The 72,089-nt window shown below is 44.9% G+C and overlaps 1 protein-coding gene across 1 annotated transcript; it reads left to right on the forward strand.

The window, feature by feature from the left end:
• The first annotated feature begins 1,438 nt into the window (after window positions 1-1,438).
• On the forward strand, window positions 1,439-37,801 carry LOC141092135 (alpha-1-antitrypsin-like). Its single transcript, XM_073578071.1, has 5 exons — window positions 1,439-1,673; window positions 9,085-9,767; window positions 10,106-10,370; window positions 37,047-37,194; window positions 37,569-37,801. The coding sequence occupies exons 1-5, from the start codon at window positions 1,543-1,545 to the stop codon at window positions 37,755-37,757; spliced, it is 1,416 nt and encodes a 471-aa protein (XP_073434172.1). The 5' UTR covers window positions 1,439-1,542; the 3' UTR covers window positions 37,758-37,801.
• The last annotated feature ends 34,288 nt before the right edge of the window (window positions 37,802-72,089 follow it).

The following is a 72,089-nucleotide window of genomic DNA, read 5'->3' on the forward strand; positions in this document are numbered from 1 at the left end:
AACAAGGCCTACCATAAGTAACACACTACGCCACCATGGACTCAGATCCTGCAGTGCCAGACGTGTCCCACTGCTTAAGCCTGTACATGTCCGGGCCCGTCTGAAGTTTGCTAGAGAGCATTTGGATGATCCAGAGGAGTTTTGGGAGAATGTCCTATGGTCTGATGAAACCAAACTGGAACTGTTTGGTAGAAACACAACTTGTCGTGTTTGGAGGAAAAAGAATACTGAGTTGCATCCATCAAACACCATACCTACTGTAAAGCATGGTGGTGGAAACATCATGCTTTGGGGCTGTTTCTCTGCAAAGGGGCCAGGACGACTGATCCGGGTACATGAAAGAATGAATGGGGCCATGTATCGTGAGATTTTGAGTGCAAACCTCCTTCCATCAGCAAGGGCATTGAAGATGAAACGTGGCTGGGTCTTTCAACATGACAATGATCCAAAGCACACCGCCAGGGCAACAAAGGAGTGGCTTCGTAAGAAGCATTTCAAGGTCCTGGAGTGGCCTAGCCAGTCTCCAGATCTCAACCCTATAGAAAACCTTTGGAGGGAGTTGAAAGTCCGTGTTGCCAAGCGAAAAGCCAAAAACATCACTGCTCTAGAGGAGATCTGCATGGAGGAATGGGCCAACATACCAACAACAGTGTGTGGCAACCTTGTGAAGACTTACAGAAAACGTTTGACCTCTGTCATTGCCAACAAAGGATATATCACAAAGTATTGAGATGAAATTTTGTTTCTGACCAAATACTTATTTTCCACCATAATATGCAAATAAAATGAAAAAAAAACAGACAATGTGATTTTCTGGATTTTTTTTTCTCAGTTTGTCTCCCATAGTTGAGGTCTACCTATGATGTAAATTACAGACGCCTCTCATCTTTTTAAGTGGTGGAACTTGCACTATTGCTGACTGACTAAATACCTTTTTTCCCCACTGTATGCACTGAATGCACAATGAAATGAATAAAAAACAAATCTGAACTGAGAAAACTTAATGTGTATGCACAATGTAAGTGCATATTAACACATGACCATTAACCAGAGAAAACAAAAAGCAAAAAACACAAATATCCTGAACTAAAAAGTAAAAAATGTATACTGCAAATTGTTTGTTTTTTATTCATTTCATTGTGCATTCAGTGCATATATGGGTGTGACCGCCCTCTTTCTGAGCTGGGAAAGCCATCCAGTCTGGCCTAAACTGTTACTAGTGGTTCAGCCGCTCGACCCTTGTTCACATTCACGCCACTTGGCAAGTGAAAAGGTTTTAAATACTAGAGTAGGGACTGTCCCACAAGGGTTGCCGTGACGTGGCGGGATGGCTTGTACATTATTTTGATCAAAATTATGTTTACTAAATACCCTTATTATTATTACCTTTATGCATTATTTGCAGTATACATTTTTTACTTTTTAGTTCAGGATATTTGTGTTTTTTGCTTTTTGTTTTCTCTGGTTAATGGTCATGTGTTAATATGCACTTACATTGTGCATACACATTAACTTACTTTTCTCAGTTCAGATTTGTTTTTTATGCCTGCAGTAGATGACAGGTTGGCGGTGATGAAACAGAATCGGGAAAGCTTAAGGAATCGCTATCTACTGCACAGGAGAGATACAAAAGATCAGCCGATAGGTTCCGGAGCCCTGCACCCATGTTTAAGGTAGGAGACGCTGTGTGGTTATCCACTAAGAATTTGAAATTGAATGTTCCATCACAGAGGCTGGGACAAAAATTAATCGCTCCATTCAAGATCTCTGGAATTGTGAGCTCCGTTGCCTGCCGTCTGAAGTTACCAAGGACCATGAAGGTACATCCTGTGTTCCATTTATCCCTATTAAAACCTGTGTCTCTGAATACTTTTAAATGTCATATTGCACCTCCTCCTCAGCCTGTGTTGGTGAATGTGTAAGAACATTTTGTTGTGGAGGAGATTCTGGACTCCAGGATCCGCAGTAATCAGCTGCAGTTCCTCATTAAGTGGCAGGGATATTCATCTGAGGAGAAATCTTGGGAGCCTGTAAGTAATATCTGTGCTCCTCAAAATATTATTTTGTTCCATCAGAAATATTCTGGGAAACCTGGTCCTGAATTGTCCTGAGGCCGCTTCCAAGGTTGGAGTAATGTAAGGTTTCCAGATGTTCCATGGAGCCTGTGTTACCTGTTTTGCCCTTGTCCAAGATGGAGTCTGATACTTTGCCCTGTCCTTGAACTTTGTCTGTCCTGCTATTTAATTCTGAGTCAGGAGATCCTCCTTGCCTGAGTATTTTGTTTGCTGTTTGCTTCTGAGCTTCCTCCTGACTTGCTTCTGGCATTCCTGCTGCTGCTCGTTTACTCGGTGCTCTGCATTATCACTGCCTTCAAACCTAAGAGTTGATTTCTGATCTTGGTGGTAGTTACCTTTTGTCTAAACCTCTTGAGGAGAGGAGCTATACGTTTCTGGTTCTACTGTGGTCTGTAAGGGTGTGTGCACGTGCTGCGGATTCTGCTGTGGATCGGCAGTGTTTTTGGCCCTGCGGATCCACAGCAGTTTTTGCTGCGGTGTACAGTACCATTATTTTCAATGGAAAAAAACGCAGTGCACACAGTGCCGGATTTTTCTGCGCGGATTTGCTGCGGTTTCAAAACCGCAGCATGTCACTTTTTTGTGCGGAATCCACAGCGGTTTTACACCTACGTCATTGTAGAGGTGTCAAGCCGCAGGGGAAAACCGCAGAATAATCCGCAGATAAACCTCTGGTCTTTTGACCTGCGGATTTTGCAAAATTTGCGCAGAAAAATCTGCAGCAGAATCTGCAGCGTGTGCATACACCCTAAGAGTTTCTGACATTATTACTATCTGAGTGTTACTTCTTGAACTGTGATTGTTGCGGGCGGCGGTGCTGGACTTGAGCCGGACTTTTCAGCCCACAAAGAAGTATACTATAAAACCTTCTCCTTGCTGACACCACCTGCGTATTTCTGGACTTCCATGAAAGGTGTGGGCTCCACTGTCCACATATTTGTGGACTACCATGTGTAAGTGTCAGTCACACTCTGCATCATATAACTGCTGGACTTGCTTAGATTAGTGTTCGCGTCCCGCTATCGTTATTGCTTGACATTTCTGTTTTGTGCTGTGCATCTTGCTGTAATTACAGGATTAACTGTTAGTTTATATTATACTCATTGCTTTGTTAAATACAGTTTATTTGCCTAAACTTTGGCCTTGGATTCATTTTATCCCATGCAATTAGATTCCATAGTCCCTTCATAATTATTACAGTTTGGTTCACCGTACTCCGCCCTCTCACAGCACTGCAACCAACCCCCGGTTCTGCAGTTGTGGTCACGGAAGAGATTGTTTCCTCCTACGCATGACAAAGCTAAGGGGTTGAACTCCACCATCTCCAATTTATTGGCCACGGAAATTCTGCCTTTCTGCCTGATAGGTACAGATGGTTTCTGAAAGCTGATGGCCGTCGCAGTCCCCCAGTACCAATTGGCCAGTCACCATTAATTTTCCAAGAAAGCTGTGCTTGTGCTACACCAGCATGTCGCAGACAACATCACCCATTTCTTAATTAAATCTCTGTCTGCCAGAGTGCATTTCACCACAGACATTTGGATAAGTAAGCATGGCCAAAGTCATTACATCTCACTGACTGGGCACTGGGTGACTCGGGTGGCTGTGGGGACAGGCGCTGCTCCACAATCGTGGAATCCCCAAGGCTTGCAGGATAAACCTCTACATTTAACACTTCCTCTATTGCTTCTGCCTCCTCTATCTCCTCTAGGGCCTCCACCTGCTCCCTCAACCCCTGCCTTAACGAGACACGCATTCTAACAGTTCTAACAGCACAGAGCGAATCCCTACCACCTCCATACTGCACAGCCAGGGCTCACCGCAATGAAGCAGTCTTAAAATTGATATGCCTTGGAGATCGCAGTCATACAGCTGAAGAGTTGTGGACAGCTCTCCAGGCTTTGATCAATGGCTGTCTCTGCTGAACCTGCATCCAGGGAAGGCTGTGTTTGATAACTGTGAGAACCTAGTGGTGGCCCTACGGGAGGCAAGCTCACACATATGCCTGGCATGGCTCCCTTCTTCAACCTGGAGGTACAGCATTTACTCCACCACTATCCTGGCCTGGGTGAGCTGCTACAGAAAGTACGTAAGCTGTGTGCTCATTTCTGCCGTTCGCACTCCTCTGCTCATCGATACAGAGGTCTTTTTCCATGCCAGTTAACAGGTTGATATGTGATGTGCCGACACATGTTGCAGCGGCTATGGCAGCAGCAAAGAGACCTGATGCAGTATATCATGTCGTATAGCTTGGGCCAATGCAGTACAGATGTGGCGCATATCACATTTACAGAGTGGGCACAGATTAAAGACCTCTGCACCCTTTTGCACAGTTTTGAAATGGCTATTAAGATGGCTAGTGCTGATGATGCTGTCATCAGCATCACTTTTCCAGTCATCAATATGCTGGAGCAGACACTGAATAGCCTGCGGGAGGAAATGGTGGTCCTAGAAGAAGAGAAAGCAGAAGAGGATGCGCGAAGAGATAACATTGTCTCTAAGTTCAAGACTGTCATCACACAGGCAGGTGCCAAAGGAGGGTGGATTAATGTAATCAAGGGGGGCTGGTGATAACAAACTGTAATCCAAGGAGCAAGATCTGGGGAACAAATGGAGGAGGAAGAGGTGATGGGCGAGCAACTGTCGGATGAAGAGGATAATCCTCTCCTCTGTATTTTTCGTGGTTGGCGGGAGAGGACTGAGGAAATGAGCCTCATTGTTACCCAGCCACCAGCACAGCATGGGCTTGGACCTCATGGTAGAGCCCAAAATTTGAGTGCCTTCTTCCTGCACTATCTGCAACATTATCCCCGTATAGTTATGATTAGGAATAATGCTGACTACTGGGATGCTACTTTATTAGATCCACGCTATAAAACCAAATATTGCCAGATGATTCCCACCCAAGAAAGGGACCTGCAAATGCTGGAGTATCTAAACACACTTTCATATACATATTAAGAGAGCTTTTCTCCGACACAGCAGTGAAGCACACAGTTCGCTTTGCAGGTATAGACTTTCAACCTCCAGCCCGTCGATTCGTCAATGCCAAAACATTAGCAGCAGCAGCAAAAGTAGTGGAAGTGGAAGAAGCAATTTCTGTGAGTCCTTTGACACTTTTTTTAGACCAACTTATGCACCAGCACCACAGAGTCCAAGTCTTACACGTGGTGACCGAATGGAGAGGATGGTGCTGGAGTATCTTGAACTAAATATCAATACCATCAGGGAGGGTTTTGACCCTTTCACATTTTGGTCTTCCAAAATGGATGAGTGGCCTGAGCTCGCCTCACACTCCCTGGAGGTTTTATTGTGCGCAGCAGCCAGCGTTCTGTCAAAACGTTTCTTCAGCGCTGCTGGTGGTGTCTTGATGGAAAAGCGCATCCGGCTATCCCCTGAAAGTGTATACCGCCTATCTTTCATTAAGATGAACAAGTCATGGATGTCCAAGGACTTTTGCACCTCAATCACAGACTGTACAGATTAGGTGATATTGCATCTTTTAGTAGGGTGCATTAATGTCACGTAACTGCCCTCTGTGATACCTTTAGTGTGGCTTCTGTGCCTGCTGTAGCTGCTGCTGATGGTAATACAATTTTTTGGAAATGTGAACAGTCATGGTTGGTCTACATCTGCTTGGATAACGTGGTGCCCCTGAGGGTCCAGTCGCCACAGAGGTACTGCACCTCAGCCAGAGGTGTGGTACTCCACTCTCGGGTAAGGCGGGGACACTACCCAGTACCCACACACTAGCATCCAACACTAGACCTCTCCAGGCCAGGGAGGGACTAGCAGTGTACCCCACATTGCCTGAGAGCTGGCTGGACCACAGACCCGGAGGACACAGCACGCCGGCTAGGGATTGTAACTGGAAGAACTGTGAGTAAAAGTGTGAAGACTGCACTCCATTCTGTCCTCTGATTTATTTCCAGCGTCGCCTGCCTTGCACTACAACCATTTCCATCATCTACTATCTTATATCTGCCCTGGGGCATAGCTCTACCCGTGGAGAGCTGTACCTACTCTGCTGCGTCACCAACTGCCCCTGTGGATCTGTACTGCAGCGTCAGCAATACCATCCATTGCCGGACACCATGGGTGGCGTCACGTTAAATCCGATCTTTATTACCCAAAATCATCATCTTTACTTCCATTGCACACCCAGGGCCACGGACCGGGTCTCTGCTGCCGTGAAGAACTGACTGGCCTGGACTGAGTACCCCACAGCCCTAGCGGGTGTTGCATTGGCTGTAGTGGAAGATGTGTCGGTTCCAATTATACTATTTTTTATTCTCGTGACAGTTATTCCACTTCGGTGGTGTCAGGCCCTCATTTTTTAAAATGTGAACACTCCTGGTTGGGTGTCCATCTGCTGGATTGGGTGTAGTGGAAGAACTGTCGGTCCCTATTTTACTATTTATATTGTGGTGAAATTGATGCTATATCTGTGGTGTAAGGCCTTCATTTCTTTAAATGTGAACACTCCTTGTAGCGTGTCCATCTGCTGGATTTGGTGTAGTGGAAGAACTGTCGGTCCCTATTATATTATTTCTCCTGTGGTGAAATTGATGCCACTTTGGTGGTGTCTGCCAATAATTTTTGGAAATGTGAACACTCCTGGTTGGTTATTCATCTGCTGTATTGGGTGTAGTGGAAGAACTGTCGGTCGCTATTATACTGTTTCTACTGTGGTAAATTGATGCCACTTTTGTGGTGTAAGGCCCTCATTTCTTTAATCGTGAACAACACTCCTTGTAGGGTGTCCATCTGGTGTATTTGGTGTAGTGGAAGAACTGTCGGTCCTCATTATACTATTTCTACTGTGGTAAAATTGATGCCACTTGTGGTGTAAGGCCACAATGTGAACACTCCTGATTGGGTGTCCATCTGAAGCGATGGCCGGGGGACCACCACAATGCAGGGAGACTACAGTACGCAAGATGAGGTGCAAACAACAAAGGGTTAATTTATTTACAGGCAAGGAACACAGTGTTAGTAAAGTGTAAACAGGGGTATTCAATGACATAAAACAATTTACAAAAGTGATATTCTCTAGCTGGACCATACAAATGGCACGGAACACCAACTATTACAGATCAGTGTATTTTTCAAAAGGCAAAACAATACAATAAAGTACAGTATGCTGCTACTCTAACTATAGCCTATCTGGCTGCTGCTACTCCGGCCGTATTACTACCGTGCTCTGTCTATTGCAGCGTATCCTAATCCCTAAACATGTGCGCACACGGGGTTAACACTCACAGTAAAGTTGGTGTCTCAGTTCCTTCCTGGGGGGCCCCCTGCAATTCTCTGCAAAATGATGCGACTTCCTCCCTGGCAGCTCTGTGCAATGTGGTCTTGTCCTTGTGTGAAGATTCCAAGCCTGCTCCTAGAAACAGTGAATTCTCTCCTCTGAATTTCCTCTTTGTATATCTTCGTGGCTCCTCGCAGCAACATGGGAAAGACACCTTCGTTATCGCCTGAAGAGTTTACAAAATCCCACAAGTTCAGTCAGTTACAAGCTGCACGTTTTTCTCCTCACAGCTTACAGCACACCAGCTTCCTGCAGACTCCCAGTTCAGAACACTCACAGGAAAAACAACCCCTCCCCTCTCCATAGCTGGAGGAGCAAACCAAAATCAGTCTTATTGCAGGGAGAGCCGAATGTCCCATTGCTCTAGCCAAGGGGGTTCTGTCTCTGAAAATGGCAGTTTGTCTTTACTTTCTATAGCAATGCCACCCCCTTACACATCTTTCGGATTGGGTGTAGTGGAAGAACTGTCGGTTCCAATTATACTATTTCTACTGTGGTGAAATTGATGCCACTTCTGTGGTGTAAGGCCCTCATTTTTTAAATGTGAACACTCCTTGTAGAGTGTACATTTGCTAGATTGGGTATAGTGGAAGTACTGTCGGTCCCTATTATACTAGGTCCCTATTATACTATTTCTACAGTGGTTAAATTGATGTCACTTTTTATTGGTGTCTGCGAGTAATTTTTGTAAATGTGTAGACTCCAGGCTGGGTCTCCTTCATCCGTGTTGCCTGTAGTGGTAGGCCTCCAAGACGGTCAGGCCTCCACTCCCTTGGATTCAATTACCCGTGTTACTATCCTTAAATGTTTATGACAATGGTAGTCTAAAAAACTGATACTTGTGCCACTTGAGTGGCTCAGCATGAAAGCAGGTAGAGGTGTTGCATGTGGTATCAGGGCTCCCAGCAAAGGAGCCCTACACAGATCCCTCCCCCACCTCATCTTACTGTGACGTTCAATTGAAAGTAGTAAATGCTGTCGCAGACCTAGATACCTCATGCCTGGCTGATTTCTTTGGTGCCATGTTAAAATCTGTACTGTGGTTGAATTGAGGCTACTTTTCTGGTGTCTGTCCCTCATTTGATGTGTTTTGGCAGCATTTGGGGCCATTATAAGGTGTTGTGCATGCATTTGTTTTTTCTCCCATTGACATGAATGGCGTTCGGTTATGTTCGGCAAATATTTGACAAATTACTCGTCAAATATTGCAAATTCAGCAAACGTAATCCGAACCGAACATTGAAATATTCGCTCATCTCTACCTATAACCCCAGCAGTGCAAAGCAACAACGCTGACAACTGAGGCACGATACTGTCCCGAACATTTACATTTTCAATTAATCTCCATTCTAAACACATCATAATCAATTAATTATTGAATCCTAATGCCATTGGTAACAGATATACTTGATCTGATTGTGTCATTGATCTGCATTTTGAACCATGTGATAGGTTAATACAATAATTATTTTATCTAAAGGTTTTTTTGGATCAGTGCTTTTCTATTAAAAGAAAATGTTCAATTAACCATCAGTTTCCATTGAAATGTACAAATAGACAGTGATGAAACTGTTTCTGGATGACAGCAGCTATGTTTTCATATTACAGTTGGGTAACTATGGGCAGTATATAGACATCATTTTTTTATTACATTCAGCAAAATCTAACTCGGTGAAATGTTTCTTTGTCTTGCAGAAACATGAGGGTCTTTCTGTTTTTGGGAGGGGTTCTACTTTTTACATTGGCTTTGGCCGATCACCATGAAGGTGATAATCATGACAAGGATGACCACCATGATCACAAAGACGACCATGAGAAGAAAGAAGACCACCACATCAAAGAGCATCACAATCATAATGAGTCCATGCCTTGCCACAAGATAGCTCAATACAATTCCAAATTCTCCTTTAACCTGTATCGGCAGGTGACTCTGGATCATCCTTCTGAGAACATTGTCTTCTCCCCGGTCAGTGTTTCTACTGCATTTGCTTTCCTGTCTCTTGGTGCTAAGGCTCAGACCCACTCACAGATCATTGAAGGAATTGGTTTCAACACTTCTGAGATCTCAGAACAGCAAATCCATGAAGGTTTCCACCATCTTTTAGTTCTCCTGAATGATGTGAACAGGGAGCTGCAGCTCAGGGGAGGGAACGCACTCTTCATCTCCCAGGAACATAAAATTCTCCAGACATTCTTAGATGAGGCAAATAATCTCTACCTCTCTGAGGCATTCTCTATTGACTTCAAGAACAATGAAGAAGCAAAAAATCATATTAACAGTTATGTGGAGAAAAACACCCATGGCAAGATAGCCGAGCTGCTGGACAGTGTAGACAAGGACGCCATCTTTGTCCTTATCAACTACATTTATTTTAAAGGTAATCACTTACTTTATAACACATAGTACTTTGAAGATTGTATAACTTCACTCTCAGTATGCCTCAAGTACTCAACCTTAGAAATTTTCTAAAACATATAAGGGGCAAGCTACTAAAATATGACTTTTGTTAGCAGTAATGACAGACCAGAATGCTTATCTTTGGCATTGGACATGGATAGGTGCCCTAGTAGATGAGTAAAGCTTTGCAATGCTCCACAGTTAGGTCATTATTGGGTGTCAATAGTATTGGCAGCATAGTTTCACAGCACACTCATTATCTACCGAGACACAATACAATGTCATAATGTCTTTTTACTATTTATTGTTTTGTTATAGCAAAATGGGAAAAGCCATTTGAAAAGAAATGGACAACGGAGGGAGATTTTCACATCAATGAGAACAAAACTGTGAAGGTGCTGTTCATGAAAAGAACAGGATTTTACAAAGTGGCCATCACCGATGAGGCCACCGTGGTCTCCATACCCTACAAAGGAGATGCTGGTGCTTTACTCATCCTGCCAGAGATGGGGAAGTTGTCCGAAATGGAACAGAATTTAAACACAATTTCAGTTTATAAGTTTAAGAATTTATTGCGCAGGAGGTGAGCAAGTATCGACTTATATAATTTTTATATATAAAATTCCAAAAGATAAAGCAGCATCAATGCAATAAAGTGTGGGTGTTCTGTCTCCAACATTTAATTCAACATCTGATTTATTATCTGCTTGTTAATGTTTACAGTGTTTTCTGGCTCCATCTAGTGACCAGAGTCATAACTGCAGTGTTATTGTGTGTTTTAGTTTCATTTTCTATCTCCCTCCATTCACAATGTATTCTGGGAAGGTTGCAAGGCACCCTGGTAAGTTTTGCAAAGGAATATGGTTAGTCCAGCCCCCCATTTTCCCTCCAGTTCTCCATTTTCTCTCAGCCTGCATCCTGGAAGCATCTCATTCCTCTCCTCCCCTTGTGTCAGCATCGCTGGTATGTAAACATGCTTCTTGCATCTAATTCCTGTCTCAGATCAACCTGCTCAGTTAGTTCTCCCCTGCTCAGCTAGTACTGCAGATGATGTATTATGTATATATGAATCCCTGATGAACCCAGTACTGATTGTATATATATGTTTCTGTTTGTAGTTTCACTGCGCCAATATACCACTACGTTCAAAAAAGCACAGATTCAACCTACAGTCTCCTTACTGGACTCTCGGTATAGCGGTTTAGCTGCCTGTATAAGCTACATGAATTCTGGTTCATTTAGTGAGGACAGAACAGTGAAACAGTGGCTCTCCAGCTAGTGGGAATACAGAGAGAAGAGCCATCCATCTTGCAGGACTGCAGTGAAACAGCGGCTATCCAGCTAGTGGGAACTCAGAGAAAAAAGAGTCTTCCATCCTGCAGGGCCAGTAAAACCCCGGCCATCCAGCTAGTGGAATTCAGGGAAAGACAGCCTTCCATCCAGCTTGCAGGAACTAGTGAAATTGTAGCCATTCACCTAGTGAGATTTAAGTTCTTGGCTACACAGAGACTAATACAGCTACAGCAATCTCTGCACAGCCAAGCATCCCTCCAAGACATCATGTCCCACAAATCTCACAGGTCAAAATCTGCTACTTCTGTCTCCTCAAAGACTATGTCCATCAGCAGCACGGTCGCCATTGCACGCGCAAATGCTGAAGCTGCCAAAATGTGAGCAAGCTATGCTGAAGAAGAGATGCAACTTAAAATAGAGAAGGCATGCGTGGATGCTGCCTTAGAGAGCCTAGCAGCAAAAAGAGAAGCTGCTACAGCCCTAGCTGAGGCAGAATCTCTAGAAGCCGTGCAAAACCCTGAGCTGCATAGCCAAAGCAGGACGTCAAGTCTGAAGTTGCCACTACAAGATTCGCCACAAAGCACATCTCAGTATGTTAATGAACTTCCTGATCCAAACTATAACCAAGATCACGACACATCCAGGAAAGAGAGTGAGAGTCATCATGAGACTCTTCTCCAGGAAAACGTGGAGCAAAACAACTCTGCTAATGTCTACCGTGCACCTCGCCAGGTAACCAACGTAAATCACCTTGCTGATACACCGCACGTCAGACCGAAGTACTATGACACCGACTGGCGCCACCCTGAGGATATTAACAGGTATGAATACACCTCACATCACTATCAGGGTGACCCATCGCCAGTATACTCTGCTGACAACCGGTTCACAACAGAATTTGCTAAGTTCTTCACACAACGTGATCTGGTTGCCAAGGGACTCATGAAATTCACTGACCACGCCGATTGTTACAGAGATTGGAAAGCTTCCTTCCAAAATGTCACTAGAGACTTGGGGCTACAACACAGGGAGATAGACCTCTTAGTCAAATACCTAGGAGAAGAGTCAGTCAAACATGCAGTAAGGATCAGAGACATTAATATAAATCATCCTCAAATTGGCCCTTAAAGTGATCTGGAAGAGGCTGGATGAGTGTTACGGCTCATCAGAGGTAATAGAGAGAGCCTTGTTCAAAAGAATAGATGACTTTTCTAAAATATCTAACAAAAGTCTCCAGAAACTTAGAGAACTAGGAGACCTGCTAAAGGAGGTCCCAGTTGCCAAATGTGAAGGTGACCTACAAGGACTTGCATTCCTTGACACAGCAAAAGGTGTTAACCCTATAGTCCAAAAGTTGCACAATCTACAGGAGAGGTGGCTCACACGTGGTTCCATGTACAAATACAAACACAGTGTTCCATTCCCTCCCTTCTCCGCTTTTGTAGACTTTATACACGAACAAGCGACAATCAGAAATGATCCCAGCTTTGATTTTGCAATGTCATATGCCACACCGTCGCTGGCTGCAAATTCACGCAGAACATCCGTGGCAGTGCACAAGACATGTTTCTTCTCCAAGTTCCAATTACAGATCTGCTGGCTGCTCTCAATCAGAGACAAAGGTAGAGGGCCCTGACAAGTAGTGCCTGCTCCATCAGAAACCTCTTCCTCTCCTGAAATGCAGAGCCCTTCAGAGGAAAATCTATGCCAGATGGCAGAAGCTTCCTGAAAGAGAATGGTATATGCTACAAGTAATAATAATGGGATGCATTAAAAGAGGCATAGATGCTCATGAGGAGAACATAATTTTACCTATATATGAGTCACTAGTGCGACCACACTTAGAATACTGCGTACAGTTCTGGTCTCCGGTGTATAAGAAAGATATAGCTGAACTGGAGCGGGTGCAGAGAAGAGCGACCAAGGTTATTAGGGAACTGGGGAGTCTGCAATACCAAGACAGGTTATTACACTTGGGATTACAGTTAGGTCCATATATATTTGGACACAGACAACATTTTCCTAATTTTGGTTCTAGACATTACCACAATGAATTTTAAACAAAACAATTCAGATGCAGTTGAAGTTCAGACTTTCAGCTTTCATTTGAGGGTATCCACATAAAAATTGGATGAAGGGTTTAGGAGTTTCAGCTCCTTAACATGTGCCACCATGTTTTTAACGGGACCAAAAGTAATTGGACAGATTAAATAATTGTAAATAAAATGTTCATTTCTAGTACTTGGTTGAAAACCCTTTGTTGGCAATGACTGCCTGAAGTCTTGAGCTCATGGACATCACCAGATGCTGTGCTTCCTCCTTTTTTATGCTCTGGCAGTCTGAACTTCAACTACATCTGAATTGCTTTGTTTAAAATTCATTGTGGTAATGTCTAGAACCAAAATTTGAAAAATGTTGTCTGTCCAAATATATATGGACCTAACTGTATTTAGTTTGGAAAATCGAAGGCTTAGGGGTGATCTTATTACAGTAAAAATATATGCGGGGACAGTACAAAGACCTTTCTAATGATCTTTTTACTCTTAGACCTGTGACGTGGACAAGGGTGCATCCTCTACGACTGGATGAAAGAAGGTTTAAGCATAATCACAGATGCGGATTCTTTACTGTAAGTGCAGTGAGACTTTGGAACTCTCTGCAATATGATGTTGTAATGAGTAAATCCCTACTAAAATTTAAGAAGGGTTTGGATGCCTTTCTTGAAAAGTATAATATTACAGGTTATATACACTAGTTTCCTTAATATTGCGTTGATCCAGGGAGCTAGTCTGATTGCCGTATGTGGAGTTGGGAAGGAATTTTTTTCCCCAATGTGAAGCTTACTGTTTGCCACATGGGTGTTGTGAATTCTCTTACTTCTGAGTCGGGGCTCCCTCTGGTGGTTACTACGGGTACTGGAGCTGGCCGGATGGACAGAAGTTTGCCACCTGACGATGATGATTGGAAATCAAGGTGAGCAGGCTTCCCTCAGTTGCTGCTGGTGATTTGTTTCTTTCTGTGCATTTTGAGGTCTGCTGTCTTCTGCCTGATCCTGCATTTTTTCAGTTAAGTGGTTATTTTGCTAATCCTTTGCATCTGATCTGGTTTCACCTTTTTCTGCTTTGCTGTGAGGGTTCAGCGTGCTCCCTGCTGGGGCAGTGCTGGACCCCGCTCCATATGTTACAGCTTGTGTCAGTTTGTTCAGTCCCCTGTTATATTAGTCCTTTTGCTTTGCTGCCAGTTCACACCAGAATGCTGATATAGTGGGGGAGAGGTCGTAAGACCTCAGTGTTTTTTTTGTACATCAGTCGTGTTGGATTTTTTAGGGTTTTTGCGTGATTGCAGACAGTGTCTTTCCTGTCCTATCCTGTCTAGACAGTTTGGGCGCCACCATTTGCTCAGTCTATTTTCTACCAGTGTTTGTGCCTCATCCTGTCTTACCGACAATATATGTTTGAGGGCTATCTATTCCTTTGGGGTTCTACTCCAGGGCAGTTTAGACTTCACCTTTCTTGCTTTCGGCTCAGCTCTCTGGCTGTGCCGAGGCGTCTAGGGCATCATAGGTACACCCCACGGCTACTGCTAGTTGTGTTGCTAGGATTAGGGGTCTGTAATCCGCTAAGTTACCAACCCTTCTGGTTTCCTGGTGGCCTAGCCTATTCCTGCCATCCTCCTCAGTGTCCAGTTCATAACACATCGGTTTTTTGCCTTCCTCTGGATCAACATGTTAGGCCAAGTTAGGATAGGATATGGGTTGAACTAGATGGACTTAAAGTCTTCCTTCAACCTTAATAACGATGTTACTATATTGCTAAGTGCTGCTCATCCACAACTCACCTCGCAAAGGATTGTAAGGTCAGTGTAAAATGCACAGAATGTGGCACCACAGATCATAACACTGCCCTACACCCTTGTCCAGCTACATGGAGTGCACAAAACACACCAGCTGACAGTGAGCATGGCGGGGAGGAAAAGAGCACTGATGCAGCTAAGCCAGAGATCAATTCACAATGTACTGAAGTCTGTAAAGGGACAATAGACAGTAGGTCCTGTTCTAAAATATGCCTCATCAGAGTGTACCCAAAGGGCTATAGAGACAAAGCTGTAAGACTGTATGCTATATTGGATGATCAAAGTAATTGATCCTTGGCTAGATCAACATTCTTTGACCTATTCAACATCAAAGGACCAAGCACCCCCTACTCACTAAAGACATGTGCAGGTACTGTGATAATAGCAGGCAGGAAAGCCACTGACTACCAAATTGAGTCCTTAGACTGACAATTCTGCCTACCACTACCTACAATCATTGAGTGTAGCCAGATCCCAGACAATAGATTGGAAATACCTACGCCAGATGTGGCAATCCATCACGCTCACTTGAAACGTATAGCACACCTTATACCGTAACTCGACCATCAGGCACAGATAATACTGCTGTTGGGAAGAGATATCCTACAGGTTCATAAAGTGAGAAGTCATATCAATGTATTCCACAATGCTCCCTATGCCCAAAAGCTAGACCTAGTAAGGGTCATAATAGGAAACATATGCTTGGAACATATGCATGCCCTGTCTTCTGTGACAAGTATGCTAGCGAATACATTGGTGAATGGACACCCATCTCTGTTTCAACCTTGCAACAACGAGTTCCATGTCAAGGAATTGCCACACAGAATCCACATGCCCAATCATTTAATAGACTTTACTCATGACAGTAGTATGGTGTCATGGACCTATGAGGATCAGTTGGGGTGCACAGTCTTCCAGAGAACTAAACAAGACAACCAAGTAGCAATGTTGATAGAGGACAAGTTGTTCTTAGAGGTAATGGACAAGGAACTCGTAAAAGATGAGACCAACAGCTGGGTCGCACCTCTTCCCTTCAAAACCCACAGACCACATCTACCAAACAACAGAAGTCAGGCATTAAAATGTTTCTCCTCTCTCAAACATAATCTTCAGAAGAAACCAGAGATGAAAGATCACTTTTTCTCATTCATGTCAAAGATTTTTGAGAACTGCCATGCAGAGCTAGCTCCCACTCTCAAAGACGAATGCTGGTTCCTACCCATGTTTGGAGTATACCACCCTAAGAAACCGGGCCAGACTAGAGTGGTGTTTGACTCCAGTGCTAAGTTTGATGATATCTCCCTGAATTATGTTCTACTGACAGGACCAGACCTCAATAAAAACTGCTGGGAGCACTTATACGCTTCCGTAAGGATTCCATTGCTTTCATCGCTGACATCCAGCAAATGTTCCAATGTTCCATTGTTTCCTTGTGAGAGAGAGAGACAGGAACTTCCTAAGATTCTTCTGGTACAGAGACAATGATCCTACTAAAGAAGTCACAGAGTACCACATGAGAGTGCACATCTTTGGCAATAGCCCTTCACCTGCAGTTGCCATTTATGGACTCAAAAGGTCAGCTCAAGAAGGAGAAACAGAATACGGATCAAATGTCAGACAGTTCATAGAAAAAGACTTTTATGTTGATGACTGTCTGACATGCCTTCAAAGGAGACTGCCATCTGTCTTCTCAGGAGAGCCCAAGAGATGCGTGCTTGCTCTAACCTCAGGCTTCACCAAATAGCCTCAAACAGCCAAGAACTCATGAAAGCATTCCTTTCACAAGACTTGTGTAACTGTCTCAGAGACCTGGACCTGGGGTCAGATCCTACACCAAAGCAACGCAGCCTCGGGCTTCTCTGGAATCTACAGTCAGACACTTTCACCTTTCAGGTCAGCCAGGAAGAAAAGCCTTTCACATGCAGACAGGTCCTGTCTACCATAAACAGTCTGTCACATCGCCGTCAGACACAGGGACTGCTATTCCTGCCTCGGCCACTAGGAGGCACCAGACTGTCATGTCGCCGTCAGACACAGGGACTGCTGTTCCTGTCTCAACCACTGGGAGGCGCCGGGCGGTCACATCACCGTCAGACGTGGGGATGGCTGTTCCTGCCTCAGCCACTAGGAGGAGCTATGGTTTGCCCGTGGGTGGTGGTGACAGAGAAGGGGATCCTGCACAGGCATCTGGTGGGCGCAGGCTCCGTTCCTCTGTCAGTCATGAAAGGGTTGGTGCATCTGGCCTGGTCCTGGGGGCGGTCCAAATGACGTCATCAGACTGTAAGCCTGTGAGGGATAGCCTGATCCGTCAAATACCTTGGGGCCTGTCTTGCAGGCCGCCAGATATAGTCTTGGTTTCCTCAGTGTGCTAATGTGTTATTGCTATCTTTGACTCTGACCTTTGCCTGGATTTCTGACTCTGCTTCTGCCTGACGATTTTGTACCTCTGCCGCCCTCCTGGTTTACGACTCTGACCTTGGCCTGGTTTTTGACGCTGCGACTGCCTAACGATGCCTAACGATTTTGTACCTCTGCCTCCCTCCCGGTTTATAACTCTGACCTTGGCCTGGATTTGACTCTGCTACTAGCTGTTGTTTTTGTACCTCTGCTGCCCGCCTGGTTTAGACTTGGATTCCTGACTATGCTTTTGGTCCCGCTTTTTAACCCCTTTCTGGCAACCGTCCTGCTCTGGTACGCTGCTCTTATTCAGACAGCACTTCCTGGGCTCTGCTGTAAATCCAGATCCCTGTATAGGAGTAAAGAGTATCGGCGTTGCTCGGGATGCTGTCTTACTACAGCCCAGACTCGCAGATGGACGTCACACAGTCTGTATGATCCCCTTGGGTTTGCAGCTCCTGTTACTATACATGGCAAAGCCATACTAAGAGACTTAACTAAGGAAACATCTGACTAGGATGCACCTCTGCCACCTGATAAGAGAATCCAGTGGGAAGTATGGAAGAACTCTTTAGCAGCCCTCTCCAACCTGAATCTTACAAGACCATACACCCCTGTGCCCTGTGCCATCTACAGCAAAGCCAAAGACTGCATGTATTTGCAGATGCTTCTGTCAAAACAATTGCTGCTGTTGCCTAGACTCCAAATGTCAGAGCCACATTGGATTCATTATGGGGAAGGCCAAACTTGCTCCACACTATACCAAGGTTAGAGCTTTGTGCTACAGTCTTAGCCGTCGAGTTAGCAGAGTTCATCGCATCCGAGATGGACATCGACCTGACACAGGCCAAGTTCTACTCCGACAGCAAAGTAGTCCTGGGATGCATCCATAATGAAACCAGGCGATTCTACATTTATGTCAACAACAGAGTGCTATGGATTAGGCGATCAGTTCATCCAAAACAGTGGCATTACATTCCCACGGAACAAAATCCTGCAGATCATGCAACTAGAGCAGTTGATGCAAGTCGACTGGGAAGTACAGCATGACTCTCAGGACCAAAACTATTGTACACTGAGGAATGTTGTCCAGACACCTTAGAACTAGTAGGAGAGGATTCAGATGCTGAAATCCACCCTCAGGTGTCTACACTTCATATAATGACTTCTGCGATCCAGCTTGGATCCCACAGATTTGACAAATTTTCAAGTTGGAAGTTACTTACTCGAGCCATTACCTGCCTGACTCATATAGCTCGCTCATTCAAGACCACCAGAGCTGGTGACACAGAAAAATGTAAAGGGTGGCATCTCTGTAAAAACACCTATGTTACCTTCCAGAAACTACATCATCTTCACTGTTCAGAGGGAATCCTACTCTGTGGAAATCCAATGTCTCATTAACAAAGCTCCTATACCAGTGAGCAGCGCATTGAGAAAGCTTGACCCATTCATCAACAACAATGGCCTGCTGAGAGTAGGAGGCCGACTCAAAGAAGCTAAAATGGAGTTTGAGGAGAAATTCCCTCTTATCATGTTGCCTACTTAATCGTACAACACTACCACAATCTAGTCAAACTCCAAGGAAGACTATTCACAGAAGGAGCCATCAGAACTGCTGGCCTGTGGATTGTCGGTGCAAAGAAACTCATCAGTAGTGTCATCTACAAATGCATTACCTGCCGTAAGCTTCGTGGTTAGACTCAGACCCAAAAGATGGCTGACCTACCAGCAGATAGACTCAGCCCAGACCCTCCTTTTACCAGCGTTGGTCTTCATGTGTTTGGACCTTGGTCAGTTGTTACTCGTTACACGCTAATAGTAAGCGTTGGGCTGTCATGTTTACCTGTCTGTCAATCAGAGCCGTCCACATAGAGCTCATTGAGTCACGCGACACTTCAAGCTTCATCAATGCTTTGAGACGTTTCATTGCCATTTTTGGTCCAATCAAACATATACAGTATGTTCAGACAGAGGTAACAACTTCATTGATGCAGCAAAGGAATTGGGAATACCTTCAAATCTAGACTACAAGACTCTTGAGAAGTTCCTAAGTGACCAAAGTTGCACATGGTCATTCAACCCACCTCACTCCTCACACATGGGTGGATCTTGGGAATGAATGATCGTCTAGTACGGAGAATTCTTGACTCCATTCTTCTTCAGGAAGGAGCAGTGAGACTTACCCACGAAAGCCTAACCACCTTCATGGCAGAAGCCGCAGCTATAATCAACGCAAGGCCCTTGGTCCCAGTCCCTAATGACCCCGAGGAGCCCTTGTTATTGACTCCAGCTACTCTCCTTACCAAGAAAACAGGACTATCCAGTGCCCCTCCAGGAGGATTTAATGCCAAGGACCTCTACAAGCGCCAATGGAGACAGGTATATACAGTAGTCTTGCCAATACATTCTGGGACAGGTGGCGCAAACAGTATTTGTCTACCCTGCAGCCACGGACAAAGTGGCAATCTACCAGGCCTAATCTGAGTATTGGTGACCTAGTCCTTGTGAAGTACTGTCAGGCCCATCGGAATCAGTGCCACTTGGACAAGTGACTGCAACATTCCCGAGTAAAGATGGCAACGTCCGCAAAGTCGAACTGAGGATGGCCAAAGGGAATGAACTTAAGACATTCTCCAGACCAGTAACTGAGCTGGTCTTATTGTTGTCTTCGGAGAAAAAGAATAGTGACATCCGTTAGATGCCAGACGAGGAGTGTTCTGTGTCAGACATTTAATTCAACATCTGATTTACTATCTGCTTGTTAATGTTTACAGTGTTTTCTGGCTCCATCCAGTGATCAGAGTCATAACTGCAGTGCCATTGTGTTTTAGTTTCATTTTCTATTTCCCTCCGTTCACAATGTATTCTGGGAAGGTTGTAAGGCACCCTGGTAAGTTTTGCAATGGATTATGGTTAGTCCAGCCCCCCATTTTCCCTCCAGTTCTCCATTTTCTCTCAGCCTGCATTCTGGAAGCATCTCATTCCTCTCCTCCCCTTGTGTCAGCATCGCTGGTATGTAAACATGCTTCTTGTATCTAATTCCTGTCTCAGTTCAACCTGCTCAGTTAGTTCTCCCCTGCTCAGCTAGTACTGCAGATGATGTATCATGTGTCTATAAATCCCTGATGAACCCAGTACTGATTGTATATATGTTTCTGTTTGTAGTTTCACAGTGCCAATATACCACTACGCTCAATAAAGCACAGATTCGACCTACAGTCTCCTTATTGGACCCCCGGTATAGCGGTTTAGCTGCTTGTATAAGCTACATGAATTCTGGTTCATTTAGTGAGGACAGAACAGTGGGTGTAAAATTAAAATTGAAAACCCCCAATGAAAATAAAATTCCTATTCCATATAAGTAAAAATGCTGCTTTTACTCCAAGCCCATGTATACTACTTATAAATTTTATCTGTCTACACTGTGTTCCAAATTATTATGCAAAAAATATTTCCTCATATTTTCTCTAAATTACCTATATGAATTACAGTCATTCTTATTTTCCAGTCATCTACTATTCTAGTATAATTGCATTGTTTTTGAACAAACTGCCTATGAAAACAGTATATTTTAAAAAATAAGAAACACTCAAAATGCATGTTCCAAATTATTATGCACAGCAGAGTTTTCAACCTTTTTATTTTTATTTTGAACAAAAAAATGGTCAATTTTGAAATTATAAGCATTATCAGCTTATTACAAAATGAAATCAAACAGTTTTCAAGTCAAAACTTTATTCTAGGTGATGCTACATTTGCACTTAGGACCCCTTTGTATGAAAGAAGCTTCTGAACTCTCTCATCCATTGAATTTGTCAGTTTTTGGATGGTTTGTGCTTCAATTGTTTTGCATGTGGACAGAATACCCTCCCAGAGCTGTCGCTTAGATGTGAACTGCCTCCCGCCGCCATAGACACTCCTTTTGATGATGCTCCAGAGGTTCTCAATGGGGTTGAGGTCAGGGGAAGATGGTGGCCACACCATAAGTTTGTCCTATTTTATGCCCATAGCAGCCAGAGATGCAGATTTGTTATTTGCAGCATGAGACGGTGCATTATCATGCATAAAAATGATCTTGCTGCGGAAAGCACGGTTCTTCCTCTTGAACCATGGCAGGAAGTGCTGTTTAAGAAACTCCACATAGATTATGGAGTTCATCTTTACCCCTTCAGGGATCCTAAAGGGGCCGACAATCTCTCTCCCCATGATTCCAGCCCAAAACATTACTCCACCTCCTCCTTGTTGGCGCCTTAGCCGTGTTTTCATGGGGTGTCCATCAACCAGCCATCCTCCACTCCATCCATCTGGACCAACGAGCGTTGCACGGCATTCATCGGTGAACAAAACAGTTGGAAGTCAGTCTTCATGTATCGTTTGGCCCACTGGAGCCGTTTCTGCTTGTGTACAGTGGATAGAGGTGGTCGACAGGATGGCTTACGCACAGCTGCAAACCTCTGAAGGACCCTGCATCTTGTTGTTCGGGGGACGTTGGAGGCACCAGCAATTTCAAAAACATGTCTGCTGCTATGACAAGGCATTTTTGCAGCTGCTCTTTTAACCTGACGCAATTGCCTGTTGGAAAGAGTCCTCAATTTTTCCTTATCAGCACGCACACGTGTGTGCTGGGAATCAGCTACATACTTCTTCTGCGATGATCACGATGAAGTGTCTTGGCAATGTTGATTGTAGTCATGCCTTGTCCTAAATACTCCACAATTTGTTGCTTCTCAGCAACCGACACATCCTTTTTCTTTCCCATTTTGGCAAAAAATGTAGGCTGCTTAATAATGTGGAACAGCCTTCTTAAGTATTCTTGCCTTTATTTGGACACACCTGCCAAACTAATTTGCACAGGTATCTGTAATTGCTTTCTGTGATATAAAGAGCCATGACACACATCACCATCAATGAGTTTAAATGACAAACAAAAAAATTCTAACCTTATCACTCCTAAACTCTTTTTGCATAATAATTTGGAACACACTGTATATACTATATTGATGTCACAAAGGAGGAAGAAAAAGACCGGGTTTTTCAATGTATCTGCACTGACCACACAAGTACAGGATTATTCTTCAAAGCTTTATTGTGCCGACACGTTTGCCCTGAGTAAGTGGCAGATTTGCCACAAAACGCGTCGGCACAATAAAGCTTTGAAGAATAATCCTGTCCTTGTGTGGTCAGCGCAGATACAATGAAAACCCGGTGTTTTTCTTCCTCCTTTGTGACATTGGTATCTACAGGAGTTTTCAGCGACCACTGGTTCCTTTTACATTCTGCAAGGGGTTGTGACTCTTCACAACCTGTAAAGGTGAGTGCACTAACCGTGTATTGTCACCCAAAATATCACTTTTATCTACCTATGTGCATTCTCTTTCCTTAATTTTATATACTATATCGATCATATTTAGTTATTTTTCTTTTTTATTGTATGACAGCTTCAGAGCTTTTGTTTTCTTATCCATAAATGAGAGAAGGCTGTAGTCATAGTCATCCATTATGGAGGCTATGGAGGACGGTCTTTAGTCACCTGGTCACCCACTATGTGTACAACACCTCTCTTCTACTCCTTCCTTTTGCTTTTTGTGCTTCCATCATTTTTGTATATCTCAATCTCAATCCTGTGTCTACTTTTCCATTATGGAGTAACATGAGGGCACTACTATAGTGAGGTAGTGATGCCTAGATGCACCATAGGATTAAACCTTCTCAGATAGAGTGAATAACCCCAGACAAAGAAATCCAAATGAATGGAAAATATTAAAATACTTTATTAAGTTCTTTTTTTGAAAAAAACGGAGAAAAAAATCCAGCAAACAGTAGACATATATAGTACCATAAGGAGTAGCGTTAACATAATGGATACAAGGACCAAAATTTGTGAAAATCAATAACACATAATCCTCATAATATTTAACATAAGGTGCAATGGCAGTAAACAGATAAATCTGAAATAAAGTGCATAGCAAATGTAAACAGGATTATAGATACCAGTGATGACGGGCCCAATGAATCTCCTTTAGAAAGCCACAACAGATGAAACGTGCGTTGGAGCTGGAGCTTCATTGGGCCCTTCATCACTGGTATCTATAATCCTATTTACATTTGCTATGCACTTTATTTCAGATTTACAATTAGGTACATATATATTTGGACAGAGACAACATTTTTCTCATTTTGGTTCTAGACATTACCACAATGAATTTTAAACAAAACAATTCAGATGCAGTTGAAGTTCAGACTTTCAGCTTTCATTTGAGGGTATCCACATTAAAATTGGATGAAGGGTTTAGGAGTTTCATCTCCTTAACATGTGCCACCCTGTTTTTAAAGGGACCAAAAATAATTGGACAGATTAAATAATTGTAAATAAAATGTTCATTTCTAGTACTTGGTTGAAAAGCCTTTGTTGGCAATGACTGCCTGAAGTCTTTAACTCATGGACATCACCAGACGCTGTGTTTCCTCCTTTTTGATGGTCTGCCAGGCCTTCACTGCGGTGGTTTTCAGTTGCTGTTTGTTTGTGGGCCTTTCTGTCTGAAGTTTAGTCTTTAACAAGTGAAATGCATGCTCTATTGGGTTGAGATCAGGTGACTGACTTGGCCATTCAAGAATATCCCACTTCTTTGCTTTAATAAACTCCTGGGTTGCTTTGGCTTTATGTTTTGGGTCATTGTCCATCTGTAGTATGAAACGACGACCAATCAGTTTAGCTGCATTTGGCTGGATCTGAGCACACAGTATGGCTCTGAATACCTCAGAATTCATTCGGCTGCTTCTGTCCTGTGTCACATCATCAATAAACACTATTGACCCAGTGCCACTGGCAGTCATGCATGCCCAAGCCATCACACTGCCTCCACCGTGTTTTACAGATGATGTGGTATGCTTTGGGTCATGAACTGTACCACGCCTTCACCATACTAATCTCTTTCCATCATTCTGGTAGAGGTTGATCTTGGTTTCATCTGTCCAAAGAATGTTCTTCCAGAACTGTGCTGGCTTTTTTAGATGTTTTTTAGCAAATTCCAGTCTAGCCTTTTTATTCTTGATGCTTATGAGTGGCTTGCACCGTGCAGTGAACCCTCTGTGTTTACTTTCATGCAGTCTTCTCTTTATGAATTCACCACAACAATGCCTCTATCACAATAAATTTAAATACCATCAAAACAATTCATAAATCACAATGTCAAACCCTAAGAACATGGAAAAAAAAAAAAATAAAAAACGGGCTGTAGACCAAATGGTATAATAAAATACATTTTTATTTATCAAAAAAATTAAAAATATATATATGAAAAGAGAGATGTATATATCAATAGAAGGGATATTGATTACCCATGAGGTATCTCACAACTATCAAACCACCAAAAATAAGGATTTTCACATCACCAAACAAGTTGATAATAAATACAGCTTCAAAACCATGTCTTGAAAAACACCTACATGAATAAATACAAAGTACTTTCTGTAATGCAGTTTTCTAAAAGAAGTTGCAATAGACTGGAATGTAAACTAATGACTCCCCAATTATATCATATAATACCATGCTAAGCCGCTATACACATTAGTGCCTAATTTATCGCAAGGCATATATAATTGCTGTTGAAGTGACAGCTACATACTATTACTAGCAATATATAAATGCCGCTCTACAGATGAATGCCAAAATGACGGCATGTGCACACAATATCATGCTGAAGGCATCATCCTGTCAACTAGCGGTATATCAGTAATAAGGGAGCAATAGTGGATATATTCATGTGGAATGAAGCAACTATACCATTTGTTTGATGCGGAGTCCCCCGGGCGTCCCTCCGCCCCGACGCGCGTTTCGCTTTTGCTTCAACGGGAGGCGTGATGAAAAGAGTGGAAATGCCTGTTTATATAATCCTCTCGCAAGCTGCAATTAATTCGGACGTTAATGTGCCATGGCGCATGCCCAGTAGCTACCACCCAAGTTGATGGTAATTTTCACACTAAATGATAACAAGGTGAGTCACAAAACTGCTGTAATCAATACCCACTTTCTGCATTATAGCGCTACCACCAAAAGTCAACATTACGCAGGTACCCATACCTACGATACATAGATGTAACATCATACCTGCCAAGCTATTAGCGCATATGCAAAAATAAATAATAAAAGTGAAAAATAATAAAGAAAATCATATTCAGCCAAGGTTTTATAACCCATAAGTATAAGGGGCCACTAAATTGGGCATGTTTAATAAAAAAAAATTGAATTAAACCCCTACATCAACATCCTGATATAAGACGGCGCATGCGAGAGTTGAACTTGGCTCCCTATTATTAACATGAGAATTGTTCGTGTGCTCATATGTTGGCCGCCACCGGTCATCACCAGATGACTAAGGCGAACGGAGAGACATAAAGGAGCATCCCACACTTCTCCGGTGAGCCAAGACTCACGCATGCGCACTCACCAGGGTATGTTCAATACAAAACCTCTCAGACTCCACTGAAGATGCTATGTGAATAAAGATATTATAGATGGAACCAGCGTCCCCAAGGGGTATATTGCACCTACAAAAATGACCCAATCAATATATAAAACCATCCTCGAAAGTAGCTACTTCCATATGGAATAGGACAATTAAAAAATATTGTGACAACCTAACAAAATCCCCCAAAATAACACCCCATATAAGATAACTTAATCAATAGATATTACCATCCTCATAAGGGGTTACTTCCATGTGAAAACAAATAAATCTAAAAATACTGTGACAGCCTAACACAATCTCAAAGCATAACACCACAAAAAATTACAGGGAAGCAAATACATTATTAACATATCATGGTCACTATAAAAATTACACATGTAATACTGTACTAGAAACAAGATCTCTGAACAGAATATTGCACAATAACAGGGATTATTAAACAGGAAAAGAGGAACAATTGATGTTTCTTCAAATCTTCAAAATGATGCACCACAATCATCTCTTCCATTGTCACACTGGAATAATCATTCACGACGAAGAATGAACTGAAACTAATAAAATACAAAATAAATACATGAAAGTAAAAACATAACCCACCCTAAAAAATCACCCCCCATGGAGTAAAGATATTAGTATTCATCAAAACCTACAAGAAAGCGCCAAAACCAAAGCTTTCATTAAGCCCCTGAGGGGTCAAAGTTCCCAGCCAAAATATCCACTGACACTCTTTTTTGGCAAGTCTTTTGCCTATATCCCCTCCCCTAAGACCCAAATCAATATGATCAATACCCTTGACCTGAAGCAGCCTTGAATTACTTTGATGGAATTTTTTGAAATGCCTTGGTAAGGTTTTCAATGAGGTAATATCATCAATATTTTTTGCTTTATCAATATCAAGGCAAAGCTCCCGGACCCGGATCTTGAGTTCCCTGCTGGTCATGCCAATATAAATTTTTTTTTGAAGCTGTATTTATTATCAACTTGTTTGGTGATGTGAAAATCCTTATTTTTGGTGGTTTGATAGTTGTGAGATACCTCATGGGTAATCAATATCCCTTCTATTGATATGCACATCTCTCTTTTCATATATATATTTTTAATTTTTTTGATAAATAAAAATGTATTTTATTATACCATTTGGTCTACAGCCCGTTTTTTTTTCCATGTTCTTAGGGTTTGACATTAGTCTTCTCTTTATGGTAGATTTGGATATTGATACGCCTACCTCCTAGAGAGTGTTGTTCACTTGGTTGGCTGTTGTGAAGGGGTTTCTCTTCACCATGGAGATTATTCTGCGATCATCCACCACTGTTGTCTTCCATGGGTGCCCAGGTCTTTTTGCATTGATGAGTTCACCAGTGATTTCTTTCTTTCTCAGGATGTACCAAACTGTAGATTTTCCCACTCCTAATGTTGTAGCAATTTCTCGGATGGGTTTTTTCTGTTTTTGCAGCTTAAAGGGGTTGTCCGGGCTTTTCACATAATCTCGGTGCATATCTGGGCTGCTGAATTTTGACAATAAGAAATTTACCTTTTGTCACCAGTTTGCAGGGTTTTCTAGATATCAGTGTCTTGCTTCTGAGCAGAATGTCCAAGTGGGGGGTGTTCTGGCATTGAAATGAGAACTGGTCATTTCCTCCTACTCTACTACTCTACTACGATTTTCCCTCCTCACTATAGTTTCACTTTCCATAGATCACTGTTCAGTGTGTGTCTGGAGGAGGAGCAGCTGGTTGGTTCTGCTCTTTGCACTGAGGCTGCTAGAGAGAGAGGATTTGTTACTGTGTGAGGAGGGCTTGTTCATGTGGACAGGGAGGGTTTGTTGCTATGGAGGGTGGCCCTGATTGTTTGGACCAGCCATAATGTTAAGTGTGTAACAGTACGGACACAGAGGGCTAATAGATGCATAAAGCATGTGGGAACATGATGCAAGGAACCTGGTTATGGTAAAACTGTAGACTGTGCCACACAGGGAAAGTTAGGTTAATGTGTTGAGGCGGTAGGCCAGTCTGAATAAATGAGTTTTCAGGGCATGCTTAAAATTGTAGGGATTGGGGACTACTCGTATTGACCAGGGAAGTGCATTCCAAAGAATTGGCGCAGCACATGTATAGTCTTGGAGACAGGAATGGGAGGTTATGATTATCGAGGATGCTAACCTCAGGTCATCAGCAGAACGGAGGGCACGGGTAAGGTGGTAGACAAAAACAAGGGAGGAGATGTAGGGTGGTGCTGAGCCATGGAGTGCTTTGGGGGTGAGGACAATAAGTTTGAACTGGATTCTGGAGTGGATGGGTAGCCAGTGTAAGGACTGGCACAAGGTAGAGGCATCGGTGTAACGATTGGCGAGAAATATGATCCTGGCTGCAGTATTCAAGACAAATTGGAGGTGGGAAAGTTTGGTAAGAGGGAGACCGATTAGAAGAGAGTTACAATAGTCCAGACCAGAATGAATAAGAGAAACAGTAAGAGTCTTTGCAGAGTCAAAGGTAAGAAAAGGTCGAATTCTAGAAATGTTTTTGAGATGCAGATAACAAGAGCGAGCCAGTGATTGGATGTGGGGGGTGAATGAAAGCTCGGAGTCAAGTATGACCCCAAGACAGCGGGCATGTTGCTGGGGAGTAATAGTGGAACCACACACGGAAATGGCAGTGTCGGGTACAGGTGCATTAGTAGAGGGAGGAAAGACAAGGAGTTCAGTCTTTGACAGGTTCCGTTTCAGATGTAGTGAGGATATGATGCTAGACACAGTATTTAGACAATCGCCGGTGTTTTCTAGAAAGGCTGGTGTGATGTCAGGAGAAGAAGCGTATAATTGGGTGTCATCAGCATAGAGATGGTACTGGAAACCAAATCGACTGATTGTTTGACCAATAGGGGCATGTTATGAATGGGTCACCAGGGAGGATAAAATAAACAACAAGCTAAATCTCAGAAAACCAGAGAAGTTGGAAACTATGCAGATTGCAGATCCCAGAACTTAACCGCACAACTAGCAGCAGTTGTGGAGCGTTCCTACGATGGTCCTAGACGTCTCGTCACAACCGGGAAGCTACATAAGCTTAAAGCAGGAAAAGAGGAAAACTAACTGCCCCAGAGCAGACCCCAAAGGAAAGACAGTCCCCCACAAGTATTGACGGTGAAACAAGATGAAATTACAAACAAAGGCAGGAAAATAGGCTGAGCAAACGATGGGGTCCGGCTAACTAAAAAGGACAGGAAAGGAAAGACACTGTCTGCAATCTGCCAAAAAACCTACAAAAATATTGTCCAACACTTCTGATAGCAAAATTAACCCTGAAGTCACTAGACTTCTAAACCTATATCAGCACTCTGAAATATTCTGAGACAGAGTAAAAAAAGAAGCTAATCTAATAAGGAACAAAAAGCAGATTGGCAAATACTGATTAATAGGAGTGGAAATTCAGCATAGCCCCAGAAGGGGCAAGCTGATTACACAAAAAACTGAATTGACCAACAAGCGCAAGTGTGAACATTAGCAAAAAACAAACTTAACTTGAGAAGACTGGAAGAGAGCTGAAGTCCAGGACCTGAGAAGCAGACTGAATCACCAGCACCCGGATAGGGTGTCGGCTGTCTTATATTCAGTCTGATACTCCAGAGATCCAATCGTTATCTTCCACATCAGGTGGCAGATCACTACCACTTAAACCAACAGCACTACCTCCTGTCACCACCAGAGGGAGAACGGAAGGGGAACTCTCAACTGGTGGAGCAGAAAATGAGTTCATGACAGTACCCCCCCTTGAGGAGGGGTCACCGAACCCTCATCCATGCCACCAGGCCGATCATGATGGGCCCAGTGAAAAGCATGAACCAATTTATTGGCATGAATATCAGAGGCAGAGACCCAAGAATTATCCTCCTGGTAATAACCCTTCCAATTGACCAAATACTGGAGTCTCCGTCTAACCAAACGAGAATCCAATATTTTCTCTACCTCATATTCCACATTGCCTTTAACCAATACAGGATCAGGAGGTGCCGCCACAGGAACTACTGTGTTATGAATGAGTCACAGAGGAGGAAAAAACAAAAAGCCAGCTAAGCCCAGAAAACCAGAGAGGTTGGTAACTAGCGGATTGCAGACCCCTGATCCTATCCAGAACAACTAGCAGTAGCCGTGGAGCGTGCCTACGGTGGTCCTAGATGCCTCGTCACGGCCGGAGAACTAAATAAGCCTAAAGAAAGAAAGGGAAAATCTAAACTTCCCCAGAGCAAACCCTAAAGCAATAGACAGCCCCCAACATGTATTGTCGGGGAAACAAGATGAAAAAACAGACACAGATAGAAAGATAGGCTGAGCAAACGATGGGGCCCTCACTAACTAGAAAGGACAGGAAAGAAAAGCCGCTGTCTGCAATCACGCAAAAAACCCTGCCAAAAATAATGTCCAACACGTCTGATAGAAAAAGGCCCTGAAGTCGCTAGACTTCAAAACACTATATCAGCACTCTGGTATATTCTGAAGACAGAGCAAAAGAGATCAACTGATCAGAGACAAAATGGGGATTCAGCCCATTCCCAGCCAGGGCTGGCTGAACACAAAAACTAAGTAAACCAGACAAAAACTCATATGAAAAATAGCAGAGAAAACTTAGCTTTAGGAGGGCAGGAACCAAACTGGAAACCAGAAGCCACAGTCGGGAAAAATCACCAGCAAGAAACTAGGGAGTTGGCTGCCTTAAATCCAATCAGAAACTCCTGATGTCCAATCGCAGTCCTCTTCCTCAGGTGGCCGGTCTCTGCCATTTAGATCAGCTTCATTACCTCCCTTTCACCAACAGAGGGAGTCCAGATAGAGAACTCACTACTCCTCTGTCAGCACAGCCAGATCCATAACCCTCACCAGAAGACAGAGGCAAACCCGAAAATGAGCTCACAACATACTGGCTCAAGAAACCTCTTCAACAGTGACTTGTGAAATACATTATGGATTTTGAACGTAACGTAACTGGAAGAGCCAATCGAAAAGAAACAGGATTAAGAATCTCCAAAATCTTATAAGGTCCAATAAATCTTGGCTTAAATTTTGGAGATGCAACCTTCATAGGAATATTCTTAGATGACAACCAAACCATATCACCCACTTTAAACCAGGGACCAATGGTCCTACGCCAGTTGGAAAAATGCTGGGCCTTTTCCTGAGAGAGTGACAACTTATCCACCACTTGGTCCCATATCTGCTGCATTCTCACAACCACAGTGTCCACACCAGGGCAGGACGAAGATTCCACTTGCCCTGAAGAGAATCGAGGATGAAACCCAAAATTACAGAAAAATGTTGACATCAGAGTGGCAGAACTAGCTCTATTGTTCAGCGCAAATTCAGCCAAGGGCAAAAATGAGACCCAATCATCTTGATCAGCAGATATAAAACATCTTAAATAAGACTCCAGGGTCTGGTTTGTTCTCTTAGTCTGCCCATTGGTCTGGGGATGAAACGCAGAGGAGAAGGATAACTGAATTCCCAGATTGGAACAAAAGGCTTTCCAGAATCTGGAAACAAACTGGACCCCTCTATCGGACACAATGTTCTCAGGAATCCTTTGTAACCGAACCACCTGTTGTAAAAACAAGGGCACCAACTTAGCGGAAGATGGCAACTTTGGGAGTGGTACAAGCTGGACCATCTTTGAAAATTTATCACAAATTACCAAGATAACAGTCATTCTCTGAGAGACAGGAAGATCAGAAATAAAATCCATTGAGATATGGGTCCATGGCCTCTTCTGCACCGGCAGGGACATCAGCAACCCACTAGAATGAGAACAGGGTTTAGACCGAGAAGTCCCATAGGACTGTCCAAAATTCCTGACATCACGAGATAAGGCAGGCCACCAAAATGACCGACTCACCAAATCTCTGGTACCAAAAATACCCGGATGACCAGCCAATGCGGAGCAATGGACTTCAGACATCACTCTCTTTCTCCACTGGTCAGGAACATACAATCTTCCCATAGGGCAACGCTCAGGTTTATCCTCCTGAAATTCCTCCAGGGCGCATCTCAAATTGGGCGAAATGGCAGAAAGAACTACCCCCTCACCTAGGATAGTAGTAGGCTCGGTCACATTAAGAGAATCAGCAAAGAAACTCCAAGAAAGGGCGTCTGCCTTAACATTCTTAGTGCCCGGAAGAAAAGAGACCACAAAATTAAAACACGTGAAAAACAAGGCCCATCTAGCCTGTCTAGGATTCAAGCGTTTGGCTGACTCTAGATAAATCAGATTCTTGTGATCGGTGAGGACCACAAATTGATGTCTAGCTCCCTCCAGCCAATGTCTCCACTCCTCAAATGCCCATTTCATGGCCAACAATTCCCGATTCCCCACGTCATAGTTGCGTTCAGATGGGGAAAACTTTCGAGAAAAGAAGGCACAGGGATTCATCTTAGAAGTCACAGGGTCTTTTTGGGACAACACAGCTCCTGCACCAATCTCAGAAGCATCCACCTCCACCTGAAATGGAAGTGAGACATCAGGTTGCCGTAAAACTGGAGCTGAAGTAAATCTCTGCTTAAGCTCCTGAAATGCTGAGATAGCCTCAGGAGACCAATTCAGCACATCAGCGCCCTTCTTGGTCAGATCAGTCAGTGGTTTGATAATACCAGAAAAATTACCTATAAATTTACGATAGAAATTAGCAAAACCAAAAAGCTTCTGGAGAGCCTTCAAAGAAGTAGGCTGAACCCAATCATAAATGGCCTGTATCTTGGCCGGGTCCATTTCAATAGTCGATGGAGATAAGATAAATCCCAAAAATGAAATCCTCTGTACACCAAAGAGGCATTTCGATCCCTTAACAAACAGGGAATTCTCCCTCAAAATCCAGAACACAGTCTGGACATGTTCCACATGAGAATACCAATCACTAGAAAAGATCAAAATATCATCCAGAGAGATGATCAAAAACTTATCCACAAAGTCTCGGAAAATATCATTCATAAAGGACTGGAAGACAGAAGGGGCATTAGAGTGCCCAAAAGGCATCACCAGGTACTCAAAATGTCCCTCCGGAGTATTAAACGCCATCTTCCATTCATCCCCGTGCTTGATGCGAATAAGATTATACGCCCCCCTGAGGTCAAGCTTAGTAAACCAGCAGGCACTCCACAGAAAACACCCAGCTTATTACGCCTTCTAAACTCCCGACATTGCGCCCTAGACAAAACCCCTTCACATTGCATAGGTTCAGACATTTGTTCAAAAGGTGGCAGCGCCTCCTGTGTAGTTTTACTTTCACGTAAACGCCGATCAACTTTAATGGCTAATGACATAGAGTCATCCAGACCAGAGGGAACAGGAAATCCCACCATAACATCTTTTACGGTCTCTGATAAACCTTTCTGAAAGACAGCTGCCAATGCACTATCATTCCATGTAGTAAGGACCGCCCACTTTCGGAATTTTTGACAGTACAACTCTGCAGGATCTTGACCCTGGTTTAATGCCAACAGGGTTCTCTCAGCTTGATCAACGGCATTAGGTTCATCATACATCAACCCCAAGGCCTGAAAAAATGCATCCACATTAGTCAGAATAGGATTTTCAGGTGTCAGAGAAAAAGCCCAATCTTGGGGATCACCGCGCAGCAAGGAGATAACAATTTTAACCTGCTGCACAGAGCTCCCCGATGAGTTAGGCTTCAAAGCAAGAAATAATTTACAATTATTCTTAAAATTCAGAAATTTAGACTGATCCCCAGAAAACATATCAGAAGTAGGAGTCTTGGGTTCAGCAGCATGTGACTGAATAAGGTAGGCGGAAATTCCCTGCACTTCAGCAGCAAGCTGCTCCACACGATCAGACAGTTGCTTAATCTCCATTAGGAAAAAAAAATCCTCCTACGGCCCCAGAGAAAAAGAGGAAAAAATACATAATAAAAAAAAAAAAAAATCTGACTTTTTTTTTCTTTCTTTCTCTAACAATTCTTTCCTGCTTTTTAGTACCTTAGAATCTGCGGTATGGCTGGTGATTCTGTTATGAATGGGTCACCGAGGAGGATAAAATAAACAACATGCTTAGGCTACTTTCACACATCCGGTGTGTGGGGTCCGGCGGCGTGCGGCGAAAAGCCGGGCCGCCGGATCCGGCCTGCAGCCGTGACACCGGATGTGTGTGCGGCGAGACGATACGGCTCGGACATTATTAAAGGAGCCGCAGGACAGAGGCAGCCAATGAGACAGCTGCTGAAAGGGAGGTGAGGGAGGAGAGGATAGGAGAGGAGAGGGGAGGGGAGGGGGGTGGAGAGAGAGAGACATGGGGGTTAACATTAGTGTCCAGGCAAGAGAATCTCTCTCTCTTGCTGGGCACTTGTGGGGTTAACCCCACAGAGAGATCTCTCTCTCTCACCCAGACACTGTGAGTTTTAACCCCACAAGTGCCCGGCGAGAGAGATCTCTCACAAGTGTCCGGGTGACAGAGAGAGATCTCTCTCTCTCTCGCCGGGCACTTGTGGGGTTAACATTCTCAGAGTCCGGGCATGCGCTGTGGAAAAAGCCGGTCCGGCGCTGACAAAAAACGTTGCAGGGAACGTTTTTTGCAGATGCCGGACGGCTAATTTATGCCGTGTCCGGCAACAACCGGACACGACGCATAACCATCCGGCACGATGCGGCACCCATGAAAGCTTATGGGACAAAACCGGATCCGGTGCTGGATCCGGTTATTAAAAATTTCGCCGCATCGTGCCGGATGACAAAAAACGGATGTGTGAAAGAGGCCTAAGTCTCAGAAAACCAGAGAAGTTGGAAACTATGCAGATTGCAGATCCCTGAACTTAACCGCACAACTAGCAGCAGTCGTGGAGCATTCCTACAATGGTCCTAGATGCCTCGTCACAACCGGAGAGCTACATAAGCCTAAAGCAGGAAAAGAGGAAAACTAACTGCCCCAGAGCAGACCCCAAAGGAAAGACAGCCCCCCACAAGTATTGACGGTGAAACAAGATGAAAATACAAACAAAGGCAGGAAAATAGGCTGTGCAAACGATGGGGCCCGGCTAACTAAAAAGGACAGGAAAGGAAAGACACTTCTGATAGCAAAATTAACCCTGAAGTCACTAGACTTCTAAACCTATATCAGCACTCTGAAATATTCTGAGACAGAGCAAAAAAAGAAGCTAATCTAATAAGGAACAAAAAGCAGATTGGCAAATTCTGATTAATAGGAGTGGAAATTCAGCATAGCCCCAGAAGGGGCAAGCTGATTACACAAAAAACTGAATTGACCAACAAGCGCAAGTGTGAACATTAGCAAAAAACAAACTTAACTTGAGAAGACTGGAAGAGAGCTGAAGTCCAGGACCTGAGAAGCAGACTGAATCACCAGCACCCGGATAGAGCGTTGGCTGTATTATATTCAGTCTGATATTCCAGAGATCCAATCGTTATCTTCCTCATCAGGTGGCAGATCACTACCACTTAAACCAACAGCACTACCTCCTTTCACCACCAGAGGGAGAACGGAAGGGGAACTCTCAACTGATGTAGCAGAAAATGAGTTCATGACAGGGGCAGTGTACAAGGAGAAGAGGAGGGGGCTTAGAACCGATCTTTGAGGAACCCCAACAGTAAGGGGAAGATGAGAGGAGTAGGAGCCGGCAAAAGATACAGTAAAGGAGCCGTCAGAGAGATAGGAGGAAAACCAGGAGAGAACGGTGTCCTTGATGCCGATGGAGCGGAGCATAGTGAGAAGGAGCTGATGATCCATCGTGTCGAATGCTGCAGAGAGATCCAAGAGAATTAGCATGGAGTAGTGACCGTTAGATTTAGCTGTTTGTAGATCATTAGAGACTTTAGTGAGGGCAGTTTCAGTAGAGTGTAGAGAGCGGGAACTGGATTGGAGAGGGTCGAAAAGAGAGTTATCAGAGAGATAGCGGATTAGACGGGAGTGGACCAGGCGTTCCTGGAGTTTAGAGATGAAGGGAAGATTAGAGACAGGTCTATAGTTAGCGGCACAGTTTTGGTCGAAGGATGGTTTTTTAAGTAGTGGATGTATGATGGCATTCTTAAATAAGGAGGGAAAGATACCAGAAGAGAGAGAGAGAGAGAGAGGTTAAATATTTTAGTTAGGTGAGGGGTGACAGCAAGGGAAAGGGACTGGAGCTGATGTGACGGAAATGGGTCACTGGTGCAAGTGGTTGGGCGAGAAGATGCAAGGAGCCTGCTTAATTCTTCTTCTGTGACTGGTTCAAACTCAGAGAGTGAGCTAGATGCAGTAGGGGAGGGAGGACAGTGCATGGTATGAGATGACTGGGAGATAATTTCCTGTTGGATATGATCAATTTTTTCTTTGAAGTAATTGGCCAGATCGTCAGATCGAAGCTCTGTGGTTGGGGCCTGCACTCTTGGGTTGAGCAGGGAATGAAAAGTGTCAAAGAGACATTTCGGGTTATTGGACAGTGAGGTGATGAGGGTGTTGAAATAGGTTTGTTTGGAGAGGTGAAGGGCAGTGTTGAATGTTCTAAGCATGAACTTATAATGGATGAAATCTTCGTATAGATTGGATTTTCTCCATAGACGTTCAGCACACCTGGAGCACCTCTGCAGGAAACGTGTTTGCAGGGTGTGCCAGGGTTGTCGCTGTCTTTGTCATGTTGTTCTATGTATAGGAGGTGCAAAATCATCCAGGGCAGTTTGAAGTGTTTCATTGTAATGCTTCAGTGCAGAATCAGGACATGAGAGGGAGGCGATAGGGGCCAATGAAGACCACAAGTTCATCGTAAGTTTCTGGGTGTTAATGGCCTGTATGTTTCTATAAGTATGGACAGTGGGGGTGACCTGAGCAGCCTGGCAGTTCTTGATAGTGAATGAAAGAAGGTTGTGATCAGAGAGCGGGAGAGGGGAGTTTGTGAAATCATCCACTGCACAAAGTCGAGAGAAGACCAAGTCGAGCGAGTTTCCGTCTTCATGCATTGGAGAATTAGTAAGCTGTGAAAGGCCAAACGAGGAGGTTAGAGATAAAAGGTGAGTAGCAGATGGGGAGAGGGGAAGAGCAATGGGGATGTTGAAACCACCCATGATGAGGGTAGGGATGTCACAGGAGAGAAAATGTGGAAGCCAAGTTGCAAAATGATCCAGGAACTGAAGGTAGGGGCCTGTATTATTACAGAAGGGTCCATGTTCGGAAGTTTCCACTCTATGAAGCATCTGCAAATTTTCTCATGAGATCCACATGTCATATATCGTCTGTACTTATGTTCTTGGTTTCACTTTATTTTAGGCTTGTGAACCTACACCTACCCACATTCTCCATCACTGGTACTGTCAACCTTAAAGAAATGTTAAGCAAGATGGGAGTAGTAGATGTCTTCTCAGACAACGCAGATCTGTCTGGTATCACAAGTGGAGCCAACATAAAGATTTCTAAGGTAAGATTTATCTATCTAGAAAGTAAAAATGTAAAAAGAGCATGTAGAACTCCAAATATTACAATGGAAAAAGCAGCCTTTTATTAGCCCAAGCGGCATGGTAACATTTCAGTTACAATGAACCATTTTCCAACCTTTTTCCAACGTAAAGGAAACATTGACACACCACATGTTCTAGTACAGTTAAAGGCCACTTTTTTCTATTCCAATATTTTAAGTTCTGCATGCTTTTTTTTTTACTTTCTATTTACCTTTTAAATGGACAATTGCTTGGGAGGCAATGCTCCCGGATTTTATTGTGCGCCTTTATTGTGTTGTTACTTTTTTTGTTTTCTTTTGAACTATAATAAGCTTCTTCTTCTCAACCTCTGCAGGCTGTCCATAAAGCTGTGCTCAATGTCAATGAGCATGGGACAGAGGCGGCTGGCGTCACAGCGCTTGAGGTAGTTCCCATGATGCTTCCCACTCAAGTCAAATATAACCGTCCCTTTATTTTTATAGTGTATGATCTTAAGGCTAAAAGTGTTATTTTTATTGGAAGAGTCTTAAACCCCAAGGAATAATTCTCTAAAAAAACACACTTCCCTTCAATAAAACGTTACATTTTCTCTGTTGTCATGTATTTTATATAATGGTTATATTTATCTGATCGCCTCCTGTCCGTCCACTCCAGGAGATCACCGGACAGGCAAACACTGCTCCACTGCTGCCTCCAAGGAAGGGAACAGCTGTCACTTGACTGTCAATCCTCTATTTCCTGTTCTGTAATTACGGTATAAATGTAGAAAATGGAAAGTAAAAGGAAAACATGAGACTGACACTGAGAAGCCTCCAAACAATAGAATGGTATGGCTGAGGTTAAAAGACTTCCTTGACTCCAGAGTGTTGGTCACCAGTCCGCTGTAAAGTGATTCCATTATCCTCTAGGTCAATGAGACTCATTTCCCATGGGATTGTGTTTTCTCTAGTGTGGACCCGACCAGTCTGCTCTTCCATTATCTCCTCCATTGTGTTACATATCCATCTAGGTGACCGCTAGTGCTCCTTATCTTAAGACTTAAAGTATTCACCAAATATAAAGCAGAGTTTCCCAAGTTATATAATAACCCCTTCTTTAGATACAATTTAATATTTCAAGATGAAGCATCTAGAGAAAAAATCCTCCATATCAGAGCGATAGTGAAATGTACTAGAATTTATACTAAAGTAGAATTTGACAAAGATCTGCATTTAACAAATTATGGATTTTTTTGAATAAAACTTTCACGCAGATTCAGCAAATTGACATCAACATTAAAAATTAAAAAATATTTATCATCACCGCACATCTCACTGCTAACACCTCAGCGCCTCACAATAATCCGTGCAGACTGTGCCATATCTTATTACCGCCACTCGTCATTGAATTCTTGAGACTTTTCACATTACTCAGGACTTCTGGCTGTTGCTAGATGAGTACTTTTATGCTTCTACATAGGGGCAGTATGTTATGCTATAACTAATAGCACAGTATGTGCTCAAAACAAGCAAGATTCTCTTGCTTGTTCCATGGGCTGTATTTTAATATTTTTTTCTCTGAAACTAAACAAATGATTTTATCCATCTACTGAATTTGCAAGAGTAGTGGATTTCTCCTATTTTCTCTCAGTATTATATCGTTGTTATTATTATTATTATTTATTATTATAGCACCATTTATTCCATGGCGCTTTACATGTGAAAAGGGGTATACAATAAAAATGAGTAAAGTAATCTTAAACAAAACAAGTCACAACTGGTACAGGAAGAGAGAGCATCCTGCCCGCGAGGGATGGGTGAGGATACAGTAGGCAAGGGTAGAGCTGGTCGTGCAGTGGCTTGGTTGATCGGTGGTTACTGCAGGTTGTAGGAAGAGGTAGGTCTTCAGGTTCTTTTTGAAGGTTTCGATGGTAGGCAAGCGTCTGATATGATGTGGTAGAGACAGGGCCGCACCTATAATGAGGCGACTTGGACCAGCTGCTCAAGTGGCAGGCAGCAGGGGGCGGCAATATGCGCTCCTCTACCCGCAGCACCTACAATTTAGCCTCTGCATGCTAATGCTGCGGTCGTGCAAGAGGCTGTAATTGATGCGGTCACAGGAGGGAAGGTGTCAGGGCCCCCTGATCATGTGACGCATGACTCCTCACCTCCTGTGACCTCATCTCAGGTCCTGTGCGCATCATTCCTTGGTTTATGCAGGACTGCTGTCTGTCATCGTGAGTGAGCTACTTGTGTGTGTGAGCTGTGATATATGCGTGTGTGAGCTGTGTGTGAGTTGTGTGATACATGCGTGTGTGAGCTGTGTGTGAGTTGTGATACATGTGTGTGTGTGAGCTGTGTGTGAGTTGTGTAATACATACGTGTGTGAGCTGTGTGTGAGTTGTGTGATACATGCGTGTGTGAGCTGTGTGTGAGTTGTGATACATGTGTGTGTGTGTGTGAGCTGTGTGTGAGTTGTGTAATACATACGTGTGTGAGCTGTGTGTGAGTTGTGTGATACATGCGTGTGTGAGCTGTGTGTGAGTTGTGTGATACATGTGTGTGTGATACGTGTGAGCTGTGTGTGAGCGTGAGCTGTGTGATACGTGTGTGTAAGTTACTTGTGTGAGCGTGAGATGTGTGAGCTACTTGTGTGTGAGCTGTGATACAGAGTGTGTGATACGTGTGAGCTGTGTGTGTGTGTGATGCATGTGAGCTGTGTGTGTGTGATACATGTGAGCTGGGTGAGCTGTGTGTGTGTGATACGTGTGAGCTGGGTGTGTGATGCGTGTGAGCTGGGTGTGTGATATGTGTGAGCTGGGTGTGTGTGATACGTGTGAGCTGTGTGTGTGTGTGTGTGATACGTGTGAGCTGGGTATGTGATACGTGTGAGCTGGGTGTGATACATGTGAGGTGTGTGTGAGCTGTGTGTGTGATACTTGCGAGCCATGTGTGATATGTGTAAGCTGTGTGTGTGATACGTGTGAGCTGGGTGTGTGATACATGTGAGCTGGGTGTGTGATACGTGTGAGCTGGGTGTGTGATACGTGTGAGCTGTGGGTGATACATGTGTGCTGTGTGTGTGCGATACGTGTGATCTGTGTGTGTGTGCGATACGTGTGAGCTGTGTGTGATACGTGTGATCTGTGTGTGTGTGCGATACGTGTGAGCTGTGTGTGATACGTGTGAGCTGTGTGTGTGTGATACGTGTGAGCTGGGTGTGTGATACGTGTGAGCTGTGTGTGTGTGCGATACGTGTGAGCTGTGTGTGTGTGATACGTGTGAGCTGTGTGTGTGTGTGATACGTGTGAGCTGTGTGTGTGTGCGATACGTGTGAGCTGTGTGTCTGTGTGTGATACGTGTGGGCTGTGTGTGTGAGCTGTGTGTGATATGTGTGTGTGTGATACGTGTGAGCTGGGTGTGTGATACGTGTGAGCTGTGTGTGTGTGCGATACGTGTGAGCTGTGTGTGTGTGATACGTGTGAGCTATGTGTGTGTGTGATGCGTGTGTGCTGTGTGTGTGATACGTGTGATCTGTGTGTGTGTGTGCAATACGTGTGAGCTGTGTGTGTGAGCTGTGTGTGATACGTGTGAGCTGTGTGTGTGTGATACGTGTGAGCTGGGTGTGTGATACGTGTGAGCTGGGTGTGTGATACGTGTGAGCTGTGTGTGTGAGCTGTGTGTGTGTGATACGTGTGAGCTGTGTGTGTGTGATACGTGTGAGCTGTGTGTGTGTGTGCGATACGTGTGAGCTGTGGTGTGTGAGCTGTGTGTGATACGTGTGAGCTGTGTGTGTGCGATACGTGTGAGCTGTGTGTGATACGTGTGAGCTGTTTGTGTGCGTGACAAGTGTAAGCTGTGTGTGTGATACGTGTGAGCTGTGTGTGAGCTACTTGTGTGAGCTGTGTGGTACGTGTGTGTGTGTGAGCTAAAGCAAAAGTTGGCACAACCTTCTACGATTTGGGTGAGGACATTCATCGTATGTGGGCTGGTGAATTTTTTTTTATGTCAGGGCTGCTTTTTGGTCTCAGCCTGGCCCTTTGTAAGGAGCAGAGCCGCGTGTGTACGAAGTGTACAGAGCGGAGCCATGTGTGTGCGAGGTGTAAGGAGCAGAGCCGCGTGTTTACGAGGTGTATGGAGCGGAGCCGTGCGTGTGTACGGAACGGAGCTGTGCAAGTGTACGGAACGGAGCCGTGCGTGTGTACGAGGTGCACGGAGCGGAGCCGTGCGTGTGTACGAGGTGGACGGAGCGGAGCCGTGCGTGTGTACGAGGTGCACAGAGCGGAGCCATGCGTGTGTACGAGGTGCATGGAGCGGAGCCGTGCGTGTATACGAGGTGCAAGGAGCGGAGCCGTGCATGTGTACGAGGTGCACTGAGCGGAGCCGCACATGTTATGAATGAGTCACCGTAGGAGGCAAAAACAGAAATGTTAGCTAAGTCCAGAAAACCAGAGAAGTTGGCAGCTATCGGATTGCAGACCCCTGAACCTATCAACACAACTAGCAGTAGCCGTGGGGGGTTCCTACGATGCCCTAGACCCCTCGATCACAGCCGGAGGACTATATAGCCTAAAGACAGAAAAGGAAATCTAAACTGCCCCAGAGCAGACCCCAAAGCAAAAGGCAGCCCCCAACATATAATGACGGTGAAGCAAGAAGAAAGAACACTAACGCAGACAGAAAGATAGACTGAGCAAAGACCGGGCCCAAGCTAACTAGATAGGACAGGAAGGCTGCTGTCTGCAATCCGTGAAAAACCCTATGAAAATAAGAGCCAACAAACTGACAGTGAAAAAGGCCCTGAAGACGCTAGGCTTCAAAAAGGCTATGTCAGTACTCAGGAATATTCTGAAGACAGAGCAACCGGCAAAAGGAGATTCAGCTCACCCCAGCAGGGAATGGCAGAATCCAGAAAAGAAAGGCAAACCAAAACACAAATGCTAACAGGCAGAAAACTTAGCTTTAGAGGAGCAGGAATAAGACTGGTCTCCTAGAAGTCCACAGAGAAATCACCCGCAGGGCAGAAGGGCGTCGGCAGCCTTATATCAAGTCCGTGACTCCACTCAGCCAGTCATCATCATTAGGCTCAGGTGCCTGATAATCAGGTTCATTACCTTCCTTTACCAGAATAGGGAGTTCACCAAACCTCAGTGACGAAGGGGAAAATGAACTCACAACACGCACGTGTACGGAGTAGAGATGTGTACGGAGCTGAGCAGCGCGTGTGCGAGGTGTAAGGAGCAGAGTCGCACATGTGTGAGGTGTACGGAGCTGCGTGTGTGCGAGGTGTATGGAGCGGAACTGCGAGTGTACAAGGTGTATGGAGCAAAGCCGCATGTGTACAAGGTTTACGGAGTGGAGCCATTTGTGTGCAAGGTTTACAGAGAGTGGCCACGTGTGTACAAGTGGAGCCATGTGTGTACTGAGTGGAGCCGTGTGTGTGCGAGGTGTACAGAGCGGAGCTGTGTGTGTGCGAGCCATAAAAAGCGGAACCGTGTGTTTATGATGTGTGTAGAGCCATACGTGTACAAGGTGTATGGTGGGGAGAATTCATACCTCCCAACGGGACAGTCCCGATTTTGAGAGAGATTCTGTCCCACTGCCGGGCTGGGAGCTTACTTTTCCCGCGGACACAGGAGTACACGGCGGACCACCGCGGAGTACTTTAAAATTCGCACATGACGTTCTACCAGAAGTGATGTGCTAGAAGCTGAACGGAAATTAGGTAATTTCGGGAGGAGATTGTGACGGAACCATGGAGGCACTTCAGGGAATGTTTCAGATCCATCACTGTGTCCTCCTCCAACAGCGCGGACAGCAGGATCGCCTTGGACTCGGGGTTGCCGGCCATGTAAGCGGATCATGATATGTCCTGTCCTGTCCTAGTATCTTTATAGAATCTTTCTCTCTCTGTTTCTTATCTCTCTAATCTTTCTTTTTTTTCTCTCTCTTGGCTCTTTCTTTCTCTCTCTGTTTCTTTCCTTCTTTCTTTCTTTCTTTCTTTCTTTCTTTCTTTCTTTCTTTCTTTCTTTCCCCTCTTTCTTTCTCTCTCTCTCTCATCTTTCTTTCTTTCCCCTCTTTCTTTCTCTCTTTGTTCTTTCTTTCTTTCACTCTCTGTTTTTCTCTCTCTGTTCTTTCTTTCTTTTCCTCAGTACCAGTCAGTGTGCCCACAGTACCAGTAGAATATGATGGGTAGGAAACTAGGTGGCACTGGTCATATTGAGCCTCTCATACTTTTTACTGGTGTATAATCTTATGCCCTCAGCACCCCCATAAAGTGGGCCAGCCCCAGACAACAGAGTACAAACAAATCACTATTACTATCTGTCCAAGTGGACAATTATATACGTAAAGTTAATGATGTCCCTGTGCCAAGCAGTGCGGAGGATCAGAATACACTGAGGAGACCAGTGCAGCAGGGTTTGGGGAGAAGAATTATATGGGGCCCATTATACTGTATGAAGTAATATATGGTGGCCATTATGCTGTTTGAAGTTATATATGGGGACCATTATACTGTATGCAGTAATATATGGTGCCCATTATACTGTATGAAGTAATATATGGTGCCCGTTATACTGTATGAAGTAATATATGGTGCCCATTATACTGTATGCAGTAATATATGGTGCTCATAATACTGTATGAAGTAATATATGGGGCCCATTATACTGTACAAAGTAATATATGGGGCCCATTATACTGTATGGAGCATTATATGGGGCTCATTATACTGTACAAAGTAATATATGGGGCCCATTATACTGTATGGAGCATTATATGGGGCCCATTATACTGTACAAAGTAATATATGGGGCCCATTATACTGTATGGAGCATTATATGGGGCCCATTATACTGTACGAAGTAATATATGGGGCCCATTATACTGTATGGAGCATTATGTGAGGATAGGGGATGACTTTCTGTTTGTTGTGGATCTGACTGCTGGGACCCCCATGATCCTGGGAAACATAGCTTTGAAGAGCACCATGTAAATGAAGCTGTGGTCAGTCATACGCACTGTGGTGCCATTCACATGTGGCTCTTCAAATAACTCCTTAAAGAGAGTGATGAGGGGACAACAAAGTATAGCAAAAATTCACTGATCGGGGTGAGGAGTGTTATAGTTTGTGGGCTGGTGGGATTTGTGTGGCAGGGCTACATTTTTGTACCAGTCTGGCCCTGTGCCAGGCCTATTATTGCCATTAATGACCCTTGTTCTGGATACTTCTGTGTTATTCTTCTATGTGCATGTGATGCCGCTGACATCCTTGTGTTTGGACACCTTTTTTTTCTATTTATCTAAATCAAAATGTCCACTACTATACTCAGTTTTACAGGATAGATATGAGAATTTACTTTGCGCGTGTGTGGGGGGGCGTCATTTTGCTGTTCGCCTCAGTCAGCAGAGAGGCTAGGTTCACCACTGGGTAGAGAGTTCCAGAGTAGGGGTGGTGTGCGGGAGAAATCTTGTATGCGATTGTGGGAAGAGGACTTAAGAGGAGAGTAGAAAAGGAGATCTTGTGAGGATCGAAGGTTGCGTGTAGGTAAGTACTGGGAAATGAGGTCACAGATGTATGGAGGACACAGGTTGTGGATGGTTTTGTATGCCATGGTTAGGGTTTTGAACTGGAGACTTTGGATAATGGGGAGCCAGTGCAGGGATTGAGAGAGGGGAGAGGCAGGGGGAATAGCGGGGGGACAGGTGGATTTGTCGAGCAGCAGAGTTTAGAATAGATTGGAGGGGTGCGTGAGTGTTAGAGGGGAGGCCACAGAACAGGAGGTTGCAGTACTCAAGGCTGGAGATGATGAGGCATGACTAGGGTTTTTGCAGATACTTGGTTGACGAATGTACTGATCCGTGAAATGTTTTTGAGCTGAAGTCAGCCGGAAGTGGAAAGGGCTTGGATATGTGGTTTGAAAGATCGGGAAGACAGGGAAGAGTGGGCAGCCATTGACTTTAATGGATAGGTCCATTAGAGGGGTCGGGTGAGATGGGGGAAAGTTGATGAATTCTGTTTTGTTCATATTAAGTTTTAGAAATCTAGCGGTGAAGAAGGATGAAATAGCAGACAGACATTGTGGGATTCTGGTTAGTAGGGAGGTGATATCTGGTCCAGAGATATAGATCTTGTGTCATCAGCATAGAGATGAATCTGAAAGCTGTGAGATTGTTTGAGCTGTCTGAGGCCAAAGATATAAATGGAGAAGAACAGGGGCCCTAGGACTGAATCTTGCGGGACTCAGACAGATAGGGGTGAGGTGAGGAGGTGGTGTGCAAGTGGGAGACACTGAATGTCCGGTCTGTTAGGTTTGACAAGATCCAAGATAGGGCCAAGTCTGTCATGCCAAGAGATGAGAGGGTCTGTAGTAATAGGGAGTGGTCCACGGTGTCAAAGGCAGAGGACAGGTCCAGGAGGAGGAGGACAGAGTAGTGTCGCTTGGCCTTGGCGATTAATAGGTCATTGATGACCTTAGTTAGGGCAGGTTCAGTGGAGTTGTGCAGCCAGAAACCAGATTGTAAGCAGACAAAGAGGGAGCAAGAAGAGAGGTGGGCAGACAGTTCAAGATGGACGTTTTGTTCCAGTAGTTTTGAGGCATAGAGGAGAAGTGATTTTGGGCGATAGCAAGATACAGAGGATGAGTCAAGAGAGGGCATTTTGAGGATTGGTGTGATTGAGGCATGTTTAAAGCTTGAGGGAAAAACACCAGTTGTTAGTAATAGGTTGAAGAGATGGGTTAGGGTTGGGATGAAGACTGTGGTGAGGTTTGGGATGAAGTGGGATGGGATGTGGTCAAGTGCACAGATCGTGAGATGTGATCTTGAGAGTAGAGTAGAGAGTCGATCTTCTGTAATGGTGGAAAAGTTGGTTTTGGAAGAGGAGGGCTGGGCAGTTAGGAGAAATTGCTCTGGGGGTTGTCGACCAAAACTGTCTCTGATGTTATCAATCTTCTGCTTGAAAAATTAACCCCTTCACCCCCAAGGGTGGTTTGCACGTTCATGACCGGGCCAATTTTTACAATTCTGACCACTGTACCTTTATGAGGTCATAACTCTGGAACGCTTCCATTGATCCCGGTGATTCTGACATTGTTTTCTCGTGACATATTGTACTTCATGTTAGTGGTAAAATTTCATTCAAATAACTTGCGTTTATTTGTGAAAAAAATGGAAATTTGGCAAAAATTTTGAAAATTTCGCAATTTTCCAACTTTGAATTTTTATGCCCTTAAATCACAGAGATACGGCACACAAAAAACTTGATAAGTAACATTTCCCACATGTTTACTTTACATCAGCACAATTTTGGAACCAAAATTTTTTTTTGTTAGGAAGTTATAAGGGTTAAAAGTTGACCAGCGATTTCTCATTTTTACAACACCATTTTATTTTTAGGACCACATCACATTTGAAGCCACTTTGAGGGGTCTATATGATAGAAAATACCCAAAAGTGACACCATTCTAAAAACTGAACCCCTTAAGGTGCTCAAAACCACATTCAAGAAGTTTATTAACCCATTAGGTGCGTCACAGGAATTTTTTTGAATATTTAAAAAGAAATGAACATCTAACTTTTTTTCACAAATAAAATACTTCAGGTTCAATTTTTTTTATTTTACCAAGGGTAACAGGAGAAATTGGACTGCAAAAGTTATTGTGCAATTTGTCCTGAGTACGCTGATACCTGATTTGTGGGGGGGAACGACTGTTTCGGCGCATGGCAGAGCTCAGAATGGAAGGAGCGCCGTTTGACTTTTTCAATGCAAAATTGGCTGGAATTCAGATCGGACGCCATGTCACGTTTGGAGAGTCCCTGATGTACCTAAACAGTGGAAACCCCCTACAAGTGACCCCATTTTGGAAACTAGACCCCCCAAGGAACTTATCTAGATATGTGGTGAGAACTTTGAACCCACAAGGGCTTTACAGAAGTTTATAACGTACAGCGGTACAATTAAAAAATCATATTTTTTCCACAAAAATGATCTTTTCACCCCAATTTTTATTTTCCCAAGGGTAACAGGACCCTAAAAGTTATTGTGCAATTTGTCCTGAGTACGCTGATACCCCACATGTGGGGGTAAACCACTATTTGGGCGCATGGCAGAGCTCGGAAGGGAAGCAATGCCATTTGACGTTTTTGGCTGGAATTGAGATCGGACACCATGTCGCGTTTGGAAAACCCCTGATGTACCAAAACAGTGGAAACCCCCCACAAATGACACCATTTTGGAAACTAGACCCCCTAAGGAACTTATCTAGATGTGTGGTGAGAACTTTGAACCCCCATGGGCTTCACAGAAGTTTATAACATACAGCCATACGATTAAAAAATCATATTTTTTCCACAAAAATGATCTTTTCACCCTCAATTCTTATTTTTCCAAGGGTAACAGGACCTTAAAAGTTATTGTGCAATTTGTCCTGAGTACGCTGATACCCCACATGTGGGGGTAAACCACTATTTGGGCGCATGGCAGAGCTCGGAAGGGAAGCAGCGCCATTTGACGTTTTTGGCTGGAATTGAGATCGGACACCATGTCGCGTTTGGAAAACCCCTGATGTACCAAAACAGTGGAAATCCCCCACAAATGACACCATTTTGGAAACTAGACCCCCTAAGGAACTTATCTAGATGTGTGGTGAGAACTTTGAACCCCCATGGGCTTCACAGAAGTTTATAACATAAAGCCATACAATTAAAAAATCATATTTTTTCCACAAAAATGATCTTTTCACCCTCAATTCTTATTTTTCCAAGGGTAACAGGACCATAAAAGTTATTGTGCAATTTGTTCTGAGTACGCTGATACCCCACATGTGGGGGTAAACCACTATTTGGGCGCATGGCAGAGCTCGGAAGGGAAGCAGCGCCATTTGACGTTTTTGGCTGGAATTGAGATCGGACACCATGTCGCGTTTGGAAAACTCCTGATGTACCAAAACAGTGGAAACCCCCCACAAATGACACCATTTTGGAAACTAGACCCCCTAAGGAACTTATCTAGATGTGTGGTGAGCACTTTGACCCCCTCAGTGCTTCACAGAAGTTTATAATGCCCGGGCGTGAAAATAAATAATTCGTATTTTTTCCACAAACATGATCTTTTAGTCACCATTTTTTTATTTTCCCAAGGGTACCAGGAGAAATTGGACCCCAAAAGTTGTTGTCCAATTTGTCCTGAGTATGCTGATACCCCATATGTGGGAGAAAACTACTGTATGGGCACACGTCGGGGCTCGGAAGGGAAGTAGTGACGTTTTGGAATGCAGACTTTGATGGAATGGTCTGCGGGTGTCATGTTGCCTTTGGAGAGCCCCTAATGTACCTAAACAGTGGAAACCCCCCACAAATGACCCCATTTTGAAAACTAGACCCACTAAGGAACTTATCTAGATGTGAGGTGAGCACTTTGAACCCCCAAGGGCTTCACAGAAGTTTATAATGCCAGGGCATGAAAATAAAAAAATCGTATTTTTTCCAGAAACATGATCAATTAGTCCCCAATTTTTTCATTTTCCCAAGGGTAACAGGAGAAATTGGACCCCAAAAGTTGTTGTCCAATTTGGCCTGAGTACGCTGACACCCCATATGTGGGAGAAAACTACTGTATGGACACACGTCGGGGCTCGGAAGGGAAGCAGTGACGTTTTGGAATGCAGACTTTGATGGAATGGTCTGCGGGTGTCATGTGCGTTTGGAGAGCCCCTGATGTACCTAAACTATTGAAACTCCCCACAAGTGACCCCATTTTGGACACTAGACACCCCACGGAACTTATCTAGATGTGTGGTGAGCACTTTGAACCCCCAAGTGCTTCACAGAAGTTTATAACACTCGGACGTGAAAATAAAAAAATCATTTTTTTCCACAAAAATGATATTTTTGCCCCCAATTTTTTTATTTTCCTAAGGGTAACAGGAGAAATTGGACCCCAAAAATTGTTTTGCAATTTGTCCTGAGTAGGCTGATACCCTATATGTGGGGGTAAAACACTGTTTGGGCGCATGGCAGAGCTTGGAAGGGAAGGAGCACCATTTGACTTTTTCAACTCAGAATTGGCTGGAATTGAGATCAGACGCCATGTTGCATTTGGAGAGCCCCTGATTTGCCCAAACAGTGGAAACCCCCAATTATAATTCCAATCCTAACCCCAACACACCCCTAACCCTAATCTGAGCCCTAACCCTAGCCCTAACCCTAGCCCTAATCCTAGCCCTAACCCTAGCCCTAACCCTAGCCCTAGCCCTAACCCTAGCCCTAACCCTAGCCCTAACCCTAGCCTTAACCCTAGCCCTAACCCTAAGGCTGTGTGCACACGCTGCGGATTTTGCTGCGGTTCCGCAGCGGTTTTGGCTGCTGCGGACCCCAGTACCATGATTCCCTATGGGAATCAAAAACCGCAGTGCAGACGGTGCGGAATTTTCCGCGCGGATTATCTGCGGTTTTCAATCCGCAGAAAGAATTGACATGTCAATTCTTTCTGCGGATTCTCCTGCGGTATGCCATCTCCTCTATTGAGGAGATGAAAAACCGCAGGACAAAACCGCAGAGCAATCTGCAGGTAAAACCGCAGGTCTTTTGACCTGCGGTTTCACCTGCGGATTTTACAAAATCCGCGCGGATGAATCCGCACCTAATCCGCAGCGTGTGCACACGGCCTTACCCTAACGGGAAAATGGAGATAAATACTTTTTTTTTAGTTTTATTATTTTTCCCTAACTAAGGGGGTGATAACGGGGGGTTTGATTTACTATTTATGGCGGTTTTTATTTTTGGCAGCTGTCACACGCTAAAAGACGCTTTTTATTGTAAAATAGTTTTTGCATCACCACATTTTGAGAGCTATAATTTTTCCGTATTTTGACCCACCGAGTCATGTGAGGTCTTATTTTTTGCGGGACGAGTTGACGTTTTTACTGGTACCATTTTCGGGCACGTGACATTTTTTGATCGCTTTTTATTCCTATTTTTGGGACGCAGAATGAACAAAAACCAGCGTTTCATGAATTTCTTTTGGGGGGGTGCGTTTACACAGTTCCGCGTGCGGTAAAATTGATAAAGCGGTTTTATTCTTCGGGTCAGTACGGTTACAGCGATACCTCATTTAGGTCGTTTTTTTATGTTTTTGTCGGTTTTATGCAATGAAAACTATTTTATATAAAAAATAATTATTTTTGCATCGCTTTATTCTGTGAGCTATAACTTTTTTATTTTTTCGCTGATGATGCTGAGTGGCGGCTCGTTTTTTGCGGGACAAGATGACGTTTTCAGCGGTACCATGGATATTTATATGCGTCTTTTTGATTGCGCGTTATTACACTTTTTGTTTGGCGGTATGATAATAAATCATTATTTTTTGCTTCGTTTTTTATTTTTATTTTTTAAGGGGTTCGCTAAAAGGGTTAACTAATGGGACAGTTTTATAGGGCGGGTCATTACGGACGCGGCGATACCTAATATGTGTACTTTTATTGTTTTTTTTTTTAATTATTTTCAAAAAATGAATTTATTGGGGAATATTTTTTTTTTTTTTTACTAATTTATTTGGCGATTTTTTTAAATTTATTTTTACATTTTTTTTTACTTTATTACATAGTCCCAGGTGGGACATCACTGTCCTGTGACAGATCGCTGATCTGTCACATCACAGATCACTGTGACAGATCAGCAATCTGTCACAGGCATTGAAGCAGACTTCCTCTTGCCTGCGCTTTGCAGGCACTGAGGAAGCCAACTTCCTCAGGTCCCCGAAGGCCCCCGTCGCCATCTTGGATTCGGGGGCCTGGAGGATAGAAGCCCCCCGCAGCAGCGCTGCACATTGCGCTGCCGTGGGGGGGCTAAGGGAAGCACGGAGGGAGCCCCCTCCCTGCCGATGCTTCCCTTTAACTCCCGGTACACCGCGATCATGTTTGATCGCGGTGTGCAAGGGGTTAACGTGTCAGGGGCGGTCCGTGACCGCCCCTGACACATAGTGCCGGGTGTCAGCTGTGATAATCAGCTGACACCCGGCCGCGATCAGCGGCGCTCACCACGTGGGCGCCGCTGATCGCGCCGACGTACTATCCCGTCCCCGGTCATACGGGCCCGGGTACCGTGGACGGGATAGTACGTCGGATGGCAGGAAGGGGTTAAGCAAAGTCTTCAGCTGAGATGAGTGGAGAGGGAGGGGTTGCTGAGGGACAGAGGAGAGAATTGAAGGTGTTAAATAGCTTTTTAGGGTTGTGAGAAAGGGAGGATATGAGAGATGAGAAGTAGGCTTGTTTTGCTGCACGGAGTGTGGCCTTGAAAGTAGTGAGGGACTGTTTGAATGCGATGAAGTCCTCGTTGGAGTGGGATCTTTTCAATCCCCGCCCAGCAACCCTGGAAGCCCACCTCAGTTCTTTGGTCAGGCTGGTATGCCTGGGCTTTCTGTTGATTATGTAAGCTTTGGTATATGTGAGAGGGGCAACCGATTCCAGAGCAATTGTGGTGTTATATAGAACATTGTGTAGGGAACTTATGTCTGTTAGAGGGAGGAGGGGTTCAGACAATGAGCATAGATTGAGGTGTTTAAGATTTCTGTGAGGGTGTGCAAGTTTGTGGGGTGGGGATTGTGGACCTGGAGTGGAGAGGGAAGAGAATGCAAGTAGGTTGTGGTCAGAAAGGGGAAGAGGTGAGTTAGAGAGGTTGCATAGGGAACAGAGGCAGGTGAAGATGAGGTCCAGGGTATGACCATCTTTGTGAGTAGCTGCAGAAGACCTTTGATTGAGGCCGAAGGAAGAAGTGAGAGATAGAAGTTGTCACGATGTGACTTGGCCCTGCGTGACGCGATTGGTCACCAAACAACAAGACAAAACAAGGGGATAGCAGGGACACAATTACAACGGTGGGCCATTCAATAGGGAACGGGGAAGTGGACACCTCCTGCACTCTCCTAAGGAAGAGCCCTGAACTCTTCTCACGTTCCCTATACAGGTTCTTTCAACCTGTCGCCGACCAGGATACCTAGGTCCCTCACTTACCCTGCACCTATCCCTTATTAGGGAACTGGCAAGTGCGGACACTGGTCCCACCACTGTACTAATAAGACACGAGGGAAAATAACAGACAGGGAAAAACAACAACACTTAGCTTGCTCTGCAGTCATGCACCGGACCACAGAGTAAGTTACCCGAACACCACTTCCGGCAGGATAACCAATGCTCCAGATCAGCTGCAAACAGCACTGCTCAAGATAGCTTCTCTCTTCAGCACGGTTGGCTTCCAAATGACCAGTATTACCAACAGTGAGTTACAGCACCTGATGACCATTTATAGGAAGGAGGGGGGTGGTCACCACCTGCAGACTAATTAAACATGAAATAACACCAGCGGCCACCGGGGAGGAAAACCCCAGAAGCAGACTCACTAAACTTGTAGTAACACCAGAGGCCACTGGGGGCAAAAACCCATATTAACCCCCGAGGGCCTGAAAGAGAAAAGGTTTATAAAAGAGAATCCAGACTCTGACCAGATCCAAAAATGGATTGTGACAGAAGTTTAGTGGCTGTTGAGAGGGAAGTGTCAATGGGGATGTTGAAGTCGCCCAAGATGATAGGGGGGATGTCAGCGGAAAGGAAATGAAGTAGCCAGGTGGTGAAGTGGTTAAAGAAGGTGGTGGCTGGCCCTGGAGGGTGGTAAATGACAGCCAGTTGGAGGGTGGAGGGGGAGTAGATCCCCACAGAGTGCACCTCAAAGGAAGGGAGGGTAATGGAGGGTGGTAGTGGGATTGGGGTGAAGGAGCAGTTTTCTGACAGGAGAAAACCAACTCCTCCACCATGCTTGCTGCTGGGGCGGGGGGTGAGGGAAAGGTGAAATCCACCATACAAAAGTGCAGCAGGATAGGCTGTGTCAGAGGGGGTGAGCCAGGTTTTGGTGATGGCGAGGAAGTAAAGTTTGTTAGTAATGAAGAGATCATGGATGTAGGAAAGTTGCAGAGCGAGCGTTCCATAAAGCTCCTGTTTTTTCGGGTTGAGTCGGGTTTCGTGAAACCCAACTTTCTAAAAAGTCGGGTCGAACGAAATCGGCCGACTATAGGGAAAAGTCGGGGTCCGACTGAAACACGAAACCCAATGCAAGTCAATGGGGAAGCAAAGTCGGCAGGGAGTGGAGGACAGTAAACACACATACAGTGCCCATTTCAATGCCAACGACATTAATTCTTATTACTTAAGCTTGGCAATCTTAATTTACTTTATAATAATAGTTTACTCATTGAAAACTGGGGGTTATTTGGCTAAAGTTGTGGGGGGGAAGGGCTGGCGCCAGGTTTTCGTGTGCCCTGGGTCAAAGAGTGTCAGTGTGCCCTTTTAACACATACCACAATTCATAATGCTCCGTTACGGCACAGAAATATAGGTATAGTACAATGAAAAATACTTCACTGCTTACATGACATGACTGATATTATCTATTTTAAATTCTGCAATAGCTCAAAAAACGGACAGTATATTACTCCATACAGTATTATGACCACCACCTAGTGCGCCATACAGAATAATGAGCCCCATATATTTCTCCATACAGAATAATTTGCCCCATATAATGTTCCATACAGTATATGATGAGCTCCACTTAATGCTACAGTATATGTTGGTCCCCATAGATGATGCTCCACTGTCCAATGGGCCCAAATAATGCTCCATAGAGTCCATATATAATGGGCCCCATTTCTAATGCTCCAGTGTATAATGGGCCCTGTAAATGCTGCTCCAGTGTCTGATGTCCCCCATTTGGAATGCTCCAGTATATGTTGGTCCCCATGGACGATGCTCCAGTGTGTTATGGGCACAAATTATGCTCCATATATAATGGGCCCCATTTCTAATCATCCAATGTATAATGGTCCCCATAAATGCTGCTCCAGTGTCTGATGTCCCCCATTTGGAATGCTCCAGTATATGAAGGGCCAAATGGATGATGCTCCAGTGTATGATGGGCCCCATATATCATTCTCCAGTGTATATTGCTCCCCAAAAAATGCTCCCAACATTTTAAAAAAGTTAAATACCTCTCCTCGCTGGGCACTGCTCTACTCTGGACTCCTCAGCTTTGCCATTTTAAAGCTCTCTGCACTTGTACTGTTTCAGTAGAGGGCATACAGACGTGATGTCATCGCGCTCTGTAACCTGAATGTCACTGTCAGGAAAGGCGGAAGACGTCACGGTGGTGGAGCAGGGAGAGGTAAGTATTGCAAGTGCTGTGGCCCTGAGCAAGCATGGGGGGCCCACTCGTGGCGACAGCATTGGCACAGAGCCCCTCATAGTATGACGGTATGTCTGACAGCGAGTGGGCCCTCCCACCGGCAGAGACACTTTTGCGTACTATGAGGGGCCCTGTGCCACTGCCGTCGCCCACGAGTAGGACCCCCCACCTGCTCAGGGAACCAGCACATTCATCTACTCCTTCCTCTGTGTCACCGTGTAAGGTAGTATAGTATGCGGGAAGGGGCACCTGAGTTTCATCAGTGTCACATTCTGTCTCTTTAGAGTGCGAGAGGAATGTAGTGCTGTGAGTGAATGTACCAGCGGAATCATCTAGCAGTGGCTGTGCATCAGTGCACTCCATCTCCGATTCATCTTGAACTGGGGAATTCAGAATTTCACTTGATAACCCAGGAATGGTATGTGAAAAGAGCTCCATGGAGTAATCTGAAGTGTGGGCTGCCACATCCTTCACTTTTGGTGTGGGTGAAGGACACAACGAAAGGTGTTGTTCCTGACCAGAGGCCTGCACTGACGACTCTGTGCTTGCAGTTTTTGTAACTTCAGAAGAGGAGGCAATAGAGCTGGAGGCTGTTTCAGCAATGTAAGCCAAAACCTGTTCCTGATGCTCTGGCTTTAAAAGCGGTTTATCTACTCCCAGAAAAGGGAACCTGAAAGGTCTTCTTGGTTCAGACAATGACGCAGGCTTAACACCTCCTGCCTTAGCTGCTATTGTGCTTTTGCCAGAACCAGCCAATGCACCACCACCATCAGTAACAGCTGTGCCCCCCTGCCCACATCCGTGGCCTCTTCCACCATACTTCTTGTTTGGGAAAATGTACCAAAAATACCAGAAGAGAGATGGTACTGTATGATGAGCATACAGCTGTGTAAGGTGTATTAAAAAAATTAAATCTCCGTATATATTTTGTTAGTCACAGACCCTCTACCAGTATGTATTGGACCGTAATCCAACAAGCAGATATACGGCACTGTATCAGAAGTGTACAGCTGTATACGTTTTTAGTGAAACTAACAATCTCCGTATATGTATTTACGGAGTGTCACACACACACGCTGACTCTGTATAGATGTGACTGTAATGCGAACAGCAGATATACAATACTGCTTGAGAATGGGACAGCTCAATACGGTGTATGGAGAAATGGAAATGTCCGTATACGTATTTACGGAGTGTCACACACACACATGCTGACTCTGTATAGATGTGACCGTAATGTGAACGGCAGATATACAATACTGTTCTAGAATCGGACAGCTCTATACGGTGCCTGTATGGAAAATTGTAAATCTCCATCTATTTTTATATAGAGTGACACACGCTGTCTCTGTATAGATTTGACCGTAATCAAACAACAGATATACGATACTGTTTGAAAAGTGGACAGCTCTATACAGTGTAGGTTTGGAAAAATGGAAAATCTCCTCGGTTTGTTTTTCCAGAGTCACACACAGATAGCTTCACTGTTTGAAAAGCGGACAGCTCTATATGGTGTAAGTCTGGAAAAATGGAAAATCTCCTTGGTTTGTTTTTCCAGAGTCAAAAACAGATAGCTTCACAGTTTGAAAAGCGGACAGCTCTATACGGTGTAGGTCTGGAAAAATGGAAAATCTCCTCGGTTTGATTTTCCAGAGTCACACACACAGATAGCTTCACTGTTTGAAAAGCGGACAGCTCTATACGGTGTAGGTCTGGAAAAATGGAAAATCTCCTCTTTTTGTTTTTCCAGAGTCACACATGGATAGCTTCACTGTTTGAAAAGCGGACAGCTCTATACGGTGTATGTCTGGAAAAATGGAAAATCTCCTCTTTTTGTTTTTCCAGAGTCAAACACAGACAGCTTGTATTTGTCCGTGCTACCAGCCGGTACACGGTAGTGTTAGAGGAGCGTACACCGCTATACAGTGTGAAAAAATGAACGCTCGGTAACTGAGCAGAACAAAATAATAAAAGTTGGAGTGCTTTGAAAAAAGCAGTTTGAACAGCAGTGTGCACACACCAATGCAGCTATCAGGTAGCCTTAAAAGGCAGCCTAATCACCACCAGCGCTGCTGCACACAACAAATATCCTCCACTTTCACTGCACACTAACTGTACAGTGAAAAGCGCTATTAGCAGAAGCTATTTTTTTTTCTTCTTCCCTGCCTAACGCTCTCCCTATTCAAAATCAGCAGCAGCACCTCTCCCTATTCTAAGATCGGCAGAAGTTAGATGGTGGTCGGCAGTCACGGCCTTTTATAAGCACTGTGACGCCACACAAAGCCAGCCAATCACTTGCATGCCCTTCTCTAACATGGTGGGGGCCGCTGCCGACGTAATCGCATTGCCCACAGTGTGCATCCTTGATGATTGGCAGAGAAAAGGCGATGGAAGCATTATTTGAAATGCAACTTTGGCGCTCAAGTCAGCGACCTCATGGCTGACTTCATGCTATGGTCGGGTTTCGATCGGCGAAACCCGACTTTAGCAAAAGTCGGCAGATTCTGAATTTGGCTGACCCGCTTCGCTCAACTCTACTCATCTCTAATTCTTAGCACATAAATTGGCCAATTCATGTATGGTCATCAATCACGGCAAGGTGACCTCCCTCTGATGGGTACCTATCCAACTAATCATGCTTCTCTCGGGCTATAAGTCTACAATTTAATTGGGCAAGCATGCCTCTCACAGGCTGTAAGTCTACAAGTTAATTGGGCAACATGTTTTTCTCGAGCTATAAGCCTACAATTTAAATGAGCAGGTAGGTACCAGTGCACCAGCTGGAACACACTGAGCAGAGGATGAGAAGCTCTCCTTGTGACCAGGGGTAACCTTAATGACATTACCGCCGGTCACAAGCAGCGATCTTCACGCATTGCTTGATGTGAGCTGACTGGCATGAAAAGAGGTCGCATCACTGATGTGATTGCTCTCCAAACCATTCGGATTGTCATGGGTAGAGTTGAGCGAAACAGGTCGGTCAGATTCAAAAGTTGCCGACTTTCGCCAAAGTTGGGTTTCGCCGAGCGAAACCCGACCATAGCGTGAGGTCGGCCATGCAGTCGGCGACCCGAGTGCCAAAGTCAGATTTCACAGAATGCTTGCACGTGACTTTTTTTTCAGCCAATGAGCAATGACATACACTGTGGGCAACGAGATGACATGTGCAGAGTCCAGAGAGAGAGAGAGAGATTGATTGATTTTGCGCACTTTAAAAAAGCGGTCCGGCTTGTAGGTGTCCTCCACTCCCTGCCGACTTTGCTTCCCCTTTGACATGCATTGGGTTTCGTGTTTCAGTCGGACCTCAGACTTCTCCCGATAGTCGGCCGATTTCGTTCGACTCGAATTTTGAGAAAGTCGGGTTTCATGAAACCCGACTCGACCCTAAGAAAGGCAAAGTCGCTCATTCCTAGTCATGGGACATAGCCATTAATGAAATATCAGTGGAAAGATGAGTATAACTTTGCTTTTTTGACAGATTGCTGATCTGTCACAGGACAGTGATGTCCCACCTGGGACAATGTAATAAAGTTAAAAAAAAAGTGTAAAAATAATTTTTAAAAAATCGCTTAATAAATTAAAAAAAAATAAATATTCCCTAATAAATTCATTTTTTGGAAATAAAAAAAAAAAACAATACACATATTTGGTATCGCCATGTATGTAGCGACCCGCCCTATAAAATGGTCCCACAAGTTAACCCCTTTAGTGAACCCCTTAAAAAATAAAAATAAAAAACAAAGCAAAAAATAATGATTTATTATCATACCGCCGAACAAAAAGTGCAATAACGCGCGATCAAAAAGACGCTTATAAATATACACGGTACCGCTGAAAACGTCATCTTGTCCCGTAAAAAACGAGCCACAGCACAGCATCATCAGCAAAAAAATAAAAAAGTTATAGCTTGCAGAAAAAAGCGATGCAAAAATATTATTTTTTATATAAAATTGTTTTCATTGCATAAAAGCGCCAAAACATAAAAAAAGACATAAATGAGGTATCACTGTAACCGTACTGACCAAAGAATAAAACCACTTTATCAATTTTACCGCAGGAGGAACGGTGTAAACGCACCCCCCAAAAGAAATTCATGAAACGCTGGTTTTTGTTCATTCTGCATCCCAAAAATCGGAATAAAAAGCGATAAAAAAGTCACGTGCCCGAAAATAATACCAATAAAAATGTCAGCTCATCCCGCAAAAAATAAGACCTCACATGACTCAGTGGGTCAAAATTTGGAAAAATTATAGCTCTCAAAATGTGGTGATGCAAAAACTATTTTTACAATAAAAAGCGTCTTTTAGTGTATGACTGCTGCCAAACATAAAAACCGCCATAAATAGTAAATCAAACCCCCCTTTATCACCCCCTTAGTTAGGGAAAAATAATAAAATTAAAAGAAAATGTATTTATTTCCTTTTTCCCATTAGGGCTAGGGTTAGGGTTAGGGCTATGGTTAGGGCTAGAGTTAGGGCTGAGATTAGGGTTAGGGGTGTGTTGGGGTTAGGGTTGGAGTTATAATTGGGGGGTTTCCACTGTTTAGGCACATCAGGTGCTCTCCAAATGCAACATGGTGTCTGATCTCAATTCCAGCCAATTCTGCGTTGAAAAAGTCAAATGGTGCTCCTTCCCTTCCAAGCTCTGCCATGCGCCCAAACAGTGTTTTACCCTCACATATAGGGTATCAGCCTACTCAGGACAAATTCCAAAACAACTTTTGGGGTCAAATTTCTCCTGTTACCCTTAGGAAAATAAAAAATTGGGGGCAAAAATATCATTTTTGTGGAAAAAAATGATTTTTTTATTTTCACGCCCGGGCGTTATAAACTTCTGTGAAGTACTTGGGGGTTCAAAGTGCTCACCACACATCTAGATAAGTTCCGTGTGGGGTCTAGTTTCCAAAATGGGGTCACTTGTGGGGAGTTTCAATAGTTTAGGTACATCATGGGCTCTCCAAACGTACATGACCCCCGCAGACCATTCCATCAAAGTCTGCATTCCAAAACAGCACTACTTCCCTTCCGAGCCTCGACGTGTGCCCATACAGTAGTTTTCTCCCACATATGGGGTATCAGCATACTCAGGACAAATTGGACAACAACTTTTGTGGTCCAATTTCTCCTTTTACCCTTGGGAAAATAAAAAAATTGGGGACTAAATGAAAATGTTTGTTGAAAAAATACGATTTTTTTATTTTCACGCCCGGTCGTTATAAACTTCTGCGAAGCAATGGGGGTTTCAAAGTGCTCACCACACATCTAGATAAGTTATGTGGGGGGTCTAGTTTCCAAAATGGGGTCACTTGTGGGGAATTTGAATAGTTTAGGCTAGAGTTGAGCGAAACGGGTCGAAAAATTTCAAAAGTCGCCAACTTTTGGCAAAGTCGAGTTTCATGAAACGAAACCCGACCCTAGGATGAGGTCGGCCACGAGGTCGGCGACTTACGCGCCAAAGTCGCGTTTCAAAAGTTTGTTTGGCTGAAAAAGAGCGCAAATCAGGATCCACAGACACTGTGGGCAACGTGATGACATAGGCAGGGGTCACCACCATCTTTCAGAAGGGCATGCAAGTGATTGGCTTGCTTTGGTGGGCGTCACAGGGGGTATAAAAGTGCGTGCACGCCGACCGCCATCTTACTTCTGCCGATCTTAGCATAGGGAGAGGTTGCTGCTGATTCTGTAGGGAGAGCGTTAGGCAGGGAAGAAGACAAAAAAACTGCTTCTGCTGCTAGCGATTTGGCCTGCACAACACACCAGTCACTGTGTGTGCAGTGCAAGGGGAGGCTATATAGTGGTGTATCAGTGGTGTTGGTTGTTGGGCTGCCTTCTAAGGCTTCCTGACAGGCTGGCATTGCTGTTTACCCACTGCTCCGCAAACTGCTTTTTTAAAAGCAATCCAATCTCCCTTATCCTCTAGTCACTTTGGTCACAGCTGTGCCATCGAGCCTGTCACATAGCGCTCAGATGTTCATTGGGCCTCAAACTGCTTTTTTAAAAGCAATTCCGATTTTTTTTTTTGTCCTGCTTAGAAGAAAAAAAAACTGCTTCTGCTGCTGATAGCAATTTGGCCTGCACAACACACCAGTCACTGTGTGTGCAGTGCAAGGGGAGGCTAAATTGTGGTGTATCAGTAGTGTTGGTTGTTGGGCTGCCTTTTAAGGCTTCCTGGCAGGCTGGCATTGCTGTTTACCCACTGCTCCGCAAACTGCTTTTTTAAAAGCAATCCAATCTCCCTTATCCTCTAGTCACTTTGGTCACAGCTGTGCCATCGAGCCTGTCACATAGCGCTCAGATATTCATTGGGCCTCACACAATCCAAAAGTGTCCAGTGTCCAAAAGTGTGTGCAGAGATTCAAAATCTCCCTTATCCTCTAGTCACTTAGGTCACAGCTGTGCCATCGAGCCTGTCACATAGCGCTCAGATATCAGTGGGCCTCACACAATCCAAAAGTGTCCAGTGTCCAAAAGTGTGTGCAGAGATTCAAAATCTCACTTATCCTCTAGTCACTTAGGTCACAGCTGTGCCATCGAGCCTGTCACATAGCGCTCAGATATTCATTGGGCCTCACACAATCCAAAAGTGTCCAGTGTCCAAAAGTGTGTGCAGAGATTCAAAATCTCACTTATCCTCTCGTCACTTAGGTCACAGCTGTGCCATCGAGCCTGTCACATAGCGCTCAGATACCAGTGGGCCTCACACAATCCAAAAGTGTCCAGAGTACAAAAGTGTGTGCAGAGATTCAAAATCTCACTTATCCTCTAGTCACTTAGGTCACAGCTGTGCCATCGAGCCTGTCACATAGCGCTCAGATATTCATTGGGCCTCACACAATCCAAAAGTGTCCAGTGTCCAAAAGTGTGTGCAGAGATTCAAAATCTCACTTATCCTCTCGTCACTTAGGTCACAGCTGTGCCATCGAGCCTGTCACATAGCGCTCAGATATCAGTGGGCCTCACACAATCCAAAAGTGTCCAGTGTCCAAAAGTGTGTGCAGAGATTCAAAATCTCACTTATCCTCTAGTCACTTAGGTCACAGCTGTGCCATCGAGCCTGTCACATAGCGCTCAGATATCAGTGGGCCTCACACAATCCAAAAGTGTCCAATGTCCAAAAGTGTGTGCAGAGATTCAAAATCTCCCTTATCCTCTAGTCACTTAGGTCACAGCTGTGCCATCGAGCCTGTCACATAGCGCTCAGATATCAGTGGGCCTCACACAATCCAAAAGTGTCCAGTGTCCAAAAGTGTGTGCAGAGATTCAAAATCTCACTTATCCTCTCGTCACTTAGGTCACAGCTGTGCCATCGAGCCTGTCACATAGCACAAAGATATCAGTGGGCCTCACACAATCCAAAAGTGTCCAGTGTCCAAAAGTGTGTGCAGAGATTCAAAATCTCACTTATCCTCTAGTCACTTAGGTCACAGCTGTGCCATCGAGCCTGTCACATAGCGCTCAGATATCAGTGGGCCTCACACAATCCAAAAGTGTCCAGTGTCCAAAAGTGTGTGCAGAGATTCAAAATCTCACATATCCTCTCGTCACTTAGGTCACAGCTGTGCCATCGAGCCTGTCACATAGCGCTCAGATATTCATTGGGCCTCACACAATCCAAAAGTGTCCAGTGTCCAAAAGTGTGTGCAGAGATTCAAAATCTCCCTTATCCTCTAGTCACTTAGGTCACAGCTGTGCCATCGAGCCTGTCACATAGCGCTCAGATATCAGTGGGCCTCACACAATCCAAAAGTGTCCAGTGTCCAAAAGTGTGTGCAGAGATTCAAAATCTCACTTATCCTCTAGTCACTTAGGTCACAGCTGTGCCATCGAGCCTGTCACATAGCGCTCAGATATTCATTGGGCCTCACACAATCCAAAAGTGTCCAGTGTCCAAAAGTGTGTGCAGAGATTCAAAATCTCCCTTATCCTCTAGTCACTTAGGTCACAGCTGTGCCATCGAGCCTGTCACATAGCGCTCAGATATCAGTGGGCCTCACACAATCCAAAAGTGTCCAGTGTCCAAAAGTGTGTGCAGAGATTCAAAATCTCACTTATCCTCTAGTCACTTAGGTCACAGCTGTGCCATCGAGCCTGTCACATAGCGCTCAAATATCAGTGGGCCTCACACAATCCAAAAGTGTCCAGTGTCCAAAATTGTGTGCAGAGATTCAAAATCTCACTTATCCTCTAGTCACTTAGGTCACAGCTGTGCCATCGAGCCTGTCACATAGCGCTCAGATATTCATTGGGCCTCACACAATCCAAAAGTGTCCAGTGTCCAAAAGTGTGTGCAGAGATTCAAAATCTCCCTTATCCTCTAGTCACTTAGGTCACAGCTGTGCCATCGAGCCTGTCACATAGCGCTCAGATATCAGTGGGCCTCACACAATCCAAAAGTGTCCAGTGTCCAAAAGTGTGCAGAGATTCAAAATCTCACTTATCCTCTAGTCACTTAGGTCACAGCTCTGCCATCGAGCCTGTCACATAGCGCTCATATATTCATTGGGCCTCACACAATCCAAAAGTGTCCAGTGTCCAAAAGTGTGTGCAGAGATTCAAAATCTCACTTATCCTCTCGTCACTTAGGTCACAGCTGTGCCATCGAGCCTGTCACATAGCGCTCAGATATTAGTGGGCCTCACACAATCCCAAAGTGTCCAGTGTCCAAAAGTGTGTGCAGAGATTCAAAATCTCACTTATCCTCTAGTCACTTAGGTCACAGCTGTGCCATCGAGCCTGTCACATAGCGCTCAGATATCAGTGGGCCTCACACAATCCAAAAGTGTCCAGTGTCCAAAAGTGTGTGCAGAGATTCAAAATCTCACTTATCCTCTAGTCACTTAGGTCACAGCTGTGCCATCGAGCCTGTCACATAGCGCTCAGATATTCATTGGGCCTCACACAATCCAAAAGTGTCCAGTGTCCAAAAGTGTGTGCAGAGATTCAAAATCTCCCTTATCCTCTAGTCACTTAGGTCACAGCTGTGCCATCGAGCCTGTCACATTGCGCTCAGATATCAGTGGGCCTCACACAATCCAAAAGTGTCCAGTGTCCAAAAGTGTGTGCAGAGATTCAAAATCTCACTTATCCTCTAGTCACTTAGGTCACAGCTTTGCCATCGAGCCTGTCACATAGCGCTCAGATATCAGTGGGCCTCACACAATCCAAAAGTGTCCAGTGTCCAAAAGTGTGTGCAGAGATTCAAAATCTCACTTATCCTCTAGTCACTTAGGTCACAGTTGTGCCATCGAGCCTGTCACATAGCGCTCAGATATTCATTGGGCCTCACACAATCCAAAAGTGTCCAGTGTCAAAAAGTGTGTGCAGAGATTCAAAATCTCCCTTATCCTCTAGTCACTTAGGTCACAGCTGTGCCATCGAGCCTGTCACATAGCGCTCAGATATCAGTGGGCCTCACACAATCCAAAAGTGTCCAGTGTCCAAAAGTGTGTGCAGAGATTCAAAATCTCACTTATCCTCTAGTCACTTAGGTCACAGCTGTGCCATCGAGCCTGTCACATAGCGCTCAGATATCAGTGGGCCTCACACAATCCAAAAGTGTCCAGTGTCCAAAAGTGTGTGCAGAGATTCAAAATCTCCCTTATCCTCTAGTCACTTAGGTCACAGCTGTGCCATCGAGCCTGTCACATAGCGCTCAGATATCAGTGGGCCTCACACAATCCAAAAGTGTCCAGTGTCCAAAAGTGTGTGCAGAAATTCAAAATCTCCCCTGTCCTATAGACACCTTGTACCTTGTTTTACATACTATATAGTTTGTTGGATTTTGTCTACATTTCTACCAAAAATGAGGAAGGCTGGTGGAAGAGGCCGTGGAATTGGGCGGGGGTTGGCAGCTGGTAATGATGGTGTTAGTGGTGGATCTGATGGTAGTGGCAAGAGCAAAATAGGACCGAATGCAGGAGGTGTTGAGCCTGCGTCATCGTCTGGCTACATAAGGCCTCGAACGCTTAGTTTTCTAGGAGTTGGCAAACCGCTTTTAAAGCCAGAGCATCAGGAAAAAGTTTTGTCTTACATTGCTGACTCAGCCTCCAGCTCTATCGCCTCCTCTTCTTCAGTTGTAAAAAGTAAAAGCACTGAGTCGTCATTGGAGGCTCATGTTCATGAACCACACCTTTCCTTGTGTCCTTCACCCCAACCAAGATTGAAGGATGACGCAGGCCATACTACTGATTACTCCATGGAGCTGTTTTCACCTACCATGCCTGGATTATCAAGTCAAATGGTGAATTACCCAGGCCAAGATGAATCTGACATGGAGTGCACTGATGCACAGCCGCTGATGGATGATTCTGCTGGTACATTCACTCAGAGCACTACATTGTCCTCGCAGTGTACAGAGCCAGATTCTGACCCTGATGAGACTCAGGTGCCCCTTCCCGCACACTATACCACCATACACGGTGACACAGAGGAAGGTGCACATGACATAGAAGAGGAGGTGATGGATGACCCAGTTGTTGACTCAGATTGGCATCCATTGGGGGAAGAGGGTGCTGCTTCCAATAGCTCAGATGAGGAGCATCCACAGCAGACATCGACATCGCAACAGCTTTTATCTGGCAGTCCCGTAGCACTCCAAAGACAGGTTCCAAACATCAAAAGAGTTGCTGGACAGCTTGTCCATAGGGTCAAAAGATCACAGCGTGCTAGGCCGCAAAATGTTTGCCAAAGTAGGAAGAGTGCAGTGTGGCACTTTTTTGAACAATATCCTCATGATCAGGCCAAGGTTATCTGTAAGAAGTGCGCAAAGACCTTTAGCCGAGGGAAAAATCTGAAAAATTTGAATACCAGTTGCATGCTTAGACATTTAACCAGCATGCACTTGCAAGCGTGGACACAACACCAAACCTCAAGTGCCACATGTGCAACTGATCACAACGAAGGTAGTCAGCAACGCTACATTGTTTCCCCCACTGTAAGCCCACCGGTTAGCACAGCAGCAAATGTTGAGGTGTTGTTGCAAGGCCACAGCAGTCAGGGAATCCCACTGTTATATCAACGAAAGACTGATTCTAGGCCATCAGAAAGAACACCAACTCCATCACCATCATCAACCCTCTCTCAGTCCGCCCTGTCCACCGCTACTTCCACCATATGCAGCTCTCAAGTCCAGCTCACCCTCCCAGACACTATGAGTAGGTCAAGAAAGTACTCAGTCTCTCATCCGCGTACACTGGGTTTGAACGCCCACATTGCCAAACTAATCTCGTTTGAGATGATGCCCTTTCGGTTGGTGGAAAGCACAGCTTTCCGTGAACTCATGGCCTATGCAGTACCACGCTATGACCTACCCAGTCACCACTTCTTCTCTCGCAAAGCCATCCCAGCCCTCCACCTTCATGTGAAAGACCGCATTGTCCATGCACTCAAGCAGTCAATGAGCGGAAAGGTGCACCTCACAACTGATGCATGGTCCAGTCGGCATGGCCAGGGCCGTTACGTGTCCATCACTGCGCACTGGGTTAATGTGGTGGATGCAGGGTCCACAGGGGACAGCGTTGGTGGGACAGTGCTGCCTAGCCCACGGTATAGGAAACAGTTGGCTGTAGGCGTTCCACCCTCCTCCTCCTCCTCCTCCTCCAGAAGCGAAAGCTCATCCACAGAGCGCAGTCGTACAAGCACTCCATCTGCAGCTGCCACTGTTGCACACGATGTGTCCCCCTATCGAGCAGCTAGTGGAAAGCGTCAGCAGGCTGTGTTGCAGATGATGTGTTTGGGCGACAGACATACCGCCGAGGTGCTGGCCGAGTACTTTCAGCGACAAAATGAGTCATGGCTGGGCAGTGTACATCTTGAGGCAGGCAAGGTAGTTAGTGATAACGGCCGTAATTTTGAGGCAGCCATAGCCCTTTCAAAACTCAGCCACATACCTTGCTTGGCTCACACCTTGAACCTGGTGGTGCAGTGCTTCCTCAAAAATTATCCGGAGTTAACAGCCCTGCTCCAGAAGGTGCGAAGACTGTGCGCGCACATCCGCCGGTCGCCTGTACACTCCGTTCGTATGCAGAAGCTGCAGCGATTGCTCCACCTTCCCAACCACCGCCTCATTATCGACATTGCAACAAGGTGGAACTCCACCCTGCACATGGTGGAGCGGCTGTGCGAGCAGAGGCAGGCCATAATGCATTTGTGGGAGGATACACGGCCAGGCACTTTGAGAGCAGACATGGAGTTGACAGGTGTGCGGTGGTCGAAGCTGAAAGACCTCTGTAAAGTCCTTCAGTGTTTTGAGGAATGCACACGGCTGGTAAGCGCAGACGACGCCATCCTAAGCATGAGCATCCCACTTATGCGTCTGCTCATGCAAACTTTGACGCACCTTAAGGATCAGGCGTCTGCAGCCAATGTTGATGAGGAGGAAGAGGAGGAGGGAATCCTTGATGACATTCAGCCATTGTCTGCTCAGGGACCTCTCCTGGACGAGGTGGAGGAAGAAGAGGAGGAGGAGGATGATGATGGGGATGATTACTTAGGGGAGGAGGATGCATCTCGTGGGGCAAGTGAAAATGTTGACGTGGCAAGGTCTGGTACAGGGTTTGTGCGTGACTGGAGGGATGTGGATTTGCCAGAAAGTGCTCCTCCAACCAGCACTCGCAGTGCATCATTGACACCGGGAACATTGGCCCACATGTCAGATTATGCCTTGCGGATCCTAAAAAGGGACCCCCGCATTGCCAAAATGATGAACGATGACGACTACTGGTTGGCCAGCATCCTGGATCCACGCAATAAAGGCAAATTACAAAACATCATGCCACAGGAGAACCTTGACCTAATATTGGCTAATAAACAAGCAACTCTGGTAAATCGGTTGCTTGAGGCATTCCCAGCACACAGCAGCGGTGATGGTTCTCACACGAGCCGTACGGGCCAGGGGCAGCTTGGCAGAGGTGTTCGTGGTGCACACAGCAGAAGTGGCGTTGGAGACAGGGGTTTCATGACAATGTTGTGGACTGATTTTTCAAGTACCGCTCACACAACTGGTAATACAGCATCGATGGAAAGTGACAGGAGACAGCAGTTGTCAACTATGGTTACAAACTACTTTTCCTCCCATATCGATGTTCTCCCACACAGGTCATTCCCCTTTGACTATTGGGCCGCTAAACTGGACACCTGGCCTGAATTGGCCCAATATGCCTTACAGGAGCTCGCTTGCCCAGCTGCAAGTGTGCTATCGGAAAGAGTCTTCAGTGCAGCTGGATCAATCCTGACAGAAAAAAGGACCCGTCTGTCAACCCAAAATGTGGATGATCTAACCTTCATTAAAATGAACCATGCATGGCTTTCCAAGGATTTTGTCCCACCTTCCCCTGATGACACATAGGGTGACAGAAAAATGGCTTGCTTTGGTCCACCTCTTCCTGGGACTTCACCTATTTCGCCTTTTGCATCAGCTGAATGTCCAACATCAACATATGCCACTTTCTAAAACTCCCTAACTGTGCTGCCCCCCCCCCCATGGCCGGGGTCACCACCTAGCGCACGACACCGTGCGAGTGCCGTTGCCCTGGACAGGTGGGTAGGCCGACTCTTGGGCGCGGGCACTGGCACAGGGTCCCTCATAGTGCAATCAAGTGTCTCTGACGGTGGTGGTGCACACCCGCGGTCAGACACACCGCTGTACTATGAGAGGCCCAGTGCCAGTACCGACGCCCACGAGTGGGCCCCCCTTGCTTGGGCAGGGCCCCAGCATTTGCAATCTTTACCTCTCCCTGCTCCTCCGCTGTGTAATCTGGGCCGTCAAATCCATACTGTGCCTGACACCGTCTGAGCCTGCCTCCTGATGTATAGACATATATTTTGAATGTGTACGCTATCCATACATGTTATCCGGGGAAACGGTACCCTTTCTAACCTTTGTGCAATCACGTGCAATCCATACTGGGCCTAACACCGTCTGAGCCTGCCTCCTGAGACATATATTTTGAATGTGTACGCTATCCATACATGTTATCTGGGGATACGGTACCCTTTCTAACCTTTGTGCAATCACGTGCAATCCATACTGGGCCTAACACCGTCTGAGCCTGCCTCCTGAGACATATATTTTGAATGTGTACGCTATCCATACATGTTATCCGGGGAAACGGTACCCTTTCTAACCTTTGTGCAATCACGTGCAATCCATACTGGGCCTAACACCGTCTGAGCCTGCCTCCTGAGACATATATTTTGAATGTGTACGCTATCCATACATGTTATCTGGGGATACGGTACCCTTTCTAACCTTTGTGCAATCACGTGCAATCCATACTGGGCCTAACACCGTCTGAGCCTGCCTCCTGAGACATATATTTTGAATGTGTACGCTATCCATACATGTTATCTGGGGATACGGTACCCTTTCTAACCTTTGTGCAATCCATACTGGGCCTAACACCGTCTGAGCCTGCCTCCTGAGACATATATTTTGAATGTACGCTATCCATACATGTTATCTGGGGATACGGTACCCTTTCTAACCTTTGTGCAATCACGTGCAATCCATACTGGGCCTAACACCATCTGAGCCTGCCTCCTGAGACATATATTTTGAATGTGTACGCTATCCATACATGTTATCTGGGGATACGGTACCCTTTCTAACCTTTGTGCAATCACGTGCAATCCATACTGGGCCTAACACTGTCTGAGCCTGCCTCCTGAGACATATATTTTGAATGTGTACGCTATCCATACATGTTATCCGGGGAAACGGTACCCTTTCTAACCTTTGTGCAATCACGTGCAATCCATACTGGGCCTAACACCGTCTGAGCCTGCCTCCTGAGACATATATTTTGAATGTGTACGCTATCCATACATGTTATCCGGGGAAACGGTACCCTTTCTAACCTTTGTGCAATCACGTGCAATCCATACTGGGCCTAACACCGTCTGAGCCTGCCTCCTGAGACATATATTTTGAATGTGTACGCTATCCATACATGTTATCCGGGGAAACGGTACCCTTTCTAACCTTTGTGCAATCACGTGCAATCCATACTGGGCCTAACACCGTCTGAGCCTTCCTCCTGAGACATATATTTTGAATGTGTACGCTATCCATACATGTTATCTGGGGATACGGTACCCTTTCTAACCTTTGTGCAATCACGTGCAATCCATACTGGGCCTAACACCGTCTGAGCCTGCCTCCTGAGACATATATTTTGAATGTGTACGCTATCCATACATGTTATCCGGGGAAACAGTACCCTTTCTAACCTTTGTGCAATCACGTGCAATCCATACTGGGCCTAACACCGTCTGAGCCTGCCTCCTGAGACATATATTTTGAATGTGTACGCTATCCATACATGTTATCTGGGGATACGGTACCCTTTCTAACCTTTGTGCAATCACGTGCAATCCATACTGGGCCTAACACTGTCTGAGCCTGCCTCCTGAGGCATATATTTTGAATGTGTACGCTATCCATACATGTTATCCGGGGAAACGGTACCCTTTCTAACCTTTGTGCAATCACGTGCAATCCATACTGGGCATGAGAACGGCTGGCGAGCTGTTAAGCAAGCTACAGCACCTGTGGTTTGCACACGTAAGTTTTTCATTTTTTCAGGAATGACGGTTAGGCCTAATTCCGGAACTGCAGTTGACCTGCACTTACTGGGAAATCATTGTTTGCGGGTAATAATTGTAATCAGTGATCCCCTTCACTAACGTTGTTCAGCGGGTTATCTGCACCTGTAAGCGACAAACGCTGGCCTTTTCAGTGTAGCGCACATGCATCCACGGACATGTAAGGGCATGACACACCAGTTATTGGCCAATCTCATGTGCCAGAGCCTCACGTGTCCCTCTAGTAAGCCGGACTCGGACCGCGGGGCATGACGGAGTCTCGTTCGTTAACGGAATTAAGCTTGCAATGTGTGCATCTGTTCTGTAGCTGGCATGTTTGAGGTTTCCCAGGTGGAGTCGAATTTAACCGTAGGCTCCACTCACTCCTGGTGGTGCCCTTCTGGACATTCCTTTAAGGTTCAGCTTTGCAACCATACTGCCCACGTAAAACAAACACTTTGCCTTCATGAACGCTGTTTGGAGGGTCATGACTCGTGGGAATAACGCCGCCCAATCAGTTAACCTGCTAGAGAGATCGTTCGTTGCTCCCAAGCATGACATCACACTCCCTAGGAGGAAGGTAATGCCACTGTGGCGAACGTACTCCTGGGGGCGACACAAGTGCACTGATGCTCAGCCACTGCTCGATGAATCTGCTGGTACATTGACCCAGACCACTACATTCCCCTCGCACGCTACATGGCCTGAATCTGACCCTGATGAAACTCAGGTTACCCTTCCCATACACAGTTCCATCTTACACGGTGACAAAGAGGAAGCTGCAGATGAAAGTGCAGGTTCGGCCCACCCGCCGTCAGACACACCACCGTACTATCAGGGGCCCTGTGCCAGTGCTGTCGCCAATGAGTGGGCCCCCCCTGCTTGCTCAGGATCACAGCACTTGCAAGGTTGAAATACTGTGCAGTGAGATGGAAGATGGGGACGACGAGGAGTCCAGACTAGTACATGGATTCCATAGCGAGGAGACTTATTTCATTGTTTTCAATGTTGGGACAGCAATTTTTGGGGAGCACTATACTCTGGAGAATGATAGATGGGGCCCACCATACACTGGAACATTCCAAAGGTGGACATCAGACACTGGAGCAGCATTTAAAGGTCCCATTATACACTAGAGCATTAGAAATGGGGCCCATTATGTTTGGAGCATTATTTGGGCCCATAAGACAGTGGAGCTTCATCCATGGGGACCAACATATACTGTAGCATTATGTGGAGCTCATCATATACTGTTTCAAACATTATATGGGACCAATGATTCTGTATGGAGAAATAGATGGGCCTCGTCATGAGATGTAAAAAGTGAAGTATTTTTCATTGTACTATACCGCTATTTCTCTGCCGTATCGGAGCATGATGAGTTGTGGTATGTGTTAAAGGGGCGCTCTTTCGCCCAGGGCACATGAAAACCTGGAGCCAGCCCTCCCCCCCCACAACTGTAGCCAAATAACCCCCATTTTTCAGTGCGTAACTTGTATTATGAAGTTAATTAAGGTTGACAAGCTTAAGTAAGAAGAATTGATGCTTTGGCATTCAAATGGGCACTGTAGGTGTGTTTCCTGTCCTCCTCTCACTGCCGACTTTTATTCCCCATTGACTTACATTGGGTTTCGTGTTTCGGGACGACCCCGACTTTTCCCTATAATCGGACGATCTTGCTCGACCCGACTTTTGGAAAAGTCGTGTTTCACGAAACGAAACGCGACCCTAAAAAACCAAAAGTCGCTCAACTCTAGTTTAGGCACATCAGAGGCTCTCCAAACGCATTGGATTGGAGAAGCAGGAAGCTCATCTGCCTATTTCCGGTGCATTCTGGGAAGAGGAGAAGAGTCGCCTGAGTTTCCACCCATCAAAGCCTGCATCAGCAATATGTAAGAGAAGAAAATCCACATGGTCACCTGCAACACATGCTACATGTTTACGGATCTTCCGGCCCAAAAACTCAACTTTACCTGTCAGAAGTGCAAACTTGTTGCCCTCTTAGAGGAAAAGGTGCAGGGACTGGAAGAAAGAATAGCAACATTGAAGGTAATTAAGAACATGAGGACTTCTTGGATGAAGCAG

The sequence above is a fragment of the Dendrobates tinctorius genome, unplaced genomic scaffold, assembly GCF_039654945.1.
Source record: "Dendrobates tinctorius isolate UK_male_01 unplaced genomic scaffold, ASM3965494v1 ptg000058l, whole genome shotgun sequence".
NCBI lineage: Eukaryota > Metazoa > Chordata > Amphibia > Anura > Dendrobatidae > Dendrobates > Dendrobates tinctorius.

Excerpts from the sequence above, each read along its gene's own strand:
- LOC141092135 (XM_073578071.1), top strand. The coding sequence starts at position 1,543 with ATGCCTGCAGTAGATGACAGGTTGGCGGTGATGAAACAGAATCGGGAA. Across the intron at positions 10,371-37,046 it reads AAGAATTTATTGCGCAGGAG|GCTTGTGAACCTACACCTAC; the intron begins GTGAGCAAGTAT and ends ACTTTATTTTAG. Across the intron at positions 37,195-37,568 it reads CCAACATAAAGATTTCTAAG|GCTGTCCATAAAGCTGTGCT; the intron begins GTAAGATTTATC and ends CAACCTCTGCAG.